This window comes from Lupinus angustifolius, chromosome LG17 (genome assembly GCF_001865875.1).
Source record: "Lupinus angustifolius cultivar Tanjil chromosome LG17, LupAngTanjil_v1.0, whole genome shotgun sequence".
Classification (NCBI taxonomy): Eukaryota; Viridiplantae; Streptophyta; class Magnoliopsida; order Fabales; family Fabaceae; genus Lupinus; species Lupinus angustifolius.
The window spans coordinates 1,713,787-1,781,367 of record NC_032025.1 but is presented as its reverse complement, the minus strand read 5'-3'; the positions used below and the strand labels follow the sequence as shown (position 1 = coordinate 1,781,367).

The following is a 67,581-nucleotide window of genomic DNA, read 5'->3' as shown; positions in this document are numbered from 1 at the left end:
TTGAGGCAAATTACTAAAGGTATTGCAACCATTTAATATGGCAACCAATGTCACCTTCTTCAACAAGTTTGTTTCATTTGTTTATTTCTTTATCGTTCTCTTTTAAAATCTTCATATTCTCTATCTCTCTTAATTTTGTCTTGTTGTTCTTCAACAAAAAATGTTCATAGTTTATTATATTATTCTCTTGTTATTTTGTTAGCAAAAAATACTCATATTTTATCATGTTCTTTAGCCAAGAAACCAATATGATATTCTCGAACATTGTCATTCTTAAACAAGTATTGCTCATTTTTTATCATATTCTTTATTTTTCTCATTCTTTGGCAAATAAGTCAATATGATATTCTTGGCATTGTTATTCTTGAACAAATATTGTTCATATTTTATCAAATTCTAGAATTTTCTTATTCTTTGGCCTAGAAACCAAAATTATATTTTTGAGTAATAATATTATTTAATCTTTTTTCTATTATGTTGATTGTTGATGAACAACATTATTACTTTCAATTTCACTAATCAAACATTTTTTATTTCCATTCTATACAATCCTTCTTTGTATTTTTTTTCCCTGGAGTATATGGTACACTTGGGGAACAATAACTAAATTGTAAAAGTGCAACCAACAAATGTATATCAATAAAATGTCGAAGATGACCCTTATAATAAAGTTTCTCCATTTAGTCATCTTTTTTTTTAAATTGGGAGTTGTCAATATCCACTCTCAAGTTTGATGGGGTGTTAAAATATATTTTTGGTATATTGAATTAATATTGTATTGACATAATAATTAATTTAAATTCACTTACCTAATGTATAATTTTCATGATTAAAACATATGTAAAATAGATTAGTTAGTTATGAGTTAGGTAGTTAAGAATTTAGTATGCTTAAGTGTTAAGTCTATTGCATTTTTTATATGATAGGTTAGTAATTTTTTTGTAATTTAATTCATTAAATTCATTTAATGAGTGAAATCTACATTCTTCCCTGGTGTTTAATTTTTAATGACCCTATCCCTACTTTAGTATTTAGTGTGGAAGATGCGAGGAAAAGAGATAAAAAGAATAACAATATTGGTAATTTGTTGAAAAAGGAAAAGAAAAATGGAAAGATAAGAAATTATATTTGAAAAAATTTGATCCATGCACTGTATCTCGTAGAGACAAAAAGAAAACTAACGAATTTCCATAAATGTTGTATCAATATCCAAGTTTGTATTCTCATTGGATTTTAATAGTTACCAAACCAATCATTCATTCATCTGCATAAAGATACATACAAGTAAACAACCTTGCAATGGCACAACAAATTCAACAGCCCTCGGTATCAGAGCTCTTTCAACTCTCACTCACGTGCTCCTCAAAGAACACTGGACAAGATACAAGTGGTGCAGATGGTGCTGTTTTTGATGATGGTTTTGTCTTTAACATTGATCCTACCTTGCTATTGGACCGTCATAAATTATCCATTGACCACATCATCGGAGAAGGATCTCACTCCATTGTGTATGATGGAAGGTGTGCATATATCCCTAGTTTAATTAATTTCTACTATAAATTATGTCTTTAATGCTTTATTTCTTATTTGATTTGATTATGGGAGGTGAACATATCATGTTATTACTTATTATTATCTTGTGTATGCTAGAGTTTCAGTTGTGGTCATAGACAAACACTTCACATATTTTACAATTGTTAGTTAATTAATATCTACAGTTTTCTGTTACATTTTATTAGGAAGTTGTGAGAGATAATTCCCCGGAATTATCATTAGAAAATTAATTTGGGGCTGATATATACCACAGTACAATTAAGTGATTGTATATTTTGGATGATACAAGTAATCAGTCCTGGGTTTGCATTTTATGGTACCTGAAGAGCATTTACACTGACGCATTAATGAAAGAAGAGGACGTTGGTGAAGAAGAATACGAGCACGATGTAATATGAAATGGGCCATTCCGAGCCCAAACCCGAATATGGACCACTCAAAGCCCATCCCAATTCAACTTAGTTAAAATTAAAAGTTAAAGTGGTATAAAACTGTCTGTTTAAATTAATAATATTTTTGATTAATTTGTGTGGAATGAAATAAGAAAAATGTGATTAGTTTGAAAATAATCTATAATATTTTTAAATAATTTTAAAACTGAGTGTCGCGTGCCTTTTCTATAAATATGTATTAAACATCATTTGAACTTCATTCTTAAACAATATTTTTCTCAAGCAGGGCTAAAATCACATTTTTTTTAAGACATCTGTTATTTTAAAATAATATATTATTTTAAAATAATATATCACTCTATGTCCCGCTGTTTATCAGAAAAATATATATAAGTAAAATATTTGTTATAACTTAAATGTTGAAAAGAAAATGCTGCTGTGCTGACCAAGGCAACCAATCAATGAAACTGAAAGCATATTTGTTTTTCCATTTGCTTGGAGTTTGTTTTAGATTGCAGGTGTACAAAAACTTTGTTATACTATTCCCGCATGTCCTTTCCTCTGATAGTGAATAGTTTGGTGTTAATGTTCACTGGTATAGGTATGAATTCCATCCTGTGGCTATTAAGGCAATTCTCCCTGGTAGAACGAAGGATGCTTCACCTGATTGTAAGGCCAGATTTCAGCGAGAAGTCAACTTGTTATCAAAAGTCAAACATAAAAATATTGTCAAGGTATTTTGTGATGTCTTCTCTTATTACACGAATGCCTCAGTATTTGTTTCACATTTACCTTCTACCTTCTGCATTAATTTATATTACATATTTATGACACTTATCCATGTTGTTGAGTTTAAAGTCTATTTAAGTGTGAAGTCTCACATTGGATATGTGGGAGGAATAGAAGAGTCTATAAGTAGGAAGACTCATGGAACTAATGTCTTAAGGTTTTGGTTGAAGATGTAGTGTTTTAATTGTGACTCTCCATTCTTCCCATACCTTGGTAACAATGGAACTCCCCGGAGAGGCTCCACAGTCGCAGTCTGGTCCAACAACTAGTATAAGAGCTGATAATTTGGCTGAAACATGATGAATTTAAGGGGAGCGGACTAGAAAGTGTGTGGTACCCACACTTGAGAGAGATTGTTGGGTTTATTCATGTGTGAAGTACGGGGAGAGGTGAAAAAGTTTATAAGTAGGAAATGTCCATGAAACTAATGCCTTGAGGTCTTGGTTCAAGACGTAGTGTTTTAATTGTGACTCTTCACTCTTCTCATACCCGTTAATAATGAAAAACTCCCCCGTGGTTGGAGGCTACCCAGTCGTAGTCTCATCCAACACATGTTAATTAATACAAGTCCTTCAGCATGATGGTCGTGGTGAAATCAGGTATTTGAGGTTCTGAAATTGCTTCATCTATAGAACTTGTTATTGTCTCCATATAACTCCCTTCTCTCTTTATATTACTTGTCCTAATCAAATATAAATAAGTTGTGTTACTTACTTCCATTACCCAAATATGGCCTTTCATTCTTGTCTGTATGTAATACGTTTATTTCAATTTAGCATTGGTATATGACAGAATCATAGAATCTAGTCACATTTACATCAGGATATGATATACATTGATCAAGTGCTGTAAAATATCTTTTTCAATATAAAGTAGTCAACATTTAAGACTCCACCCTCAGTGTTAGCAAGTTTGATGATTGAAGGAATTGTTTTGCAGTTTCTTGGCGCTTCTGTGGAGCCAACGATGGTGATAGTAACAGAACTATTGGAAGGTGGTTCACTTCTGAAAAATTTGAAGAGAATCTATCCTATGACTCTGGATTATGAGCAATGTCTAAGTTTTGCTCTGGAAATTTCTCAAGCTATGGAACATTTGCATGCAAAAGGATTCATTCACCGTGATCTGAAGCCTAGTAATCATCTTAAGTTATATTTTAATTAACATTTTTAGTTTTGATCTATGAATATGCATAACGTCATAAGACTTAGATTTATTTTATTTCTATATTTGGGGAGAGTAGATGTTCATAGCTTTACTCTTGCAAGCAAAATGACTCGAAATTTGAACTCATGACCTGGTCACAAGACAAGCAACATTATCGTTGTATTAAGGCTCATCCTCAATTTACATATATTGCCACTGTATATAAAATATGATTTACTTGTTACTACTACTGTGAAAGCTATATGAAATCATCCGTGGCTGTGGAGCTGAGATAAGTGCATCCACTACATTGAAAGTGTTTTGTAATTGTTCATGCACTAGTAAGTTCATTAACAATCAAGGGGAGACATCAATAACAGTTTGTTTCCTTAAATAACAGTAGATGCAACCATGTACTTATAAGGGATACCCATGGCTGTATTTTCTAGGTAATTTACTTCTGACAAAAGATAAGAAGCATGTTAAAGTTGCTGATTTTGGGATAGCTAGAGAGGAGATGTGTGATGGAATGACTTCTGAGGCTGGTACTTACAGATATATGGCTCCTGAGGTACATTTTATTTGACTATATTTGTCTCTGAATATGGAATAGTATAACCTATTACTTGTTCATATTGCTACAGTCTTCCTAATTATCATATATGCTGTATGTCTAATTTGTCCTATGTCTGCACTAGTTATTCAGCAAAAGTCCACTTCGAAAGGGAGCAAAGAAATGCTATGATCGTAAGGCAGATGTTTACAGCTTTGCAATGGTTCTATGGTCATTGGTAAAAAACGAAACTCCATTCAAAGATAGGAAAGATTTGATGGCAGCATATGCTGCAGCAAATGTATGTAACTTTACTCTTATGTTCTACTTTTACTCATCAAATTCTTTCTTCATATAATCTCCTTTTCCTTTCTAATTTTATGTCTTCCTTTTAATATATTCCTATAAACTCTTGCTTCTTCAAAGCTTTTTATATCTTCCAATTCATTGATAAGTTGTTTGCCATATATATATGTTATGATATCTTGAGTAGTATACAGTTGTGGAATGTGCCTAACTAAACTTATAGTATTCATTGCTATTTTTCTTGTCACTTATAGAATAAAAGATAATATTTATGTGGTGTAGACCTTAGTGACCTGATCCACTGCAGTGACATGCCACTGCATAAGATCTTATCATTTCAATGAGGATTAAAAATAAAATCATGAAAATTAACCATATAAACTTTTTTCTATGTTTCTTGTTTTCTTAAAGCAAGAATTAATAACAAATTAGGTCTTGAGGCTATATGCCAATTAAAGACACTCAATATAGACTGTAATTATGAACATTAGTTATGTTTGATAGTTACATTAGATAACATAAATGTTTGGGACATATAATTATGTTACATTTGTGGTGGTTGCTGCAGAATATGAGGCCTAGTTTGGATGAGTTTCCAGGGTGTCTAGTTCCCCTGGTGAAGTCTTGTTGGGAAGAAGACCCAAAGCTCCGACCAGAATTCAAAGAGATCACAACCACTCTAACAACTCTGCTCCGAGTTTGCCGCTCGACAGGGACAATTGCACTTACCAGAATAGCTGAGAGTGATGAAGAATTGGAAAGCAACACGGACGGACAAAGCTCAAAGGCAAAGGGCCCAACGTCCCAACAGTCAATGGAAAACATTTCTAATCGTAGGACTATAAAACCCAATGGCTTGATAGATGTTAAGGGCGAGTCTCTGTCTCAGCGCAAAACAAAGACCCCAAAATGGAATAATATCAAGCTCAAATGTCTCTCTTTCTTCAAACTTTGCTTTGGCATTTGACTTGGACTTGCCCCTGCATGCATGAAGGAGTAGGCATATGTTTGGAGCATAATATCTATAGAATGTCAGTTTAAATATTTATATATATATATAGTTAGTACATACATCTTTCTTCTCATAAGTTTAGAAGTAGTGCGGCTTAACCTTAGGTTTACCCTCAGAAATCCTATCAGGTGGAAATCTGATACACTAAGTCAACATTTTATATGTATGTATTATAAAGTAATAAGATTAGGCATATTAGTTCACTTCTCTCTCTCTCCCTCCCTCCCTCCCCTTCATATAGCTATTATTACACCGTTAAAACTTGTGAGTATCTCTTCATAATTTATTGCCATGTGAAAATAATTGAATTTTCCTTTGAACATATGATATTATGTACATATGAGATTGAATTTGTTGCCATGTGAAAATAATTTTGCTGCTAAAAGTTTGTCACAGCACCAACACTATAGGTTCCGGAAGAATGTAACAATGAAAATGTCTAGAACTAGGCAACACAAGTATGTGATTGCCATTCAAGTTAACTGCAAGTATTTGATTCCCACCAATTTCAAGTATCTTATAAGGAAGACATTCTCTTTATTAACTATCACAATTTACCATGTGTCATTCTTTGGATAATTATTTTCATATCAAACATGAATATCTTAGATACTCTAATATCTAACACCAATGCATCTACCATATGCCCAGCAAGAATGAGAGAAGTTAATTTCTATTCATTCAAGAGTTGAGGGATTTACTTCATTTTGTTTTTCAATTACATAACATAGCAGAATAATTAGACACAAACATTTGGTGCCAAACACTTCGATTGGAAAACCTGCGAAGTGCATTAAGATAGCAAGAGCAAGTACTGACCCATATGCGATAACTTATCTTCCCTCACAAACTCCCCTTCCCCTAATATTTCTTGATACATAAACCTTCCCCCAATTAAACTACAAAAAAAAACAAAATGGTCAAATATTAGATACAAGTTTATCCCAGTTTTTCTCCTTCTGTCAAATACCTTTGAATTTGGTTGATGGAACCTCACCAATATTATTATAGTACTATTTGGTTTACATTTACGGTTCCTCACTCCATAATAGTTTTTCCCCATTATTCTAACAACGCCAAGCTGACGTGGCAACCATGGCCCTATCCTGCCAGCAAAGCACCAACTCAGCATGGCGTTTTGCCACGTGGAAGCCTCTGATTTGTACCTTGGCCAACAAACACTCTGCTTGAAAATCCGCGAACTGACTTAACTGAACAGGCCTCATTCCCGCGCCGTAAAAAGCTTCCCTCCACGGTGGAACCCGCCTCCCGGCGCCCTCCACCGCCGCTAATATCTTAGGACGCAGCAGCAACATCTCAATTCTCCTCACCCAATCCCCACCACCTCCTCCTCCTGCCACGGAGGCATCCAGCGACTCCAGCATCATCGAGTAGAACTCCAGACTGCTCACCACATCACGCCGAAATGAAGTCGCCGCCGCCGCCTCCGTCCACCCCTCGCCGTCCACAAAGAGCACCACGCTGGGTGACACTCTCCGGACATCCGCTAAAAACGCGGCGGTGTTGTTTGAACCGAGACGACGGAATATCGCCGGAGACAACAGCACAGCAGTCCTCTCTCCGTCGACAAATTTAACCGCCTTAAATGAAAGCGTCTCGAAGGTTCGCAGCAGAACGAAATCAACCTGGAGACGGATCCTGAGTTCGTGAGCGAACTGGCTCAGATTCTCACGAATCAATTGGCTCTCCACCGCGTATTCTTCAGGAACGACGGCGGTGATTCTAAGCATCGGAGGTGAGTTTAGTTTAGACGAATCAAGCTTTTCTGCGATCTCCATCATGAGAGAAGCGTATTGAATCCCTAAACCAATATCGAAATCGATGACGTGCATGAAAGAGGAAGGGTGAAGTGCTTCCAAGAGTGCTTGGTTGGTGGTGAAGATGGAGAACATTGGAATCGGGGAGATTCCAGAGAAAGCCTTGAAGGTTTTGATGCTATGAACGATTTCCACCAACGATGAAAGCCTCGGAGTTCGGTTCGAACCAGAGAGAAGGGACTGAAGCGCTTCTTTGAAGTAAAACGCTGCTCGGTGGAGTGGTTTTCCTACAGGAGATCGTAGCCGTTGATTGAGCCGCTCCAATATCACATGTGCCACGTGGGCCTGGTTGTTGTCGAAGCAATCGGCTGCACGAATAAGCTCTTCAATGAAATCGAAGCCGTTGTTGATATTGTTTTGGGTGTAGGACTCATGAACCAAATGGTCCATGGTGTTGGTGTTGGTGTTGGTTATGAAGTTGTAACCCATGTTTTGATTTGAGTACATGTCAGAGAGGGTGGTGAATTCGGTGGCGTTTTCAAAGGGTGGTGGGAATTCAGGAAGATCACATGGGTTGGGATGGAGCATAGTCTTCAAAACGGGTGCGGTTGAGTCATCTTGTAATCCCAAGTCCTTCATGATTGAATCCCAATCCAAATTATGCAACACATGTTCGTCCAGTTCCAGGCTCTCTTGGGAGTTGGAGACAGGAATAGAGTGGTCAGTGGGCTTTTCTTGGCCCGTGCCGGGACTCGGGCTCCGGCACAGGTCAAGGACAGACGTGGGCTCGTAGCACAAGACTTGATTGTTGTTATTGTTGTTGTGGTTGGGAGAGGCGTTGAGGGCTACGGTGCGGGCTGCGTTGGTGGGTTTTGGGTTGGCCTGTGGGGTTGAGGAAACGGGAACTCTCATCGCTGAGTGCCAATCAGTTTAGGGATTAGGGAAGGAGGTCCCTTTTGATCTAAGCTTAACAAAAGCTGCTATGCTTCTTGTGCTTTCTAAATATATAATAATGAAGTAGCTTGTTTTTTTCTCTTGCTTTTACAGGTTCCTTCGTGAAAGTTGAAGGTGTGGGAGAAGGAGGCTTTTGGATGTTATGATTGTGGGCTTTTTATCTTTGCGTGTGTGCGTGAAAAGTTGGCTGAGTGGTGGGGTTACCACTTGCATGCATGTTTATGGCCATGCCATGTATATGGAATGAAATATCAAATACCTAATTATCATTCATTTCTACACCCTATGGAGCATATCACAGGACCATGCTTCCATCCACAATTCTGTTTTATCGATATCAGGCTTGTAGATGAAGGCACGCTAACTTGTCTTACCTTTTTTATAGCTTTTTTGCTTCAAAGCTCAAAGCTCAAAGCTCAAAGCTCAACTTTTTCAACAGGCACCTTGTATAATTACTTGTACCGTCACCTTTTAACTCCAGATTGATTTAATGTCGATACTCTTTACATAAGTTATTGTCCTCCAATCATCCTCATGTGGTTTAAAATATTTGATTTTTATAATCAATACATCAAATATACACATCTGATTATATTTTATTGATTAATAGTGTGAAAGAAATTTATACCCAATATATATCAAAACTGAACTTGTAAAAAATACTGAATTACAATTCATAGGATTATTTTGTTAATTATTCATATATCTCTAAATTAAAAGAAAATTATATCGCTACCAACAATAAGTTCTTAAATTTACTCGTCGAAGATTAAGGACGTGGTTGTTTGAGATATTAATATTTCTTTCCCTAAGGATGATCAAAACATATCTACACTAAAAAGCACCTTAGTTGGGAGAAATCAAATAGTATATATTTTATGTCATTCAATATTGTTTTAAGGAGAGAAAAATATATGCATTAAATAGTATAAAAATTTTATACACTAATAATATATTATTTATTTTCAATTATTATTAACTCTTTAAAAAATAATACAAAATAAATAATGAATAAATTAAAGGTGATTTTCCATCTTGAATACAATGATGATTATAAAGTAAACTTATTTGAACTCATGCTCAATCCTCTGTTTTTTAGACATTTTTTCTTTTTAGTGCTTCATGGAATAAAGCACACCTAGAGGCAAACTCTATGCCACATGTCAAAAGATCTTTCAATTGTAAAACGACAAAAGAGTCAAATTGCGGGCGTTAAAGGTTTAAAGTATCCAAGTTACGTCACATCTTCTTTAAATTGGACCTACAAAAATTCTAAATGGACCCAAATACAAGCATAGCACCACCAATCTTTATTTATACCCTAGGAAAAGCTTTGGGAAATTAAGGTCCATAATTAACTACTTTCCAGGGGGCCTGGTTTGCGGAAAGTTTTTTATGAGGATAAATTATCACGTCATTCAACATTATTGGTCTTAACCAAATTCTCAATTAATAATTTTTAAAATTAAATAGATTTATTTCATAGAGATGTTATTATATTCGTTAATCCTAAATTGTGTTTTAATTTCTCGTCGATCTGACCCATAATTTATATTTAGAAATCTGTTGGGAGGTCTTCTTTTATGGGTCACAATATTTTTCTATGAGCATAGAAATGTATTTGACATCACATCTTGACCAAAAATTTTAAGGCATTAGGTCCATAGATTTATCCACTTATATATTCTTTAACTCATTTATTTTTGCTAAATTTAGGATTTCTTTATTCACACTTGAAATATCCAACAAAATTGGAATAGTGGGTATTCTTTCTGTTTTATATGTCCAATGTCAATTGTCAAAATGGGTCTAACATAAGTAAAGAGGCTTCCAATCTTCAAGAATCACGACACTTTTGACTAGCTCAAAATGTTAGGTAAAGGTGATCAGTAAAAAATATATGGAGTATGGACTGAATTGTGAATTCATATCGTGTAAAATTGTTTGCAAATTATGTTCCATTGAATCTTATCAGGAAGGAAATTTAGCTTTATTCTTCTGCGGAAATGATTAATAGATCTATATTTCTCTTATGGCAGATTTTCATCATTTTTTTGTTTCATACCGTTGTTTTCTTTTAACATTTCATTCCAGTGATTCCACTGTTTAAAATACTATTTGCTACCCTAGCTTTTACTTGACCTCTGCATTTTGACATTTTAATGCATAGTCCGTTTAGTCCAAATCTTAATCAGTTGCATCTTTTAAGAGGACCAACTTATTCAATAAAATTTTAAATTGGACTTTTGGTACTTGTTAAGATGCAGAGATACTTTTGCCTCAGCTTATTTGTTTTGGTACTATTTCATTTATGCTATAAAGCATCGTTATCATTAATAATTACATTCGCTAAATTGCAGACTTGTAGTACAAGTTAAATAAATTATATTGCCATTTTAGAATATGCTTCTACCTGTATATTTTATAACTTTTAAATCTAACTTGGCAACAAAGTAGAGAATACTCGTGTTGTTTGCCTTGTTATCTTCAATTTCAATAATTATTTTACTTTTCACCAAAATAAATAAATTATTTTACTTCAAACTTTATTTTCTTTTAGTTTATTTTATAGGTTAAGAATCATGATTTTGTTATTATATTTAATATTTGATTGTTATACTTAAAGGACTAACCTAAACAGAAAGACTAAGGGAACATAAACGTACTTGTCAAGAATTCAGTAGCATATATCCACGCTATGAAAGTGAATTAATTGATTTTTTGTTCATTATTAAAATTATTGTTCAATACCATTTTTGACAAGTAGCTTTGATCCTTTCTTATTTCCTTTTTGGGTTGTTAATCAATTACAATTCGGATAGCAAACCTGAAAAGGTTCTTATTCAAGTTTATCTGATTCTAGCAGATGGTTGAATCAATGATATCATATATATATATATCAAACTCAATTACCATTTACTTGATCTTGAATCAAATTCTAACACATATTGGTGAACGAAATCTGATAAACTTGGTGCAAGTGCTGACTGTGACGACCAATGATGGCTAGCATCAACATATCGAGAGAGAGTGCAAGGAGGGAAGTTACAAAGACTACATTGAATAGGGTTCTTGGTTGATTGATTTTGGATCCAAGTTTATGAATTAATATCTTTTATTCCCATTGGATAAGTACATTAGTCATAAAATAGTTGACACAACTACCTTTCCTTAAAAAACAATTGCATGGTGGAACAATATTATCTTAAACATATTCAAATAATTTATCTATGTTATTCGAGTTAAAATTATATTAGTATTGATTAATTCAAAGTCAATAAGTTAAATTAGTTTGATACTATTAGTCTTAAACCATGTATTTTCCTAAGGGTAAATGCATTAGAGAGTCGCCTTAGTCCTCTTTATTATTAGTCTTAAGAGGATTTTGCAGAAACTATTAGTTTAAGACGTAAATGCAATGTGATCAGAAGTCTTAATATGACTATGGTGACTCCTATTATATTCATAGTGTTTTACTTAATTTTTGTCAAGGGAGATTGATCCACGTATTTTAAGAGTAATTTTTTAAAATTTACTTTCAATTATAGTTATCAATTTTAGAGAAATCCAATAATTTGAATTAGTGAGCATATCTAAATCATTAGATTTCTCTAATATTGATGGTTATGATTGAAAATAAATTTAAAAAACTTATTTTTGGAATAAGTGGATTCCCACTTTTTTTTTTATATAGTCCCATATTAATCATATAAGAGCATGTGTACTAAAAAATTAAATGTCTTAAGTTAGGTTAAGGATCCTCTACCATCATGTAAAAAAAAGTGTGATGCTCCATGAATCTTCACCCTTCCTCTATTTTAAACTTTGTTTTTGTCAAATCAACATGGATCAAAATTAAATAGGTATAAGGTCATGACTTGATCATATTTTCTAATGATGAGAGAGAATCTTTAGCACTCAAATTGAGTTTTAGTGATTGAATTATTGATGTAGCAAAAGAATCTTAACTAAATATTAATGAATTATAAAATTCTTTATTCATTCTCATTCAGCGATTCCGATTATAAAATTCTTAGTTGTTGACGTGGAACGATGACGTGAGTGGCTATTAGCTGACATGTAAATGGACCCCACTGGACCGCCATTTGTCGGATATGCGCGAATGCTATTGGTTGTTTTAATAGTGATGAAGGAATATGTTCTGAGCTATGATACGTGACACATTATCGATTTCTTTTTCACTCTGTTAGATATATACGTCCATTCATTTAAGTATCTAAATATTTTTATCTAGTACCCCTATTATTTTATCAATAATCATCGACCTATTTCCCTTTTCTTTTTAACATAACATTGTTTATATCCACTTTTTTTTCACAGGTATCCTTGTATTAGAGATAATACTTTTCGAATTGGGAATATCGACAGATATGTGGGGCTAACTCTCCGAACGAGTATTTTTTTATTCATAAGACTCGAACCTGAGACCTTATTTAAGAGAAATCAAACATGTATCACTTGTTTATATTTACTTTGACAGAAAGTTTGGTTACCTAAAAAAAATAAAGTGTCTTTATGTCCATTTGCTCTTCGAAACATAATATACGATTTTTACATTTCTTTATTTAATTTATGTGAAACATACTTTGTCATTACTTAGTTAGATTATGCGTTTGATCTTTGATGACCACCAATTACACGATTTGTGTTTATTATACTCTTTTATAAGACTTTTACTATTGTTGACTAGTTATTTACAATAACTTAGATTGCATTCACACATTCGAATATTTCGAACTTATATAAACAAATAAATAATGAGCATGTGGTGTAACTCAACTAGAGATCACTAACTAGGATCCTATAGACACAACAACTATAAGGGATCCAATGCTAGCTACCCCCTTGTGTAGAAAAAGTAAATTATCGCCTCTTGTTCTTGTATATTCTCCTACTCTAACCATCCAATATTACTCTCGGACATGAAATGGAAGACTAGTTTAATTATCATAATGTCTTTCAATTTTGGTTACTAACATGCATTGTCTAAGTGTTTGAGTTTGGATATTTTAAATCTGTATTCTTGAACTTGATCTGTATATATTTTAAGAAAAACATTATGGAAATACATTTATTGGACATTTCACTTATATGGAAAAGTTTGTCGTTTACTTATCTGAAGAAAAATATTATAGAAACACGAAAAAAATTGATCTCATAACGTGGGAACATATTGCTTAAGATCACTTTTTAATGAATAAAAAAGAGTAAGTTGACATTGGAAAATCGTATCGAGAAAAGGGATAGTACTAGCTAGAACACTTTTACTAACTAACACTAACTCTCGAGGAGATTACTTTTCCTTGTGATAAACACATCATTTCCAAATAATTTTTTTTTTCTTCCTGTTTTAACAATTTATTTATTATATTATTATATTATAAGACTTATCATTTAGTGGGATAAAAAAGCTCAGTGTTATATTTGGCATATCAGAAAGTCCAGTTTATAGGTACAAAATTTACAAAAAACTGTATAATTAATAAGAGTCCATGATAACCGAAATTAAAAAAGAAAACATCAAAAACCAAACATGCATAAACTTTCATCAAATCAGATAGGTTGTATAAATATTCTGAAGTGAGATTCTCGTTTCTCCTCAATTAATGAAAAGGGGTCCATTTCGTTACGATTCCAAAATTATAGAGCTAATAAGTAATAGTTTAAGTTTTTGAAAGATAGAGTGAATATATGTATATATTATTTGCCTTAGCGATTAAGGTTTTAAGGAGAGAAAGACACGAGAGTAACGCGGAAAGAAGCTTGTGGAGTACAAAAGAAGAAGAGAGGTAAGAGAGATTCTTGTGGTTTATATCATGGGTCAAATAAAGAGGTCCATCCACCCACTTCAATTTCAAAAGGAAATTTATAAAGTTAAAGGTTGTTGAAGAAGTGGACGATGTGATTTTTCATTAATAGTGGGTGAGGGATCTTCTATCTTCTCTATGCTATAATGCCACACCCAAAGCTTTATTATAGGGGATACATAAGATATATATGTTGATATGCTTCGACAAGGGTATATAATATAAAACATACACCACCCTTGATTCAATTTATTTTCTGCATGTTATTCCTCCAATTTATATATGTACGTCGGTGGTGATGTGAGACATTATGGCACACGTTTGTGGTCTGAGGGAAAAGACTGAAAGATTTTTGGTTTTGTATTGTTTTAAGCCATTTCAATGAATGACGTTACAAACTCACACATTTCACTTAAAAAGGAATTTTTGTCGTCCGGATCACAAATTCATGAGTTTGATAATTTGATTAGAGATAAGACGTGCCAGGATGATGATATATCTTTTTCTATTTTTTACTATTATTAATAAAAAATAAGATCATAAATCAATTGTTACAAGACTCATATATAGATAAAATCAAATGTAAATTATATTCTGTAACCTTTTCTTATATAATTTTCAGCCCAAAGTTTTTGTTAAATAATTCTATTTTTCAAATTTCATCTCTAGTCTCCTTTCATGCCCTGGCTTTTACGACTTTCCCTATATAACTTTCATCCTAATTTTTTTTTTTGACTTTGTGATGTACTTTACATATTGGTTATTATTTATTTAGAGAGATAATTTTGATAGTATTGAAAATGAAAAAATTGGTCAATGCTCATATGAAACCATTAGGCAAATTTATCATGTTTTTTATATGGTTTTAGTTTGAGAAAAAGAAATCAGACAAGGCTTATTCATCCTCACAATGACAACCTTATTTTTTTATACATATTTTTTATTTAAAAAATGAAGGGTGACAAAAAATAGAACAAGTCCACAAAATAGACCCTAACACATTCTTAAGTTTTACAAACTCAATTGCATCAAGACAAACCTAAGATGACTCAAAATCATGGCAAGAGTTCATGCATAGCATAACTCCAACAAGATTCAAACAAAAAATGAAATGGGAGGGTATGAGAACTTAAGGGTGAGAGGGAAGTGGATGAGTTTGATTGAGGAGAAGGGTAAATTGGATTTTTCACATTTAAAATGGGATGTTAATGTTGTTAGATGGGAGGCTAAAATGGACCCTCAAAGAATAAACCCAAAGCTGAAGCCCAAAAGAGGCTGCTAGTTTCAGTTCTCTAGTGCATACAAGTAATCAAAAGAACTACTCTCCAGCTCAACTCTAAAAAACAACAACAAAACTCTCCGGCTATCCCTTTACCTCTACATCCCTATACTCAAGTATATAATGAATTATACTACAACCCTCCTACAGTCCTACAACTCATATTGTTCTTTATTGGTTACTTTGTTGGTTAAATCTCGGTATTTGGGTGATGCATTCTTCTGATTTGGTTGTTGTAGAGCGTGGACCTGTCGGGGAGGTCTCTGAAAAGGTATTCTGACGCTCAAGTCTGTATGAATCTATGAAAGATTATTGGAGAATAAATGAGAGTAAATGCTAGCAATGAATGAGAGAGTTAATATTTTTATGAGAGTGAGTGAAGTATATGATATAATGTGATAATATAATATACTTCCCATTAGGGGACACCCCTTATTTATAGTAAATGATGTGGTGACGTATCATCTATCCAGTGGTTCATGGTGACTCATAGTAAGTGTCGTAGGAGTATAGCAAACTTGTCCCTGCCGCATAGTAGGTTTGTTTTTTACCGTACTATCAGGTTGGAGTTACAGGCGACATGGCAGAGCCCAATTGGGGATGCATTGAATGAGGTGTCAGGAACAATAGCACTTGATGCGAGGTGACACAAGCTTCCAAGTTGGACTTGTTTGGCTCAAGGGGATAGACAAACTTCACAGGTGGCATGACAAAATCCAATTAAAGACGCATTAAATGAAGTGTCAGATGTAATTATGAGGCTTACGGGAGAATGACGTAAGTACCTAATCCATGTCTATTTGGGCCTTGTTCGGTCGAATGGGTCCCATCCTATTTGGGCCTTGCGAAATTGTTACCTTCATCTGCCAGTAGGAGAATTTCTAAACTAGTTTTTAGAGAGAAAAAATCATTACATTTTACTCTTTCTGTTGGCCCTCACCAAGCATGCTTGGGCTTGTTTATTGTTCTCTTTTGTGTGGGCATGGCTGTGCGCCTTTGCTCTTTTAAACTTTTGAGCTGCTGACAAAAATGTAAAATCTCCTATAAGTTTTTATGAAATGGACCAATTTATAACTATATTTTATAAAATATATAACTACATGTTTAACATATCTATATATTTAATATATAAACGACCGTTGTTAAAAACCTTTGATAACTAAATATATATTTTTATTATTGGGTTATGCAATGTTGAACTCTTAGGGCTACGGATTTAACTTAAGATAAGTCGATGTGAACCCAAAGTTCTCATCATAAGTGTGCATAAGAAATTATGTCAATTAGGAGAAAAACTTGTATCAAGACATATGTAATATGTTATATTTAGAAACAAATACATTTATGTTTATTGGTGTTATCATTTATAATTAAATTTAAATTTTTAATGTGCTTGCAAGATTTAATTGCTTCTCTCTACGTATATACGTCTCCATACAAAAATTACTTTTATTATAGATTTTATCCTCGCTCCTTACTCCTCAGTGTTGATATCAACATTTTTTTTAATCTGAATCACAAATTTACATGACTTAATCAAACTATTTGGATGCTGCAATCACAAATTTAAACTACAAATTTCTTGTCACTCCCTTGTAATCTGATATTAGAGCAAAATAGCAATCATATAGTATAAAAAACGCCAGTATATATATGTATATATGTTTTTTTTATAATTATGACAGAATTAAGAGGAAAAATTTGTATTATATATTTAACTGTGAGGACCAAAAAGCATGTGACACTGTCACTGTATTTGTCCTCGGCATGAAAAAAGAAAAATATAAGCCCTATCATTTCGAAATTCCGGGGTTATCTCAGTATTATTTAAGAAAGTAAAACAGTATAAAGTAGAGTAGAAAACTCGAAAATTTGGGATCATATGTTCATAGTGATCCACTTCTCATAAACTGTAGGAAATTAGGACTACAAACTTATACATTCAACTGCCATGTGTTGAAATGCAATTCCACGTGTCCTAAAACAAGACACGCAGCTATCAAAATGCTAGTCACCTTCTTCTATATAGAGCCACCTTAGCTATGATCAAAATCATTTCGACCCAAAAGTTATTCTAAGTTCAAAATGGAACCTCACAAAGCTTTCTTAGCTTCTTCATTTTGGTTGGTCTTAGTTATCTTCCTTACAATATCATTGCATGGAGTGAATACATCAAATGAGGTGCACCATGTCAAAACTCATGTGGGTGGTTTGGTGGAGAAGGATCAGAGGAGAACATTATTTGACACTGAATATGGAGATATATCTTCCATTGAGATAAAGGGTGGACATAGAGCACCATCCTATCATCTTCAGTTTTTCACATTGGAGCCAAACTCTGTGTTTCTTCCTGTGCTTCTTCATGCAAATATGGTCTTTTATGTCCACACAGGTACCCTTTTTATATTTCTATATTTTAACTATGTCATACTCATTGTGAATACTCAATTCATAAACTTGTGCTTCATTTCTGAACTATGTGGGTCAATCTTTATTTCAACTCATGCCGTGTATAATATTGTAGTATAAAAAATTTAACTTCATGACATTCAACTACACTGGTTTCAGGGAGTGGAAGGGTGACTTGGACAGTTGAAGATGGTGGTACTAGGAGGACTGATTTGTGTGAAGGAGATCTATTCAAGCTCAATGAAGGATGTGTTTTCTATATAGAGAGCAACTTGGAGGCAGAGAGGAAGAAACTTAGGATTTATGCAATGTTTGCCAACACAGACGATACCACTTATGTAAGTGTTGCAGATGGATTCTTTCATTGGAATTGTTCAATAATGAATTGAAGCTTCTAAGCTTTGTTAATTGCTGTTCTTGTTCATGTTAACCACTATTGCAGGATCCATCAATCGGCGCATACTCGAGGATCAATCAACTGGTCAAAGGATTTGATATAAAAATCATTCAAGCAGCTTTTAAGGTATCTTTAGCTTCACAATGTGCAACTGTGCATAGATTTTTGTTCATAATTGGTCTCAAATAACAATGGCATATAATTCTACAAGACTACAAGTATTTTATTTAGTCATCCTACTTAGGTGTCTATCTGGGGCATAAAATTTAGCTCTAAATTCTGATATTTGAAGGTGCCGGGGGATTTGATTGAAGCAATCACAAACAAAACCGACACACCAGCTATAGTGCATGCAAATTCAAAGGAGCATAAAACATTCTGGGAATTAGAGGCTTTAGTTCTTAGTGACTTCTTAGGCATTCCATCCAATGACAAAAAAGGCAAAACATATAACATCTTTGATAAAGACCCTGATTTCAAAAACTGTAATGGTTGGAGCCTAGCAGTGACCAAAAAGAAGCTAAAATCATTGAAGGGTACCAACATTGGATTTCTAATGGTGAATTTGACCACGGTAAGCAACTAATAAAAATATAATTTCAGGTTATTATTTATTGTATTTGTCTATGAAACTATATTAACTTGATTTTGTGAACATATATCTAAGGGATCAATGTTGGGGCCACATTGGAACCCCACTGCAACAGAGATAGCAGTGGTACTTGAAGGCGAAGGCATGGTCCGAGTAGTTTGTGCAAACAGAAAAAATAATGAGGACAAGATGGAAGAATGCAGAAACATGAGGTTTAGAGTTAAGGAGGGAGATGTTTTTGTGGTGCCAAGGTTTCATCCAATGGCTCAGATGTCATTCAACAATGACTCACTTGTTTTTCTGGGGTTCAGCACTGCAGCAAAGGAAAACTATCCTCAGTTTTTAGCTGGAAAGAGATCAGTGCTTGGAGCTCTAGACAGACATATATTGGGCACCTCTTTTGGTGTGAGTAACACAACCATTGACCAGCTGTTCGCTTCGCAAGACGATTCCATCATTTCCGGGTGTGTTTCATGTGCTGAGGAAGAGGAGAGGGTGATGAAGGAAGAGGAGAGGAAAAGAGAGGAAGAAAAAGAAGAAGAACAAGAGAAGGAGCAAGAAAGAGCTAGAAGAGAAGAAGAAGCAAAAAGGGAGGAAGAGCAAGCAAGAAGGCAACAGGAAAAGAGGGAGAGGAGAAGAGAAAAAGAAGCTAGGAGAGAGCATGAAAAAGGAAAAGAGGAAGAAGAAGAAGAAGCTGAAAGGGAGAGAGAAGGGGGAAGGAAGGCTCATAGAAGAGAAAGAAAACATGTAGAAAGAAGAGAAGAAGAAGAAGCACAAAGGGAGCAAGAACAAGCCAGAAGACAACAAGAAGAGAGGGAGAAGAGGAGAGAGCAAGAAAGTGGAAGAGAAAAAGAAGAAGAGGGAGAGAGGGGGAGAAGGGGAGGGGTGAGGCCACATAGAAGGGGAGATAGGGGAAGAAGCAGAGAAGAAGGAGCAGCAGAATGGGAGCAAGAAGAAGCCAGAAGACATCAAGAACAAGATGGTGATGATGTAGAGGACAAAGGTAATAGGAGCAGCTTTTAAAGAAGGAGAGTTTTTAGAGTACAGAACGAGTGATTCTGTTTTAGGAGGTTTGGGTACTGATGTATCTTAGAATAAGAAACTTCTAAATGTCTTTTTTCCTTTTCTATATCTATTTCTCTGTTTTCTGCTTGTTTGTTAACCAGTTGAAGGTTTATGTTTGAAGTTTTTGCTACAGTGTGCTAATTTGTATTGCAGATCCAAATAACATTTTTTCTTCATAGTAAGGGTGAGAATGAATGACATAAAATGATTTCTACATTCTGACAATAAATCATTTTCAAAGGCAATTGAAAAAAATATTATTAAAATATAAAATTGTTGCAACAATTAAATGCACGGTCTACTTTGAGCCAAAGAGGTATCATCACTCTGAATACAATTGAATAGATACTGGTGACCATAAGCCATGCTTATTCCTTACATAGTCCACCAGGTGTAGTGGTTTCAATTGAAATTGGATAAAGCAGAGGGAAGGGTAGGTTGTTACTCATCCCTACCAGAGAGTATAACAATGCATTGGATCACTAGAGTACTACACTACTTTGCTTGAGACACTTGAAATCATAAAGACTAAAAGCTCTTATTTCTTATCATCAGGTCCTACCTAATTCCATTGGACAGTTTACAATCGAAAAGGCAATGTTTTCGGATGTTTTGAGCCTAGCAGGATTGAGAAATCCAAATTCCTTAATTAACTAGTAAAGTCTTGGGGCCTCTAAACTTTCATGGGTTCAAGCATTGTAAAACGTTTTCCCTCAATCGTAATGCATGCATGGTTAGAAGTGACACGTTTTATAGAGAAATGAGGATTTGGATCACCAGCAGTTTAACATTAAATTACACCTGATGTTGGGATATTACATTGAAAAGAAAATATCTATAACTGTAATAAGACAAACTTGAGAGAGGTATTATCAGAATTATAAACGCATTTAGGTCAAAAATGAAAGCCAAGCATGGCTACACAGCCATCGCAGAAGAAATATGAAAATGTGAATATGGCAAAGTGAAGACAGGTAAAAACTCACTCACTAGTAAAACTGGTTATGTATGACACAACAACTGTTATGTCATCAAGCTTGCCACCAATATAATGGAATCCGGCCTCCTGAGCAGCAATAGAGAACGGGGTCAGCTTATTCCTGTCGAGCGCGCGGTGGCGAGCCATAGCTGCTATCTTCTGAGCAGTTGCTTGGGGTTCAAGCCCAGCTTTAACTGCATTTAGAACTACTGCACTGATCTCATTATTGTACAAGTTGTCAAATAAGCCATCAGTTCCAGCAATAACTACATCTCCAGGGGCAACAGGTAATGTAAAAACCTGGATACATCATTGCAAAAGATATGCGTAATTTGTTTAACTTTCCACCAAGACAAAATTTATAAGCTTTTTTTGAAGAAAAAAAATATGAACTTCACTTGCCATAAGGCTTAATAATAGGGATAATGCTAGATCATGATTGTGGGAGACCAAAAACCAAATGATCTTCCAGATAATTCATTTAATTTGTAGGAGTGAAAGTGGAATGGAATAAATTCTTTTATAGAAAAAGAATGTGGAATTTTTTATGGAGCTATAAAAAATTTGAAATGCAAAAATCATGTAACAATTGATTGGAGTACAAAATGAGGGGAGGTTGAAAACAAGATGCAACTTATTTTCACTTTTCACCCCTTGTACCAAGTACCAACGAGTGAAAATAAAAAATCTTAGCCATCCCACAAGTCTCCCCATGAAATCTTGCATAAAACATGGATCACATGGTGGAGAGGATGCTACCAGAAACAAACAAGACACTATTGTCGTTGTCTCAAAAGTTATGGCTAAATTTTGAGAATTTTTCATATTTACTAATGTAATAGTAACACTGTCCCTAGAGAAAGCATAAGCCAAGCCCAATAGAAGTGTACTTTACCTCACCAGAGCTGGGTAGATCACCTCCGTCGCCACTCTCTAATTGAAATGTGAAATTGAAGCCATGCAGTTGAACAGGGGATCTGAAAATGGTGTTTCCATCTCTAACCACAATGAACCCACTGTCACCCAAATTAATAGCATGTAGTCCCTGGGCCAAGAAAAAGGACACACAGAAAACAATTAATAAGTTGGTGTTATTTTCCCACTTTATACTAGCTCGTCGAAACAACCTACCCAAGTTTACTATTAGTAAGAATAGCTTGACTGGCTGTATGTAAATGAGGTGGGGTTCACTGGTCACCAAACATAACCTTAAGAACAGACTTAAGAACAGGGCAGAGAATAATCAAGAATATGAGTGTGCTACATATCGATGTGTATGTCACTATTGTAGAGTAGAGCATCACCAAATATGGACATAAAGATGCAGTAGAACACCAGCATGCTTTAATACAATTCCTAATCCTAAGTATTTCATATTCTGATGACACAAAAGTGCTATGATGATGCAAAGTAAAATTTATAAAGTTAACAAACTTTATACCATGAAATTCATGATAATAATTTCACGGTATAAATATGAGAACTTTCATGTTACAAAAGAGAAGAAAAGAAAAGAAACCACCTATGATTCAGTAGGCATTGAACAAGCTATAAAGAGTCTAATTAGTTTTTTAACAAAAAATGGAGAAGATTATTTTGCTCCTCAAAACTCAAAGGAAAAAATGTTATACCTCATCAGTAAGGGCAATTATACAAGCTGTTGATGAACCCTTGGCCTTCGTCTTTGAGTGTGCCTTCTCTAACACCCTTGCTGGATTAAAGGAACCTTTGGGTTCCTCTTGAACTGCTCTCACTGAATTGGATATAAGTTCCTGTGCAAACAATCCCGCATTAACACCAACATCTGCCCAGCCACCTACACCATCTGCAACCCCAATTGCCTGTTCATCGCTGCAAATAAAATGAGCATCCTCTCCTCCGGTCTCCTCCTTAGCTGGATGCGGTAAGTAACTTGATCCTGAAACCATCTTCAAGACCTTGCGGGCAGCAATAGTTCTGAAAATAACAGCACCCAGTACTCATAAGTTTTGGGAGTGAGAAAGTTAAAATAACATTTATGGGCATATTCTTAAACTGCCAAGCTATTGAATTAATAGCTCACAAAGCAAAATTGGACTCTCACAGGAAATCATTCAGAATATGAAAAATGAAAACAGCAAGACTCACTATCTGCGGATCTTACCAAAGCATCACCGGTCTTTCTTTTAAAAATTATAAGTATCAGTTTCTATGTTATAAGAATTAAATTATTTGAAAACAACAATTCATACAAACTGAATTTAAAGTTTAAACTATAATGAATAGCATTCACATACTGGTCCGGAGTGCTGCCCTCAGATGAAACATCATGCGTAGTCCCGGCTGAGCTTGAAGTAGAGAATTTCCTTGACCATGGTCCACGAAAGAAGCTCGAATTCCTATTCCTCCAATTAGCAGCATCAAAAGTGGAACCCGCAAAAAGAGTACAATACAAAGGTTGTGATCTTCTTAGAATAACACTAGCTCTCAAGCAACCTTTACGAGTTCCATCTTTGAAGTACACACCAGCAGGTTTTGTTAAGTCTAGCACATTGCCACAGCTTGAGGCTAAGTCGTCGACGTAAACATCTCCCAACACAGCATTGGAAGCTGAAGCAGCCATAGATTTTGTATGATGTGAAGAGCTATGAGTAGAATGCAGTGAAGAAAGAGACAGAACTGAGTGCCTGTACAAGGATGTTGGAACTCTTTGTTGCCTTGTTACAGTTTCAGGAATGCCACAGTAAATGGTAGCATTCAGCTTTGAAACAATGCCAGATAGCATCTTAGTCCCTTATGCAATTAAAGACCCTTACTTTAGTCTCTCCCTTGAAGAAAAATGTGAAACCTTCGGTGTTATTTAAGATAAAAACAAGTTCATTCCTTTTCACCCACCAACCCTTGATTAAAGAGGTTTGAAATGAACCCAGAATCTGAAAATGAGAATAAAAACTGAATTCAAGTTTAAAAGTTACAGAAATTTACGCAGCAGATGTAGAGACAAGAGAAGGGGTAATACTAATGGGTGAAAGAAATAAAATTGAAACATGAGAAATGTAAAGAGGAGATTGAAGAACTCAAATGAATCTTACCGGTTATGTTGTGTTATGATAGTTTGGGAGATTTTGTTGGAGTGTTTATCTGGTTCTTTGTGTTCTGCGCTTACATCCACAATAACCTAAAAAGGGGTGGGTGGCACTGGTAGGCTTTCAGTATTACCTAACGCTATCTAATTCCTCCTTCTATTTTATTTCCCTTCTTTTATTTTTCATTCATTTTTTAGGGTAATAAATATTTCATGATTTGATAAGCTTAACTGAGTCTTTTCGATCAATCTTAAATTAATCGTCAGATTATTCATTGTCCAGTAGTTACGAAAATAAAAAATTAATTTTATATTTCCTATTAAATTTGTCGATAAATAAAAGTTATATTATTTTTATAAATACTTTAAAACATACACCAAATATATAATAGTATAGTCAAACTATATTATTCACATAATTTTTCAGTCAATTAGTGAATAGACTTAGGAACAGGGCAGAGAATGATCAAGAATATGAGTGTGCCACATATCAGTGTGTATGTCACTTGTAGAGTAAGGACATCACCAAATATGGACATAAAGATGCTATAGAACACCCAGCATGCTTTAATTCAATTCCTAATCCTAAGTATTTCATATTTTAATGACGTAAAAGTGTTTGGATGAAGCAACATCCAAAGTAATATTTATAAAGTTAACAAAACTTTATACCATGAAATTCATGATAATGATTTTCACAATAAAAAAATGAGAACTTTCAAGTTGATGCAAAAGAGAGAAGAAACCACCTTTGATTCAGTAGGCATTGGACATGCTATGAAGAGGGTTAACACCAAATTTCGTTTCGGATAATTCCAAAATTTCTAAAGATTTTTGGGGCATGTATACAATTAAACACATTTCTAGGATTGAGTGGCAATTACCCTAAGAAAAAATGTAACTTAACTAAACCCTACAAAGAAAAAAAATAAGCAGCCAGAGGCAGCCACACAGCAAAAGAAGCAAAAAAAAAACAATAACCAGAGAAAAAGAAAAGCAGTACCGTAACTAAGGTTTGTATCTCAATTCCCTATTTACATTCTTCAAAGTCCCATAGTGCCTGGATCCCCTATTCGCAGGCCAGCCTCCGTGGCCCGTCGGCCACGGGAGAGGAGAGCGGAGCTCCGACGCTCACCGGCCGCCAGAAAACCATGACTCGTGTGGTTTTGCCTCCGTGGCAGTCATCTTTCCGGCCATGGAATGGTCACAGCGTCAAACAGGACGCGTTGTCCATAGCATCACTGTTCACAAGAACTTATCATAAGCTATTTTTTTGGAACTTATCCAATTTTAATTAAATTAAAGAATATATGAAAAGCTACACAACTGTGTGACATTGTTTTAGGGTCCGTTTGCGAGTTGAGTTTTATAGGGAAAGGAAGGTTTCAGAACCAGTGTATGTATTTCACGGCTCTGAGCCTTCCATCTCTCTCCCAGACTCAACTCGCAAACAGACCCTTAGGGTTTGCACTTTCCCTTCTATTCATCTCTTCATACTCACTCACTAGCTCTAATTCTTATATATTTGTCAATATTCATAAATACAGCTTCGCGTGATTCGCTACAATTTTTTGTTATTTCACATTTTGCTGCATTATCTTTGTTTTTTATTCATTCTTTGATGATTGCTTCTATCGTATTAGTTACCTCATGAATTTGGAGAGTGGCTTTCATTAATCCTAGTTCTATTTTCCAATAGCCTCCATCAATTTATAATGATCATCTCTTCAATACTTTTCTTACAATTGAGATGATTTGTTATTTTATATATAGGTTTGGTTCTCTCATTGTATATTAATGTATCATAGTTTTCCTTTTTTTTTGTTATTTATTCTATTGATGCAACTTTTGAACAGGTCCACATGGCAGCATTGCTAGGACAAGTTCATAAGCATGCATCCTCCTCCTGGATTGATAGGCTAGTTTCCCTTTCACGATCCAAACCGTGTGTAGCACCTTGGCTTACGACCTTGCGTCACTTTAGCATAACTGGTGAACAAACTGGCAGCACCAAACAACCCATTGGAGAATCAGATGATTTTTTTATTCAGCACTCAAACCCAAGTTTTAATCACAGTCACAATGGTAACAATAGAAGCCAGGAAGAATATAACGTTCAACAACGTTCACCAGAACCAATTCGAAGTGGGCCTTCGAGAGGTAGAAAGCCCATCAGTCAGCCTCCTCCGCATTTCCGAGAAAATAATAGAGAATCTCATTCCTTCCGTCCAAGATTTGATGACAACCATGACAGACATGGTGAAGTGGACAAGACAAATAAATCTTCCAAAGGTGATCTTGGATTTCAAGGCAGAAATATGTCAGAATCAAATAGGGATGCTAATCAATTAGGAGATAATTTCCTTGATAAATTCAAACTTGGATTTGATAATAAAACAGTGAGCCCCTCAGAGGTTGAAGAAGCAACAAGATCTGATCCCAATCAACCAGCTCCAGAGTCTATGCCTCAAGATGCTGATGAGATCTTCAAGAGGATGAAAGAAACTGGTCTTATTCCCAATGCTGTGGCTATGCTTGATGGTCTGTGCAAGGATGGCCTTGTTCAGGAAGCCTTGAAACTTTTTGGTTTGATGCGGGAGAAGGGTACTATTCCGGAGATTGTCGTATACACGGCTGTAGTGGAAGGCTACACAAAGGCCCACAAATCTGATGATGCCAAAAGGATTTTCAGGAAAATGCAGAGTACTGGCATTTCACCCAATGCTTTCAGTTACGCGGTCCTTATACAAGGACTCTACAAATGTAACAGGCTAGAGGATGCTTTTGAATTATGTGTGGAGATGTTAGAGGCAGGTCATTCTCCAAATGTGACAACTTTTGTAGGCCTAGTAGATGGTTTCTGCAAGGAAAAAGGTGTTGAAGAAGCAAAAGGAGCTATTAAAACATTAATAGAAAAAGGTTTTGCTGTTAATGAGAAAGCTGTTAGGGAGTTTTTGGACAAGAAAGCACCATTTTCACCTGCAGTTTGGGAAGCCATCTTTGGGAAAAAAGTCCCCCGCTGAGACCATTTCTAAATATCTTTACAGACCATGTTAGCTTTTATCATGACTATTTTACTTAGTTATGTGGTTATTTTCCGCCTTTATGTAATTTAATATAGGTGCACCTATTAGAACTTGCATAAAGGTTTCGACTTGTTTGTTGTCTACTTATGATATTAAGCTCTTTTTTGTTTTGGAATGCATATACCAAGTTAATCAGCGCACTAATGATTTCTTTATTAAGCCAGAGCTAGAGCTTTTTGATGTACAACAAAAGGCAAAACGCAGTTAAGAGATGGATTCTAACATTGTAGTCTTGTTGGTGAAGGCAGATGCAATTCTTTGTACGCAACTTTTGCTCTTCTACCTAGCATGTTGTATGTATGGTAGTATTCTTTGACTCTGTCAGGACACTACCCTTTGAAGATTTTCACTGTTCAGCAAGTAAAAACACTTTTAAACTGAATGCAGTGATGTTATAATGGTAACTTGAGTGTATCGGCCATGTGCCAGATAATCATGAATGCTTTTCGGAACATACTGATTTATTTAGACTGAGATGAACAAATAAATTCTTATAGTATCAGGCAATATTCAAGAGATAATTTTAGGGTAATGAAAAGTTGAAAAGTATAACTCATTCTTGTATAAGGAAAATGGTTGAGTTTTAATCTGTATAAGATAATTTCCTGATATATAAATCAATTAATATCTTTATATTGATGCTGGTACAAAATTATATTCATACAAATTAGAACTCTCTCATTTTATTCGGAGAGAAACTCACTTACTGTCTACTTTCTAGCGGGCACATTTGTTTTAGTAACTGCATATTTCTTACACAGAAATTATCCATATATGGGTGAGAAACTACCTAAAATTTAATATAATGAACATGGGGTGCCAGTTTGACGAAGATTTAATGCAACTCATAAAACAATATTTGCCAAAATTATGGATTAGATCTTGAAATAGAAACTCAAATAACAACAACAATCAATTATAATTTGTACCCACACAACACCTAAAAGCAAGGAGAGCCTTATGCAAAAGGACAATGAACCACACCCTCTCATTTTGGTTTTCCCCAGATAGAAAGGTGTTTTAGCCTTTGACTGTGGGCCTCTTCCATTTTTTCTCTTTTTCTTTCTTTCCTCTTCTCACATCTTCAATCAACTTCTTCTTATTCTCTATCCTAATAAACAAACAAAATATAAACATAACAAGAGAGAGATATCCCACACACACTGATGAAACAAGCAACTGTAAAGTCTTCCTTAAGGAGGCTTTGTCCAAACATTGATAAAGAAGATGGGTTGGAAACTGTCCTTGAAATACCAATACCAGAAGAAATGTTTTCAAGCATGGGAAACAATGTGACATTGCGGTTGCAAAACATGTTAACATGGATGAAGGGTCAAACCGAAGATAAATTATCTTCTCCTGCAGTTGCAGCACGTTTAAATGAGCTTCGGTTTTTACTTTACCTTGTTGGTTCCCCTCTTATCCCTCTTCAGGTTCAATTAGGCCATTCCATCCACCGTCCAGTCAAAGATAGTTCCATAGTAAGAATCACATTCTCTTCACAACACATTAACCATTACAACAATATCAAAAACCCATCTTCAATACTCACTACTTTAATTATCAACTAAACTGTTCACAAGTTTTAAGCACATATACCCAACAAAAGTTAAACAAATTCCAACGTATATGTGTATATATATATGTTATTTTTCATGTTTTAAATGGATGATAAAGTTATTGTGTTATAGGAAGCATCAACAGCGAAATATATAGTGCAACAATATATAGCAGCAACAGGAGGACAACCAGCATTAAATGCAGTGGATAGTATGTGTGTAACAGGACAAGTGAAGATAAGTGCATCAGATTTTCACCATACTAGCGAAAGCATAGAGGTGAAGAAAACCTCTGAGGAGATTGGTGGGTTTGTTTTATGGCAAAAGGATCCAAACTTGTGGTGTTTAGAGCTGGTTGTGTCAGGATGCAAGGTATGTTGTGGTAGCAATGGAAAGGTCTCATGGCGCCATTCTTCTAATCAACAAACCCCAATCTCAAGAGGTGCTCCTAGACCCTTGCGTCGTTTCCTTCAGGTATATTTCTCTCCATGCATGCATGTTTTATAAACTTAGAAAAGTTTTATATTCGGTTATTTATTGCATTATTCACTATTCATATTTTATTATTATTTATTTCTTTAAAGGAACACTCTTTTATAAATGCATTTGTTCCTACCTTTCATGGGAACCACTCTTATCTATTAATTAAGAGTTTTTTGCCAGTTAGTTTTTTTTTTTAAGATAAAGGAGAAAAGAGAAAGATTGATAAATCATAAAATATACTTATGAAATATTATTGAATCTTCTGTTTCTCTTATTTTCCTTCCAAAATCAAACTTGTAAACGGAATCTAAGAGTTTAACATTAAACTTTTGATGTGGGATTAATATGGGATACACATCTATGTTGTGTTTTTCTTTGACAGGGATTGGATCCGAGGGCTACAGCTAATTTATTTCTGGATGCTGCATGCATAGGAGAGAAAATAATAAATGATGAGGAGTGCTTCATCTTGAAATTGGAGACAAGTCCAGCTATTAGAGAGGCCCAAAGTGGCCCAAACTTTGAGATCATACACCATACTATTTGGGGATATTTTAGTCAAAGATCTGGTCTCTTAATTCAATTTGAAGACTCAAGATTACTTACAATGAGAACCAAAGATGACAATGACATATTCTGGGAAACAAGCTTAGAGTCAGTAATGGAAGATTATAAGTATGTGGATGGTATAAATGTGTCACATAGTGGCAGAACTCGTGTTACAGTTTCTAGATATGGTGAACAATCAGCTAATCATAAAAGAGAATTGGAAGAGAGGTGGAAGATTGAAGATGTAGATTTTAATATATGGGGTTTGACTGCTGAAAGTTTTTTGCCACCCTCAGGATTAGAAAAGACACGACATATTAATTTATAGGACAATAATCAAATGTATTCTTACACACAAAAATCATCATATATATTATGTAATGACAACCATGAACTAAATTTTGATTACAGAACAAATTGGGAGTAATGTTATAGAAACATGCACATATAATAATACAGTTAAGAGCATTTGTGATCTTTGTAAAAAAAATACTTCCAAATTTTAAGTAGAGAAAATTTTGTATATGTCAGTGGTATTATATTTATTTTAGTTGGAAATATCACAAATGGCAACCCAAGATTCAATTGACAGTTGGACAGGATAGTGAGTGCTACCTCTATCCCATGCCTTTTATAGCTGTAGGATAAGATTTTTTAGAGTACACTACAATGTATGAGTCTTGGATTATATAAAGGATCATATGATGATATTCCACACTTTTTATAAGATAGTTAAACAGGAAATATGCAAGAGAAAAATATGGATATATTAATAATATAAGAGTTTTTTATATTGTCATTATATCATCTATTATATAAATTGATACTGAAAGAATGATTTTTGATAAAATATGTTGATAAATTAATTTTAAAATCCTTTCAACTCACATACAAGTTGACAATTTATTCCCATTTCACTTTTCAATATTACACTTTAAAACACTAACTCCATGTCGTCAGAATACAATCAAATATATTTAATAATTCTCATGCATCACACATTAAACTTCTAATCAACAAAAAAATATAATACTTATATAGAATCAAGATCAAATATGAAAATTATTTAAATTTTATCACTAAAAGGTTACGATTATTGGCTTTAGGACCTCGTTGGGGCCACAAAAGACTTCACTAGTAGGATACTCATGCATTCGCACGAGTGATAATGTATTGTGCATGAATTTATTTGAAAAATAAAAACATAATTTGTTAATGATAATGTTATTGAGGGTTACCTTATGAAAGATAATGTTTATGTATTTAATTGTTGGTGTAGAGTTGTTGATGATTGAGATGATGTTGAACTTGTTATATTAAATAAATAAAGAATTGTTATGAATAAAAAGTTGTAGAATACATGTTGGAGATTTTGAAAAAATTATTTATAAACCACATTTGTTGTTGTTTTTAGTGGTTGATCATCCTTATCATGAATTAAAATCTTCAATCCTTTTTCTTCTTTGAACTCTTGAAATAGCTATGTAAAATTGACTATGACTGAACACTGGTCTAGTTAAATATAACCCCATATTTTAGTGATATTCAATCTTGTATCATTACATAATCCTTCAGACGGGTCTAAATTCCTCAATATCATTATTGGAGTTCCGACTTTCAACTCAATCTTATGATTGAGAAGACCAAAGGTCGTAAGTGAGTTTATAAATTCAAGAATTAGTATGTTGAATGCTTCACTTTTATTAACATAAAAAATGTCAATTGAATTTGAACTCAGGTATGTCTTCTCCTCACCCATAGTTATACATTAGAGCATTTATTAGTATAACTTTAATAAATCTATTATATCAAACATAATAAAAATATAGAGAAAAGTAAAAAAAAAATCACCTAGAATTATAGTTGGAACATATCAATTGATTTGATCAACAATCTCAATTATTGATGTAAATATTTTCATAGATTGTAGAATTTGTTCATCCTTGTAGCGATGTTGTAGATTTGGATAAGTTCTAGATACTATGACATCAACTGGTTTATCAAAATCAAGAATAAAAATTCTTTTGGAATATGAACTTCAGAACAACCATCATTAAGCTTGAATTATTTTCCATCCCCAACTTCAATATTCATACACATAATTGCTTGATTTTTGTTGCATTGTCATAATTTTATAGACGCATGTTCTTTGTAAAGGTTAAAATTGTACATTGATATCAAAGATAAGATGCATTTATTGTTACATGTACAATATCTGAACGACAACCTCTTGGAACCATTGACAAGATTTGTCTGAAATCACCTCTAAAAAGTTCAACATTTCCTCAGAATAAAATTTAGTCATTTGTTGTTGTACACATTTTATCTTGAAGAATTTTATCGTGTTTTAAAGAAAACTTATATGTCATTGGAACTTCATCTCATATAATTAATTTTGGTTGTTTCAATATGTCTACAAGTTCAGACCCTTGATGAATGTTGCAAACAGAGTTATCAAGACTTTGTTAATATTTTTTGGATTTAAAGTATGATGTTCTATCCCTAATGATGTTCTTTAAGAATATATATATATATATATATATATATATATATGTGTGTGTGTGTGTGAGATATTAGAAAAACCTTATACTTGGCAAAAAATTTCGTTTGGAAAGTCATTTGTCTTTAATAGACAATTTCAATTTCAAATGATGTTTTTCTTAATGGCATAAAAAACATGGAAAGCTGATGTAGTTAAAGTGATTAGCGGAGTTGGGGTAAGACATTTGGTATTATAAGTAGTTCACTTAATTTAGTATTTGTAAAAATAATATCTACAATATAGTTAAAATTTCCTTAAAGTCTTAAATTAATGACATGCAATAATTATATTGATATGAAACATTGTCACCCGATGATATATATATGACATTTCCAATATTTTTTTGATATGATATTTGCTTTGAGTACATATTTGTCAATTTAGTGACAATCAATATTCTATCATTATATAATCCTTCAGATTGGTCTAATTTTGTTAATAACATTATAGGAGTGACAATCTTCAAGTTTCTTTTATGACTGGGAAGACCAAAAAATTTAAGTGAGTTAAGAAATTCTAGATTTAGTATGTTGAATAATGCATCATTACATTAGAATCAGACATATCAACTGAATCTAAACTTAGATATTCCTTTTCGTCAAATATATTTGTGATAGAGTTGTTTGAATTATAGTGGCTCATATCATATTAGTACATAAGATAAATCCTAAAAGCAATGTGAGTTCTTATTTTAGCAAAACGTACATGGCATTAGTAAGAAGTTACCATACATGCGTCCATAACGTGTTCAAAAACATAACACGATTGATACTTAACCATAACATTAGGAAAATAGTGAAATATGTTGATTAATACTTTTTACCCATTTTCATAAAGTGACATTTATATATTACTTCATTTTCTTTTCCTCCGGCATATAAAACTCTAGAATATGACAAAGTTATTATGTTAATTTGTATCATGCTAAATATATGTAGATTTTAATGATAATAGTTTTAAGTAGTGCTTCTATACAATTTTTTTTCTAAAAAGTAACCATCAACTTTATAAAGTATTACCGTCAACTTTATAACCATAATTTTTTTATGAAAGGTAACCATCAACTTTATGGTGTCAATGACATTGATCACCCCCACATGACAACCATATAAGTAGAACAAATTAATAAAGAATTGTCAATATCTAATAGTTTTAATATAATTAATATACAAATTAAACATTTGAAGTAGCAAAATGACTAAACATGGGAGTTAATAACTCACATCACTTCCATCCCTCATGAGTGAAGTTCAGAAGCCAACATGTAATATTGGAAAGTGACTCCACTTTTCACCGTTCAAAACATAGATATCACTATTAGTATAAGGAAAACCAAAACGGACATTAAACATAAAATAAAATATTCAATCTATCAATAAAACTGAAAATGCAAGTTGAGGAAAGATTAAAGTTTAACATAACCCAATATGGTTTTGAATCTATACAATACTCTAAGCCTTGAAGTTGGTCCATTGGTAGGTGATTTATGTCTTTTATCTTTGAGAGCTTCCATGACCTATAACACTTGTAACTCTTCTTTTGCTTCTAAAACCTTAATGTTGAAGAAGAATAAGGAAAAATTAACAAACCGAGAGAAAGCTAGATAAAAAATAGAAACTTCAGATATAGGTGCACAAAATAAGGACTCATAGAAATGAGTAAATAAGGTGCAGTAACTTAGATAGTAAAAATGTAATGTCTAACTCAAAATACACAAAGTAAGCTTAATTGATAAAAATGATTTATTTTTACCAAATAAGTTAGATAGTGAGCATGCATATCCAAAATAACACAAAAAAACATGTAGAAGTTAGAATGGAGGAAGTAAATAAATTACTGAACTAAACATAATATTCAGCTGTTATACATTGCAATTCATTATTCTATAGCAATAATTCAAATAAAAACTTGAAAAATTGCATCAAATATATAACAAAGAGATGTTAGAAAAAATAGAAAAACTTTTGAGAAAGAAAAGGTTGGGTCAATGAAGGCTCTGTAATATTTCTAGCTCTACCCTAAATAACATGGTTAGTAAATGTTAAATTCAAAAAAGCAAGAAAAACATAGGTCCAATTTTTGTAAATAAAAATTCAACAATATACATTCAACTAAAGTATGAGATAATATTGTCATAAGGAAAATATTAAACTTGGTGGTGATGAAATGTAAAGCTAATGCACATGGTATGTATTGTGGTATGACCGAATGCCTACACTTAACACAGTGTGCTGAAGGAAGCCGCAATATATGATTATCTTGATTCCAACAAATTCTGCTGAGTTACCTGTCCATAGTTAGAGATTTAAACGAGTATTAAGAGTAAGTAAAGAATAGTCAGAGATAAACCTACCTTTTTAAATATGTTTATTAATATATAAAGCTTTTATAGAAATTAAAGCATAAGAATGGGTCCAAGACATTGAATTGTGGGGTCTAGACCCATGACTGTGAGAAAAGTATGCATGGATAAATATATGGGTTATTGAATATAACACTGAATGGTTTGTGTAGATATTGAAATATGGTCTTGACATGCATGGGATAAAATTGAAACTTGAAAACAATAGTTGGAGTGCAAATGTTCAAGCTGACAATATAAAATAAGGGACTTTTTGTTCCTATAATAGTGTCATTGATAAAATGCATCAACTCATATGAGTCAACCACAAATACTAGAAAAAGTCAAATGCTAGAAAAAGTATGTGCAAGTCCAAAAACCTTTTACCCACTTATAAAAATTTATCGCGTCATACCACTAATGAAGCCTAATCATATATTGCGGGAATGAAGTGAGGAAAAATGTTTTACTCTGTGAGTTTGTGATTCTTATGATGGAAAATCACTATATTTTTGGGTAAATTAAGAAAATACAAATCTCTAAAATGTGAAAAGTAATAATTAATAAATTTAATTAAACAATGATCTCATGGCTCATATATAGGTTAAAAATAATATATGTTCTTATTAAAAAGAAGGTATTGTATGATAGTGAGTTAAAGTATTAAAGTATGAGATAATATTGTCATAAGGAAAATATTAAACTTAGTGGTGATGGAATGTAAAGCAAGTGCACTTGGTATGTATTATGGTATGATCGAGTACTTATGTCGAGTACAGTGTGCTGAAGTAAGTTGCAATGTATAATTCTCTTGATTCCAACAAATCATACTTCAAAGATTGTAAGTTACATGTACATAGTTAGAGATTTAAGTGAGTATTAAAAGTATGTTTACTCATATATAAAACTTTTGTAGAAAGAAAGCATAAAATTGTAGAAACAAATAGCTAAGTATTTTGAAAAAAAGAAGGCAAAACTTACTTAAATGACATTGATGTAAAGAAATTAACAGAGAAATAAGATAACATGCTGGAAGGAGAAAAAATACCCAAAAAATATTAACTTTTTAAGTTAACCTTACAAAATATAAATGATTCTTTTACAACTAGATTAACTTTTATTGAAAAATCATGTAATTATCTTAAAGCAAGTAAAATGAATTTATTCTTTCAACCAAACATTATCCTGATAATATCCACTAATTTTAATATGATTTGTGATGTGATCTATTATTAATAAAAATTCACTAAATAAAAGAAAAATAAAGTAAAAAGGCAGCATATTAGCATTTAACTGAAACGCTGTCGTCTGGTGTCGGTTGCCTATGACAATCGATGTCATCATCCGCATTGATTGATTCAATAGATTCAACGGCCATGATTATTCCACATCAGACCCAAGTGAACCAAATTAAAAGTAATAAAACTCGGTGTACAATGACCGTACCATTTCATTCTATTATTGCATTCTTAGTGTATCTATCACCGAATTACATAACAAATCATACGATTTCTATTTCATAGATCTGAGTCTGAATGTGATAAAGCAAAAGCAACAAGACCCAAAACCAAAATAGTAACACAAAAATAAAAGAAGAAATGAAGGATGAAGATAGTCTTCCAACTACGACAACAAAAAAGGAACACTCAGATTCGGTTATGTTTGGAAAAGGAAGGTACAAATTCTGGGCACTAGCGGCTATATTGATCTTAGCATTATGGTCCATGTTCACTGGCACCGTTTCTCTTCGTTGGTCTGGTAACCTCAATTCCTTAACCAATGACATCGACACTCCTATCCACAACGACCTCGATGTCCTCGTAAGTTCTTTCTTCTTATTTTTGTGTTTTGTTTTGTTAATTGCTTTTTGATTTGTTTATTTGAAATTGGTGTTTAGGAAATGGAGGAGAGGGAGAAGGTGGTGAGACACATGTGGGATGTGTACACGAATAGCCGTAGGATTAGGTTACCGAGGTTTTGGCAAGAGGCTTTTGAGGCTGCATATGAAGAATTAACGAGTGATGTTGCTGGTGTTAGAGATGATGCCATTAATGAGATTGCTAACATGTCTGTGCGATCTTTTCATTTTGATCCACCTCCTATCCAATCTGCTGTAAGTTCTTCCTTCTTAAATGATTTAATCCATACACATAAAGGATTCGTTTGATTTGCACATAAGTAAGGGACAATACAATACAATTTTTGTTGTTGTAGAATTTGTTGAACAATCCTTGATGATGAATTGGAGCGAGTCTTTTTTAGCAATCTTTATTCAATTAGGAGTTTTATCAGCTTTGTCGATCCTGTTAGCAAAGTAAGCTGTGTGGGTTTTTCCATTTTGACTTAATTACACTTTTGATTGATTTGTTCCCTTGGTTCCAATTTCATGGATCTCCTATGCTGGTTTTGAATGTGATGTGATGCAAATTACTCTGTCGGTCTGTCCATATTCCTTCCGATTTCAGCAAAATGGCTGTTCTGCAGTGTTTTTGCTAATATGGATATATATTTTCCCCTTTGTAGCTATCTTTGTTGGCATGGAGATACAACTTCATGTTAGCAACAAGAGGGCTGTATCAGCAGCGAATATAATGGGATCCAATTTGCATCAATTTGAAAAACCATGAACAAGATTTTTGAAATTCGAGGGACTATAAAAAATGTTTGGGGTGGACCCTTTATTCTTCTTTTGAACTGTTTCCATTAATCATGTGATGACTAATATACTTGTCTCAGCTGATATGTCCATGTCAATCCCAATCCACACCAAACACTTTTAATTAGCATTTAAATATGATATGATATATTAAGAACAATTTCTCAAAATTTTAATTTTCTTTTGAGAAACTTCTTACTTGATAACAAGTATATTAGTATTCTCATGATTAAGAGAAATTGTTAGTTAGGTTCAGATGAAAGGGTCTGTTGCTATGTTTTTCACTATTTGAAGCTTTAATTGGCAGAATTAAAACTCCATGGTGTTTTACCCACAATCACCCTAGAATTCAAGGAGTGCATATTAGTGTATGCACTTTCCCCATATAGCAACTAGGGTTTCACAATAGAGCTTCTGTGAAATTAGAGAGAACAAAAGTGTAGGTACATTTCCCCTATTCTCATAGTGGATATTGGTCTTGTTTCCCAGGTTCTATTTAGTTGAAAGAAGCAAAACTGTCTGTAAAGTAGATTGTTGAATTGGGAGATCCAATCAAGATGCTGACCAACTAGTATGTTTAGGTTGACAGACTTCTTAAATATGAAAAGAAGAGGATATTTCATATTTTTTAGATTGACTTTTTTGTGTTGCTAATTTACTCCATTGATGTTAGGCACCCGTGATGGAAGAAGAAAGGAGCATGGTTTTATTGCTTGACTGAAATTTCACAAAACAAGCCGAAATACTCTCCTCCAAGGGTTTCCCCTTTGCACAAAGGGTCTCCCCTTTCACAACTGTGCAATAGCCCTATTTTCACGAAACTGTAATTCTCTGAATGAGTATTTCCACCATTATTGCCCTTATTTAATCCCATTTCAACTAGCTAAGTAATGTCCTCTAACTAGTTATCTTAGGGCCCTCCTATCCTAGTAATTAGGATTCTCTTCATCCCTTCCATTTCCGTCATCAGTAGTTAACTTCAGTTTAATATGATCGTCCTGTGATTGTCAAAGTTAGTTGAAGCAATTGTAGAAGGCAGGTAGGGAGATGTAATTTTAAAATGGGGTACTTTGCATTATTATGCTGGAGGCTTTATGTGAATTAATTGATCCTTCCTGGTTTCAGTTAATTGCTTGCAGTTAGTTGGTAAGGGTTCTACAATTTAACATTTTTTCTTCCTTTTGAAAGAAAAGGGGTGTTATAGATATGAGCTTGTTTTTATAGATATGAATTGCTTGTTTTTCCATAAGTATTGATGATGTGTATTTGGCAATGGTGCTATTTATTAACAAGCATTGTTAGTAAAATATGCGGAAAACCTCAAATCCTGTCTGAAATTCTAATTGTCATACTTGGTGCATATATTATGGCCTTACAATTTCAATGTGTACCATTTCAGAGAGCAAAGGAGTTTAGTAAGAGTCTCAAGCAAGCTGGGAAAGGAAAAGAAGTAGCTGCTTCTAGGCGTGCTTAAAAGTTAAACTTTGAAACATTCAATATTCTGGATTGCACTTGAAAATGATCATTTGCTTCTTCTTAGAAGTTTGTAGTAATGGGAGAAAACATACTCGAATTTTCATGCTTATATATAGCAGGGATAAAGTATGTGTTTTCATAGGTTGTGGTTCTTTCATATTTTGCAGTCAAATTCAGTCTTCACGAAGTGAGGTGTAGTAAATTGAAACACGACCTTTTGGCAGTGACAAATTAACTGAGTATTCGTTTTTTAGTTTTATTTCATAGCAATAGAGTTCTATGTCTCCCATGTTTATCTCGGACATTTCCTCCTTGATTAAATCTACAGCATGTTCGCGTAGCCAGGTTATAAAGGAGAACAAGGAGGAATTCTTGCAATATCATATGTTAAAACTAAAACAATTTGGGATAATAATTTTTAGTGTATTCAAGATTTTATCACGAGTTAAGCAAAAGGATAATAATTTTTTTGGGAATTGACTTTGATCACGAATTCAAACTAAAAAAATATGTATCTTAAAGTAGTGTATTCAAGATTTTATCTTCACATTTTAATGTGTTTTTAGGATACTGGTTAAATGACACCAAGAAATTTATAAGTGACTTAAGTTTTATAGAAAGTTAGTACAATATTTACTTTTTGAAGAGTCGTTTACTATTGAAAATGAATGATGTATAATAAACTATCCTACCTATCTTTGAATAATATAATATGAGAAAAAGATGTATATATGAGATAATTTTACAATATTATTATATCATCTATCATTTATAATTAATCATTATTTATTTGAGAAATAGAATGACACACATATAGTATTAGATTTAATATGTATACACTGACAGTGTAAAATATTTTTACACTGTCAATCAATGTCAGTCAATCATCCAATATTGATTTATTAACCACCATTGATTCTCAAACAAAAATAATATAAATTAATGGTGAATAATATGCCAGTGTAAAAAACTTTACACTATCAATGCACAGATTTTAAACTCTATAAATATCATTTGAAATCAAACTATCTATTTATTACAGAGAAAGTTGATAAAGTACCAAAGAGCCATATTTGAGAATTTAGACCATATCACCAAACACAAAAGAATTAACAGAAAAATGAAGTGCCCTTACTGTTCTGCGGCACAGGGGCGTTGCGCCACCACGACCTCCGGTAAGTCTATCACTGAATGCAGCTCTTGCGGACGAGTAGTTGAAGAGCGACAGTCACATCCTCACCACGTGTTCCACACGCGCGCTCAGGACAACCCTCTGTGTCTTGTCACATCGGATCTCCCTCTCCCCACTCTCCAACCCTTCCAAGACAACAACCACGATGACGAAGACCCGTTCGAGCCCACGGGCTTCATAACTTCCTTCTCCACCTGGTCCCTTGAGCCCGCCCCGCTTTTCCTTCAGTCCTCTCTCTCCTTCTCTGGTCACCTCGCCGAGCTAGAACGCATTCTCGAATCTACGTCTTCGTCTTCTTCGTCTTCGTCTTCGACGGTTGTCGTTGATAATTTGAGGGCGTATATGCAAATTATCGATGTAGCTTCCATTTTAGGGTTGGATTGTGATATTTCGGACCATGCTTTTCAGTTATTTAGGGATTGTTGCTCCGCTACCTGCTTGAGAAACCGCAGCGTTGAGGCCCTTGCCACCGCGGCTCTCGTTCAGGCCATTCGAGAGGCTCAAGAGCCCAGAACCCTTCAGGTTTTTTCATTTCTTCTCTGCCTTTTCATTTTAGATTTTTTATTTTGTTTCTTAGTGTTGCAATTTCTCAAATTTAATTGTTTGATTGATATTGATTACCAATTGTTATATGTTATGTGTGTACATATAATTTAAGAGTATGTTAGGTTTGGGGAAAAAACATGTCACTTTGTTGTTCTCAAAAGATTTGTATATGAAATAGTGAAAACAAGAAAACCCTAACTTTGTTATCGAAACATCTCCTAATTGTGTCTAGTCAATATTTGCACTATGTAGTATATACATACATAATAGTGCATGGCCTAAGCTTGTTTTGCTGAAAATCTAAAGCTGAATCCATGGTTAGTTTATAAAAAAAATTATTGTCTCTACTTAGCCTGATGCTGTTAACAATTGCGAATCTTTTGTGAGTTCTATGTTTCTACTCTGATCTAAGTAAATTAGCTATGACTCGGTTTCTTTAGTTTGGACACTGGATGTCTCTAATAGTCTTCTGATGTTGCATCTCTTTGTGATATGGGCAGGAAATTTCAATTGCAGCCAATGTGCAACAAAAGGAAATTGGGAAATACATCAAGATACTGGGAGAAGCCTTACAGCTAAGCCAACCTATCAACAGCAATTCCATATCAGTTCATATGCCAAGATTTTGCACGCTTCTGCAGCTCAATAAATCTGCTCAGGTACCTTTATTTGCTTTCAAATTTGGCAGCTTCTTCAACCTCACTGTGTTTTGAAATTTGAACGTCCGAGCTTAATATAGGCACGCTTTTTATGTTACTCTCATGCTTTGTTTCTCTCAAGCAATTTGTATGCTTATGCATGATGGTACTACTTTTAGTTGTACTAGCTATTGTTTCATATTTAAAATTAAGCATGCCATATGCCAATGAAGTTTCTTTTTCTGTGCTGAATGTTTAGCAAATGACAAGAAACTAATTGTACTTCAAACCTGCAAGTTACCTATATATGATGCTCTGTTTGCTCTCTCTTTGTAAAAACTCTTTTTTTGAGTTTTATTAATTAATAGTTATGATAACTCTGATACTCTATTGAACTAAATGAAACAAAATTCTTAATTGAATATGAGGCCCTCTAGGTTGTTATTTTTTAATCAATTGCAACTAGTTTATTATTTTTAATGGTTTAGTTTCAATGTATTATTAATATCTTTTAACATTGTTATTCAATTATGCAATACTATTTACTGACATGAATGTTAATCTTTTGTCCATCCAAAATTTTAAGCAATTCTGCTAATCCGAACCGTATCAAAGATCTAGAAACAATAAGAACAATTGAACAAAATAAAGGAAAGTTGTATTGATTACTGTAAAATGAAGGTAATTACAGTGATATAAGTACCAACTGCCACAGAGCTAGGCTCCTACAAAGAGCTAATGCTCTCTGGCCATAACTAACCAGTGATTTCCCAAAAGACACCTCTCCTCAGTCCCTTCAGCCGATTAATAACTGAATTTAGGTACACCTTCTCTACCCCATTCCTTTTTTACACTATCTCTGCCAGCTCATCAAAACTAACTCTGGCCCAACCTCCTTTCATCTAGAATATACTCAACAAGCTCTCCCCTTCCATTGCTGATTTTGTTCTATTGTCAGCCAGTGGACATTTTGTCATGGACAGAATCTAGAGTTTTATGTTCATGCGAGTGAATAAAATTTTGGAATTGGTTGTAACATTGCGGACTTATAGCATGGGTAAACATTCAGCTAGGTTTCTTCGGGTCAAGTTGTGGTGATTTTGTTGTATGTCCCAACAAAATTAGTCTTGTTAGTTGCTTTTGTTTTATTCCATTCATTAGGTTGCAATACAGTTCTTTGAGAATGGCTCCTATATTGTATTTTAGGAATTGGCTACTCACATTGGAGAGGTTGTGATCAACAAATGCTTCTGCACTCGCAGGAATCCAATTAGTATCTCAGCAGCTGCTATATATTTGGCTTGCCAACTTGAAGACAAACGCAAAACTCAGGCAGAAATTTGCAAGATAACTGGTCTAACTGAAGTCACTCTCCGCAAAGTGTACAAGGAACTATTGGAGAATTGGGATGATTTGCTTCCCTCCAATTACACCCCAGCTGTTCCTCCAGAGAGGGCATTTCCGACAACCCTAATTCCTTCTGGTCGTTCTTCAACAACTAAGGTTGATGCAGTAGAGATTATTTCTTTGGACACAGAGAAGTTGCCAGAAATTAAACCAAGCAAGACAAATGAGGTCTCTGTCATGGTGCATCAGTCCAGAGGGAAGGGTGAGGCTGACGGCAATAGCAATGCTCGAGCAACTCATTCTACAGTGAATCAACAATCAACTTTTTGGCAATCCCAGCTTCCCAGTGGGACAAACAGTCATCAAAATGTGTTACAAGGAATGGATATTGATGGATTGCAGCTTAACCACCACCAACTTGAACATATGGCAGAGGACACAAATGGAACTGCAAGTGTGAGTTCTCTAAAATCAAGTCAATTCGGCAGTCCCCTGGCTTCAGGTGCAAGCTCTGTCATGAGGCCATTTTCAGTTTCATCTTCCCCTGGGTCTAATGTTCGATTTGTGCATCCACCTAAAATAATGCCAGGTTATCCAGAGCACTGAGGAATAGTGAATCTAAATGGATGTAGAAATACTAGTTCTTGTGTCTACGTCTACACTAGAAACAGATAAATGAAACGAGTTTGTTTATCATGTGGAGCACACTGTTGTATATATGCCATTTGATTTGTTTGAGCTATGAACTGTGATATTGTTGCTGGAATCATCTATTTTCTTGAAATCATCGAATTGAATTTTTTATCTAATATTTTTTTGGTATATGAAAACAATGTTATTAAACTTGGATAGGTAGATTTTACATATATTCTTAGGTAAATATTTATAAGAAAAGAGAAGAAAACTCCTTTAGACTCCATACGTTTTCGTTGTGGGGGTTTGATGTTGGTAGACATTGGGAACCTTTCAAAACTAGAGGGTCATACAAGTTGATGTCATTTATAAGCTTCATCAACAACCATACCATGGCCAAGAATTTAATGAGGAAGAACGGAATAGAAATGGTTGTGGCTAGGGGACAAGTTTTGCCCAAATTTCGTCACCCTTAAAAGGTTTTAAAAGGGGATAAAAGGCAACTAATATTGTTCCTTGGCAACCTTTTGGAAAAGTGTCTTTGTTCACTCTCAAGGCAATAAGGCCCCTTGTGGTTTTTCTAAGGCTGGTTGATGGTGAAAGAAGATATTTGGAATTCTTTCAATATTGCCTTCAAGTGCTGATAAATTTTGGTTATCATTAATAATGTATGGGACTATCTTTAGGACCTCCATTATAACCCAAGCCATACATTTTTATTATCATTGATGCTTTGCGATTAAAGTATTAATAGTTGACTTTGACATATTAAGGTGTGATATAGTGATTTAATCTTTGGTGATGATAGATTGTGTTAGAAAGTTGTTGCTCAAGCAGTTGGGGCTAAACAAAATTTGAGTTTGAAATTGATGGAGAGCATGAGGGAGAAGCAGTCCATGTATCAAGTAGCGGAGGAGAGTCGAATTATGAGATTATGGAAATTGAGATACCGATTAATGAATTGCTTATAATTATTTTGATACTTAAACATGCTAGTTGCTTACTATTGAGACTACAATGTTGACAAATGCATTTTCTTTTTATTGTTTCTCTTTCTTTGGTAAACATGAAAGTATCAAAAATTAGGGTACTAAGTAGTACAAAAACATTTTATTTAGCGTCGTGAGAAATTAAAAACATTTTTTTACGTTGATTTTTTTATTTAATTAAGAGATTAATATTTATGTATAGAGTATAGTTTTTATACCATCCAATAGCAAATGATTATCAATTTTAAATAGAAGTAACGTGAACCATTTAAAATATAATGAGGATATAAAAAAATAGTGGGCTTATATACGGAACTTTTGAATAGGTCAAGAAAACCACTTTATTTTTTCGCTACAAAGTTACCTTTTTGTATTTCTTAATTCAAGAGTTTTTTTTAGTACTATTCTCAATTTCTCATGACACAGGAGTGCCATTTTTTCCCAATCAAATGGCATTTTGGTAAAATCCCGCATGCACGGTGGCAAATAAGTGACCATCCCGATATTTACACAATCAGTGGCGTGTCAAAGATAGAGAGCCCGATCACTCTTTAGCCATGTTGCACCCTTCTCAAAAACAAACACAAAAACCTCCAATCTAAACCGTCAAATCAATCCACGTCACCAATCCATGTCGTTCCTAATCCAACGGCAGCAAAAGGTCCACTACAATAACAATTAACAACCACGCGGTTGAACCAATCCTTGAACCCTAGACCAGACCGGGACCGCATACCCGAGGTTTATCCCGACTCGTCACCCTTACCCAATACACGATTGAGAGAGAAAATTAAGAGAGAGAAACTGCAAAATCGTTGTGTTTGTTTTTTCCTCTCTCAACTTTTTGAATTTCCATAGTAAACAAATTAGGGTTATCAATCCCTTCTCAAATTTTTTCTTCTTCGCTTTGAGACCTTAAGATATTTAACTATACATCGTTATTTATTATCAACGCGATTTGAATTTGCGTGTTGTAGTTTTGTATGATATATAGAGTTTCGTATTTCATGGATGAGATCTGGGAGAGGGCTGTGGAAACGGCGCTTGACGGCGAAACGGACCACGCTTCGGTTCGTACACTAACACTTGACGGCGCCGTTAAGTGCGTCCAGGGACGGTTACCTCCACCGAGCCTTCTAGAAAGGTTCCAGAACCTTGGACACCTTTCCGTCGCGAATATCGGTGTTTCGTCGCTAGAGCAGTTCCCACGGCTCTCGAATCTTCAGAAGCTTATCCTCTCTGACAACAGAATCGCTGGTGGACTTGAATTTCTCGTCCAAGCGGGCCTTGATTCACTTCGGGACCTTGATTTATCGAACAATCGGATTCAGTTTATTGAAGATCTTGTGCCGCTTGCACAGTTGAAGCTTGTTTCGCTGGATCTGTATGAGTGTCCTGTTACGCGTGTTAAGGATTACCGATCTAGGGTTTTTGGGTTGATTAATTCGCTTAAGTATTTGGATAAGATGGATGCTGAGGAGAATGAGAGGCCGGAGAGTGATGATGAAGATGAGGAGGATGAAGAAGAAGAGGATGATCCTGGTAGTGGGGAGATTGATGGAGAGGATCGGCCGCTTGCGATGAGCAACGGGCATGGGGAGGGGGTTGATGGTGTTGTCGATGTTGATGAGGAAGAAGAGAGTGAGGCTGATGAGGAAGAGGCTGAGACATCGAGGAGGGTTAATGGGTTGAATCAGGAGAATGGGTTTCGGATGGAGAGTGTGGCATGGGATGAAGAGGATAAGGATGATGATGAAGAAGAGGAAGAGGAGATCGATGAGGAGGATGGGGATGATGATGAAGAAGATGATGGTGATGATGATGTTGTTGAGGTTCATGATATTGTTGACAGTGATGACGATGAGGATGGGGTTGAATTTGATGAGGACGATGATGAGGAGGAGGAAGTGGACAATGATGATGTGGAGTTTGTTGGACCGGAGAGTACTGGGTTGTTGACGAGCGTGGAAGGGGAGATTGATGGGCACGAGCAGGGGGAAGATGATGAGGATGAATATGACAATGGTGAGACAGGTGAAGATGAAATCGGTGTTGAATATGAAGGAGAGTCTGAAGATGACGAAGAGGATGATGATGAAGTGAGATGATCTTTCCATTGAAACCTTTTTGTCTTATGTTTCTGTTAATTCATGAATGATATGGCTTTTTATGTGTGTTTGTTTAATTGATTATCTTATTATTTTGTATCTGGTTCTGTGAATTTTTCATTTGTGTATATTCTCGATTTTGTCAGGTTGCAAAACAGAAGGTGATATTTATATTGATTGATAGTTGTTAATTGGATAATTTGCTTGATTAGTGTAATTTCATTTCATTTATTTGCCTCCTCACCTTTTTAAGCTTGACTGTGGTGATGAGTTGCCTTGTATATGCTTTTATCTAGCCTATGTTTCATGTTTGTTCTTTTGATGTGTTCCCTATTCTTAGTTTTATTGATGTGTCAATAGCCATCATCTTCTGACTGTGTAAAAATTTTACTTGGTGTTTTTTTACCTTAACAACCAGCACCAGTGGCTTGGTGGTGAGTGACATCTCATCTTTATTCCAAATCTGTGTTTGAATCCCTCCATTTTTAGCCGACCCCACCTAGTGGAACAAAGGCTTCGTTGTTCTTTAGCTTAATAGTAGTGCAGTGTCTAAAACATTTATACTCACTTAGGCAGGGTGCTTATATAATCCTTTCAACCCAACCAACAACCAAGCCTTTATCCCACTAAGTTGTTTTCTTTCAATGTTCTAAAATAAGATTAAGGCTTGATTATTGTTGTTTGAAGTGTTCAGATAAAAATAAGTGGTTTTGCATAAAAGGGAACAGTGTTGCAGTTGTGTGTCATCATTATGTTCTTGCTATTTCTACTGGTTTAAGTTCATGGATTTGCTCTCATCCTTTAAATTATTTACATATTATGCGGTTTGAAACTCTCATGTGCATTTATTTTGCTTCATTAACAATATTATTGAATATAGAGGGTGAACCTTAGCACAATGGTAAGGTTGCCGCTTAGTGACCAAGAGGTCACATTCAAATCTTGGGTGTAGTCTACTGCTTTATGCATAAGATTGTGTACATTTACTCTCCTTGTACTCTACTAGGTGTGAGATTTTAATGATATTATTGGTTATGGCTCTAACTTGTTTGAATTTCAATTTCTATGAGACTCTAATGTTCCTCCTTATTTTGTATCTATCTTTAAAACCTTTTTTCTGTTTACATATATGATATTACTGGTCTGCTTCATGAAACTCAGTGTCAACTGTGTATGCTTTATTTTCTGTCATTAACCCATTTCTGGCGTGCAGATTTTATTAACAGTTTTCTAATCAAATTATGGAATTCTTTATTTTGAATTACAGGAAGAAGACTATGGTGCTGGATATCTTGTCCAGCCAGTTGGACAGGCTGAAACAGTCAGTGCTGGTGCTGCTTCCGTGAATGGTGGAGATGATCAGGATGAAGATGATGATGATGAGGAAGAGGAGGAAGAAGAAGTTGACGATGATGGTGCTGAAGTTTTGCCTCCCACTTCTCCAAACCTTAAGAGAAAGCGTGGTGATGATGATGGTGATGATGATGGTGATGAAGATGATGACAGCGATGAACAATGATGTGGTAACATACACTGAGTCAACTAAGAAGCATGATTGAGACTCCATTGATATATATCATGTTTCTTCGTTTGTGTTTTTTATGTTGTTTTCTGAGTATTGGCAGCATGGAACCTCAGTTTTCAGATAGAATTATGTTTAGTCTGTTAGGAATTTAGCTATCTATCTCGAACAGGACATATTAGGTAAAAGAATTGTATGTTATGTGGGAATGTGTTTAGTTCAAAAAGTCGTTTGTGTTTTCTCCCGCTTTTGTTTCACATATAGCCGTTGTTCTCATATTCAAATGGCTGTTAACAGCATGTTCTCGTTGCAGGTTATTATGTAAAGGAACTTGGAGGGAAGAAAAGAGTGGGAAAAAAAACCTTTTTATTTTACTTTTTCGAAACCTTTGTTTATCACAAAGTACTTTTGGAGGGAGAACAAAGAAGCTTGTAAAACCTTTTGTAGATAGTTTTAAAAAATTAATGAAAATGATCGTATCAATCAATGTGGATGACTGTTGTAATGACGTGGCGAGATATTCTCATATTTATTATGGGTGAATGATGCATGGTCCTTCGTTAGTAGTCAAGTGCAAAGCATGTGACAATGGGGCCCTTTATTTAGGTATGCCATATTTTTATTATCCATCCAACTCCAACTATTCACGGTTTTTTCTATTTAATTTTTAGAGTAAAGTAACTGAACAATGTCATTCTCCATCAACATAATACAGGTGCTACGTGTTCATGAATGGACGGCTAGATCCGCATCGAAGTTTGCTTGTTATAACGAAACTAATTAAAATTGGGAATTATGATACATATGTTCGAGATAGACAGCTTCAAGTGGCGAGTGTTCAAAGCCCAAATAAGCTATTGGGCCGCACATTCGTTTTTCATTAGTTGCTGAAAAGTTTTCATTTGTAGACACCAGAGGAAATGAAAATTTGTACATTGCACGTTGTACCCGTCGTTTACTGAATGAGTAATATTCCGGCCCTATGTAAATCAATAACGGAATTACGGAAAGTTAATATCTCACTGTCTTTAATAATATTAAAAATATTCCAAATATATTTTCAGATGCTACTTTTTTACTTCTTTAATTTCATCAACAATGCATGCAGGGTACTTGCAAAGTTAATCTTTTTTAATTGACTTGAATTTCCTTAATGTTTATTATTTTAAAATTTAATCTTTATATATATGAGTACAATATTCTTATCTATTTATAAATTGTGTACATAAATTTATAATTTATTTGTTTATTTTTTGGTCCTTATAAATTCTAAACTTGTTGTTTTAGTCTATACTCAACGTTCACACCCTCCAAAAATAATTGTGTATATTTGCATAGACTAAAACAAAAATAATAGTTTCGATAACTAAAATTAAAATTGCTTATAAAGGATTAAAAACATATTTAAGTATATACATTAACAATTAATGCCTTAGATAAAGCACAAATCAAAGGTTGCAAAATTAGTTTTTAATAAAGTTGATTTTGATCATAATAGAATTCAAGGTGAAGTAATTTATATTTGGGTATTTTATCTTAAAATTTGACAGGAAAATTCAATATAAAAGTTTCAAACATACCTAAAAACTATAAAAGTGTTTTTATGAAATTATCAAATATTTAACACTAATTTCAAATAACATTTATCTCTTAAAAAATATTACATGGGCTCCAAATGGAAACCAACCACACTTTTTATTTTATAAAACCAAACATAAATTTTTTATATTTTTTGTACCAAAAAAAATTGCTAACCTGAAAGCAGGTCTTTATTTAACTTTTTTATTCTTGAAGATAAGATTATTGAAAAGCATTAATATTAGCCACAACTCAGAGTACATACAGCATTTGCTCTCTCTCATTCTCTCACACTACTCAATAGCAAGTTTTCTTAGCATGATGATAGCCTCAAGAATGTTACTATTCTCCCCAATATCAACCTCTATTTTAGGCATCAATCACTCACTCAAGAGGCCTACTAACACCAAGTCTCATATATCTCTGAAGATAGTGTGCATGGCAAAGGAAAACAGCAACACTAGCAACAGTCTCATAGAAAAAGCAGCCATACCCAGTGGATTGATATCAACCCCAGTAATTGCATGGTCTCTTTATACCCTCAAAACAACAGGGTGTGGCTTGCCCCCAGGTCCAGGTGGCTCAATTGGTGCACTTGAAGGAATTAGCTACCTTGTAGTTTTAGGAATAGTAGGTTGGTCATTGTACACTAAAACCAAAACTGGTTCTGGACTTCCTAATGGTCCTTTTGGGTTGTTGGGTGCTGTTGAGGGTTTGTCATATTTGACATTGCTTGCTATTTTGGTTGTCTTTGGTTTGCAGTACATTGAACAAGGTTACATTCCAGGTCCTCTTCCTGCTGATCAGTGCTTTGGCTAGGTTCTTATATTAACGTTATTATGTGTATGACCAACACTATAATTCTATCCTTGGTCCCTCTCCAGTTACCTTAGATTGTCACTTTCCACTGTCTTTTATAATAATATTGAATATTCAGTAATTATCTCACATTTGTAAAATGTTAGTACCATTTTTTTTATAAGAAAGAAAAACTCAAATTTATAGTTGATAGGCAGTGTTGATATTCTTAAAAAAGGTTCTGCCATAGAAAGGTAAATGGAATTTTATTTGTCCTGTATAAAGTAAAAATGAACAAGGAGTAAGGAAAAGAAAGGGCAAATTTATGTTACATGATTAAAGTTGCTAGAGGCGTGTAAGGTCTATATACTATTCCTACAACTATAATTATTTACTTAAATAAGTCCTAAATCTCTTTATATGCTCTATTAAATTGCATCAAATTGAAATAATGCCTGTGACAGCTTTAAATTGTGTTACTTTTAGATGAATTTCGGGTATGGATTTGGTTGGTAAGCTATTTCGGGATAATATGTGTTATGTGTATGTGTTGCAAGTATGATTGAATCAAATTATGTCCAGACATTGGATGATGAAATGAAGACCAGTGAAAAAATGGTAAAAACTATATCTGTCTCAAACTAAGGAAAGAGGTGGCAGAGACAAAGGCATTGATTGAGAAAAAAAGAGGTCCTCCTTTGTAGGAGACCAATGAGGAATGACAGCAACGGTTCTTCTTGTATTATGGATTTTTTACCATGCGACATGTTTTCCTTCTCTTCCTGTTGAGATCCCCTGCTATTCCCCCAAACAGGTATCTTTAATTTCTTCACAAAAACAACAACTTCTCTAACAATTATAACATTTAAATCACAGGATCTCTAACAAACCAAATTTCATGATTTAACATCACTAGCACAAAATAAAAGTAGCATAGTAAGATTAGTAACTTTGCTTTGCCTTCATCTACATGCATTGAATTATTGATATTTCTTTTTTCCTTTGCAATAATGTTGTCTTCTTTTTAGGGGTCACAACCGTTGATAGAAGAGCAGCTAGGAGAAAGGTGGTGTTTCCGGCAGCTAATTCTGACATGATTTTTTAGCCGGAACCCAGAATAGCTCTAAGCTCTTCACGTATGTCATTTTGAGAAACAGGAATAACAATAATCAATAATGTCTTCTCCTGATAACTCATCACCTGATAACTCGACACCTGATAATGCTACACCCGATAACAGTACCCCTGATGATGCTGACAACTCATCATCGCCACCATCATCATCACAATCACCACCATCACCACCATCACAACCACCACCATCTGAACCATCTCCATCACCACCACCACCCGAAAAAGATTCCTCACCCCCTCCAACACCACCCTCATCCAATAATTCTCCCCCACCACCATCATCATCAGACAATCCACCACCATCATCAAACAATCCACCCCCACCATCATCATCAAATAATCCAACTCCACCTCCTCCAGCATCATCAGGCCGTTCTCCACCCTCACCTTCTGGTGGATCACCATCACCACCACAACACAAACCATTGCCGAGTAATAATAATGATAATAACAACAAAACACCATCCGCTCCAAAGTCTGGTAATGATAATGACAATAGCGACAAGGCAATTATTGGGGCAGTGCTTGGTGTAGGAGCCGTTCTTCTGATTCTGGTTATCGTTTGTGTTATTTGCTCCAGGAGGAAGAAGAAAAGAAAACAAATGTACTATTATGGAGAACAAGATGCAAAAGGTAAACAAACTGGTACTATCATTCTTCCATAAACAATAGGCAGTATCTATAACACGTGCTATGTTTATGATTTGCACCTAAAGAAGTATGATAGAAAATTATGATTTGCACAAATATGAAATTACATTTTAATTGATTTCATATGCAAGAAAATCTTATTATTATCTGCATTGTAGTTTGTCATTCTGCTTATTTCATGGGAATAATAATAGTTGAAGCACTTGGAATGCAAATTGCTACTTGATTCTTGGACTTGTTTAGAATGTTGCAGAAAAGAGCAATATTCATCACACCATCATATATTAGTTCAACATTTGGGCTCTATTTCCTTGATCCTCTCCTATATTATCCTTGTACAATCTTCAGAAATCATCTTTGTGCTTAAAAAATCCCCATTATTTGTAACACACTTTCTTTCCAAATTATAAATCGACAAGAGTTTCATATCTTTTGAACATCACATTGTGATAACTGTCTCTTACAATAAATTAAGCTATTGGATTTCCTCACTTTTTATATTCTCCATAAAACTCCACTTTCAAGATTTGAAGTGAAAACCATAGATGTCACCTTTGAATTTTGATGTCCAATAATTATTGTACAAGGATCATTTTATTCAATCAACAGCTGTGCACATACATTTTCTTTATCTTTATGTCATATGAAACAAATGGAAAAAATATAATAATGAATTAATTGTCTCTAAATTATGTATACAGGGAATAATCACTATTACAATAATAGTGGTCAGCATCCAGTTGGTTATTATGGAGGTCCACGCCATCCGGACCATGTTGTCGGGGTCCAAAGTGGAATGGCTCCTCCTAATAGTGGTTGGGGTGCACCACCTCCGCTAATGATGAACAGTGCTGAAATGAGCTCCAGTTTCTCAACGGGACCGCCTCCTCTGCCTCCTCCTTCACCAAATCTTGCACTAGGCCTCAAGGGTACCTTCTCTTATGAAGAATTAGCAGCTGCTACCAATGCATTTAATGATCAGAATTTAATAGGACAAGGGGGCTTCGGTTATGTCCACAAAGGGGTGTTGCCGAATGGAAAGGAGATTGCGGTTAAGAGCTTGAAAGCAGGTAGTGGGCAAGGAGAGCGAGAGTTCCAAGCTGAGATTGACATCATTAGCCGTGTTCATCATCGTCATCTTGTGTCACTTGTTGGATATTGTATTGCTGGTGGACAAAGAATGTTGGTCTATGAATTTATTCCCAATAACAATTTAGAACATCACCTTCATGGTAAGTACTATACATTCTTTTAGTTCATGTAAGTTTTAGGATTTTGTTTTTTATTTACCATTTATGCTCAATAAGGTGTAGTGCAAGTGAATCTCCTTTGGTAGATTGCACGCTTATGAGACCATGAGTGACCCTAAGTAAAATTTTTGGATACTTTATTAACTATTAAGGATCTTAGGCTTAGATGTAGGACATAATATAATGCCTGGGGTGCAAGTGTGCAACCTAATAATTTGTAACATACTTTTCTAACATTTTTTTCCTGCAATCGTCTCTGAATATTAATCAAAAGATTGCTAATCAATGTGTTTGATGTTATGACATGCAGGAAAAGGTGTGCCTACCATGGATTGGCCTACTAGAATGCGAATCGCAATAGGATCAGCGAAAGGGCTTGCCTATCTTCACGAAGACTGTAAGATTCACATCCCTCTAATGATCTTTCATTTTTATTTATTTCATTCTGTTTGTATTTTCTTCTTTATGTTTACTATGTTTATAAATGCTCAGGTCATCCACGCATAATTCATCGTGATATCAAAACTGCAAATGTCCTCATTGATGACAGTTTCGAAGCGAAGGTTCCACATTTACTCCACATGTTTACTTATTTCAACTATTCAATTGTTTTGTACATGCTACCAAACCTATGTTAAGCTAATTCATTATATGGCAACAATGCTTTTTAACCAGGTGGCTGATTTTGGATTGGCTAAGTTGACTTCTGACAATAATACACATGTATCCACTCGTGTCATGGGAACTTTCGGGTAATTTTCCATCACACATGCCTTTATTACTGAGAAACTTCAATACTTGCAAATAATAGAATTAAGTTATTATGTCCATAGGAAATAGGACTTCAATACAGTGCTCCTTTGTTTTTTATGGTGTATTTTTGGGATGTTTGTATATAGAGAAGTTAAAATTAAGTGCAAGGTAGAGATATAGTGTTAAAATCTTGGTACAAATAATAGAGCTCCAAATACTAATAGAACAGTGTTTGCTTCAGATAAATGTATTTAACTAATCAAAATACACTTTTAACTACAATATTCGGACTTGGTAACATATTGAAAGCCCAACCAAATGAAAGATAATGACTTGTATGATTGCGTTCAACAGTGAAGAGTATCATTCAACTAGCATCTTTCATCTTCTTTACATGCATCAAGCTGCTACAACAGTCTTAGTTTTTTCCTTAAAAAAATTATCTGAAGACACTAAAATATAATAAAAATGATCGGTCTAGCTTGATGGCTAATATTTTGCATGTAAACACAGGTACCTTGCCCCTGAATATGCATCAAGTGGAAAATTGACAGAGAAGTCCGATGTTTTCTCATTTGGTGTAATGCTATTGGAACTCATATCTGGGAAGCGACCTGTAGACCTCACAAACACCATGGAGGACAGCTTAGTGGACTGGGTTAGTATTGTATATTCAGTTTTCGAGTCCATTCCTTCTTTTTATTTTTACTGATAGAAAACTACAATCGAGTAGGCTCGGCCACTACTGACTCGTGGACTGGAGGAGGATCCTGGAAACTTCAGGGAGCTGGTCGATCCATTTTTGGAGGGAATCTACAATCCTCATGAAATGTCAAGGATGGCTGCTTGTGCTGCTGGCAGCATTCGCCACTCTGCCAGAAAGCGCCTAAAAATGAGCCAGGTATGTATACATGTTAAGATAAAAAATAATTATTTTAACAACTGACTCAATGCTAAATATTAAGATTATTTGTAGTATAGAATGAAATATTAGCTGTTACATGTACATTTTGAAAATAATGATGCCTATTTGTATTTTCTTAAACTATGATTGATGACTCATGTACAGATCGTGAGAGCGTTAGAAGGAGATGTCTCACTAGACGACTTGAAGGAGGGGATGATGAAGACAGGGATTACAAATGTTCAAACAACCTCTTCATCTAGCTCAGATATGCCATATGATACAATGCAATACAATCATGATATGCAAAAGATGCGACATATGGTGTATTCGGGCGAGGCAGGCACTAGCAGTGGCTCTAGCGCCGAAATGAGTCGAATTCAAGAAACCCCAAGGAGGCTGAACTAATGACAGTAGCCATTCTCAAATTGCTGGTTTTGTCTGATTTTCATTGGTATGGGGAGTGAGATCTCATATGGCAGAGAATTTAGCTTCAAGCTTTTCTTCCCTGCTGTGTTTGAAGTGCAAGTTAACAAGATGCCAATCAATGGATACGTTGCTTCATTTGTAAACTACTTTATATTTTGTATATGGTTATTGTGTACTATGGCATGTTTATACAAAATGGAATCATGGATATAACTATTACTTTTATCATCATGGAAATGCATATATTGAATTTGTTTTTTTATATTACTAATGATATTTCTCACTTATTTAGGTAAAAAACTAATCTTTTTGGGATTTGTTGGTATTGAGTTTGTTTTTCACATTACATGTGTAGAGGTTTTGGTGTGTTAGGCAAAAATTGCGTATAAAGCCTAATTTAAGATACAAATAATTATTTTATATTTGAAAATGATAAAATTTGCATGTAACTACTTATGCTCAAGAAATTGACAATACACTTAAGGACTTTGTTACGGTCAAAATCTCACTTGATCATTAAAAAAGTCCACCTAATTTTTATTTATTATTCCACCTAAATTTTTCAAAGGAATAAAGACAAAAATGATAATAGCAATAAGTTAGACCAGCCACAACCCCAAACAAAATTTTCATTTTTATTTTGGTCTCATACATTATTTTATAATTTATTACAACTTCTCATAAAATAAGAACAACATCTACTTTTTTCTCACAATGACAAACATCATTCTTATTCTTATTTGGATGTCACAACATTTACCTTTTTCACACAACATTTACATTTTTCTTACTTTCCTTGACTAAGAACTGTTCTTATTTAAGAACTAAAATGAAGAAATAAGATAACACAGTAGATAACAGAATAATAATATTCTTATTCCATTAAGAACAACATTAATTAGGAATGAGAAATACTACATTTGTTCTTATTTCCCTAATGAATGATGCAAAAACACTTTTAGAACATGAGTTGGCATGTATTGTATGCAAAACCTAGGTGGGAGGATTCAAAATGTCTTATTATATTGTCTTATATTTTGAAACTCAAAATGCTTACAACTTTATTGGAAAAAGTTGAGGTGTTCAAGGTAATGGAAACCTAGCAGACCAAAATGAGGCCAATAAGCACGCGTCATATCACACATAATCTTGGAGCCCACAGCACTACAGAATTAACACTGTCAAAAAATGACCTTACCCTAGCATATAGTTTTATTTGTAAATAACTTAACAATCCAGGGGTAATATTTAAATGAATTTTCCCGCCCAAACCAATGCCCACGTAATGAAAACCAGGATTTTTTTTTTCTAAACTCCTATTTTAATTAGCTTTTGCTCCATTCACCCACCACTTACTCTCTCACATCGACGCTTGTTTTGAAATATCTCATCGCTTCAAATTCCAAATTTTCTCTTTCCCGTTCTACCCCTCCCTCTGCCAGATTTGGTACCACTAATGTTTATTTATTTATTTGTTTCATTTCAGTTCTATAACTTTTGTTCATTGTGGTTTTTGTTGTAACTGGTTTTAGGGTTTGAGATTGAAATGGATGCAATGAAGAACGAAGAGCCCGTTGATTCACCGACTTCGGTTCTCGGAGACGAGGTTCGTTTTTATGTTTTCATTTCTCAGTTCATGTTTTCACTTTCCATTGTTCAAAAAACCTACAGTTATTTACCGTTTCGAATAGCCGTTTATTTCAATAAACTTCACACTCGTACATGATTAAAGTTGATTTTAAAGAAATGTGACTCGTTTGGCGGGTAAAAGTTTTAGTAAAGCATTTGCTCATGCTTACGGTTTTCGCCGATCCAAAATGAAAAATTATTAAAGTTCATGCTTGTTCAAATAGTTGTATTTTTCAGCATTTGTCACAAACTCACACATAATGTAATATTGCAAAATAAAGTCGTAAATGCACACTTAATTTTAACGAAGTGAAGAAATATCTGAATTCGTTTGGTCTTAAAATTTATAATGAAGCTTTTGTTATTCGTGTTTATATCGTATTTATTTTGTGGTTATCCTATATTTAAAGGACGCTTGTGGTGCGGAGGTTGAGATTAAGGCTGAAGAAGAGGTGCTTTTAGATATTATAGATGATGGATCCTTGCTTTTACCAAAATCAATTGCTGAGGAGGAAGAGAAATTGATCAAAGAACGGGCAAAGGAAGAAGAGGAACAGTGTGAGGAAGCACCCGACCTCAATGAGACTCAGTTTAATAAATTGGATGAGCTTTTAACACAGACTAAACTCTACTCTGAGTTTCTGCTGGAGAAAATGGACGACATCACACTTGTATTGTCATTAACTATTTACGTGTGTCATTTTATTATTTTTGTTCCGAGTTCTTATTGTTTGATTTTTTGTTGCTAGAATGGGGGTGAAAAAGAGAATGGAGATGAGCAAGAGAGTGAGCCAGCTACAAAGAAGAAAGGCCGTAAAAGAAAAGCAGCTTCACAATGCAATACTGTGAGTAAAATGTTCCCTGGCATAAATTTGATGCATACTTTTTTTTACGAGGTCAGTGTGTATCTGATTATTTATATATGAAGTAAAAAAACAGTGATAGCTTAGACCAGCCTATTTTTTAGGACTACTAGTGGAAGATGTACAGCTTGAGACATCACGGATCACGTTGTCATCATTTTGTGACTAAAAAAACAAGTTGGTCAAATCTTGTGTAACTATTGTTATTAAGTGCATTACTACAGTTACAGGGTTTTCCCCCCTATCATTTTTCTTTCAAAGTAAGGTTTAGACATGGTCATTTTTTTCTTTTTATGTTCTATTATTGATTTAGAATACTTGCATATAGTTTGAGATTATTTAGTCAATAATATGCCGTCATATTTGAATTTACCTTAGGGGAAGGCCAAAAGGGCAGTTGCTGCCATGCTCACAAGATCTAAAGAAAGTGTGAAGACTGAAGATATGAACATGAGTGAGGAGGACAGAATTGCGAAAGAGCAGAAGGAGCTTATGCCTTTACTGACCGGTGGAAAATTGAAATCTTATCAGTTGAAGGGTGTCAAGTGGTTGATTTCCTTGTGGCAAAATGGATTGAATGGGATTCTTGCAGATCAAATGGGTCTGGGGAAGACAATCCAAACAATTGGATTTCTTGCACATTTAAAAGGGAAAGGTCTGGATGGGCCATACATGATAATTGCTCCTTTATCAACCCTCTCAAATTGGGTGAATGAGATTTCTAGGTAGATCATTATGTTTGATGTTCAATTTTTTTGCAATGTGGTTATCACCTGTTATAAACTGGAGTTTATGCACCATTCTATTTTTCCTTGGTTTTGATTTGCGAAATATTTCTAAATGCTAAGAAGAGATTCTAACAAATAAAAAACAAGAAAAAAGTAGAATAGTATATAAATTTCGCTTTCTAACTGGTGAACATTAGAAGCTCTTGTTAGTTATATCAATTACATGGCTTGCTTTTGATTTTTCAACTTTTTTTAACACATGTAATTAGGTTTGCTCCATCACTCCCTGCTGTTATCTATCACGGGGACAAGAAACAGAGAGATGAAATCCGAAGGAAACTTATGCCTAGAAAAGTTGGCCCAAAATTTCCCATTGTTATCACTTCTTATGAGGTTGCTTTAAGTGATGCTAGAAAATGTTTCATGTCATACAATTGGAAATATCTTGTTGTTGATGAGGTAAATAATGTTTCTTATTTGAATGTTTATGTTTATTTCCGTTTTGTTGCCTGTCTTAACTCATAAATACTTAGATAATCAAAAGAGTTTGCATGCTTCCGTTGTTCTAACTTGATGTATTTTTTTTCCTTGAAGGGACACAGGCTCAAAAACTCGAAATGCAAATTAGTGAAGGCATTGAAATGCTTAAATGTAGAAAATAAGCTTCTTCTATCTGGGACTCCTCTTCAGAATAACTTGGCGGAGTTATGGTCATTGTTGAACTTCCTTTTACCTGATATTTTCTCATCTCTTGAAGAATTTGAGTCATGGTTAGTTTCTTTTGGCTATTGATCACTCTACTGATGTGTTAACTCTGTAATGAGATTGTTGAAACAGATAACCCCAAAAATATGTTGTTTTTTCTTTTTAAATGAGTTTTTCTGTGTCATGGTTGCTTGGATGAGTGGTGTAGAGAACAAATTAGAGCTTTATATTTTTTTGAGCTGTATTAGTATCATTTTGCATATTGAAGAGTATCATGGTGTATGCTTCATCTTTAATATCCTTTGCATTTGAGCTAGTTGGGTTTGTTTGCACTTTCCCTTTGCCGTAGGCCCATAGCCTCCTTTCCATGAATTCTACATAAGCTAGCTTTGTTTTTATTTTGATCCATTTTATTAAGAGAGGGGGATCTACTTACTCCAAGAGTAAATTTTAAAAACTTACTCCACATCTTAGCCACCACCAATTCTAGGGAAATCTAATGGTTTAGATCTACTCACTAATTCAAATAATTGGGTATCCCTTTTATTAATTTTGACTTTGCTGTGTTGCTCTTATGCTTTTTCTGTGTGATGGGATGACGAATGTTGTATGTATGCCATTTCAAGACATTGGTTTTGGTTTGTTTGATACCAAAGTAAACACTGTACCCAAAAAAAAGTAAACACTGTACCTTGATTGCTTAGTTTTACTTGTTTTTGCAGGTTTAATCTGTCAGGAAAATGCAATAATGGAGCAACCAAGGAAGAACTTGAAGAGAAAAGAAGAGCCCAAGTATGCATTCTACAGTTGCCTATTTTGTTATCCATTCCACCTGTCCCTGACTTATATGAACCAGAAGACTAAATGTACTTATCTCATGTAGGTAGTAGCAAAGCTCCATGCCATACTTCGACCCTTTCTTCTGCGCAGGATGAAGACTGATGTTGAGCTGATGTTGCCACGGAAGAAGGAAATTATTTTATATGCAACCATGACTGAGCATCAGAAGAAATTGCAGGATCATTTAATCAATAAGACAATGGAGAAGTATTTAGAAGAAAAATCATCAACTGGTAAGATTCGTTTTCTGTTTTTCCTATGAAAACAGAAAAAAGGGTTTCTTGCAATTCATATACCTTCAGTTATGTGTTGCTGTCTTGGAATACAGTCAATCTTTTGGTTTATTTGTCTTCTACGAAGTCTTGTCTGACACTTGCAGTCACTGCTTTATTGCAGGGCGTGCCACCAAATCAATTAAAAATTTGTGTCTTCAACTTAGGAAGGTCTGCAATCATCCTGACCTTTTAGAGTCAGCCTTTGATGGTTCTTGTAAGTGCCTTGCAGTTGAATTGTTTTACTGGTTTGGTGTTCTATGATTCTCAACTAATCTATATCATTCTTTCTTGATAGATTTGTATCCTCCTATAAATGAGATAGTTGACCAATGCGGAAAATTCCATTTGCTCAAGCGGTTGTTGGAACAGTTGTTTGCACGGAAGCACAAAGTATTCTATCCAGTGCTGTGTTTGTCTTTACAGTTTCCACTTTCTTTTTTTTGTTCCTAATTTGCATTTTCTAATTACTATCAGGTTCTGATTTTCAGTCAGTGGACTAAGGTGTTAGATTTAATGGACTATTATTTTAGCGAGAAGGGCTTTGAAGTTTGCAGGATTGATGGTAGTGTGAAACTGGATGACAGGAAACGGCAGGTTTGTGTCAAACTGCCAATCCATGAAATTTTTTATCACAATTTAATTTTTTTTCTATTATTTTTATTTAATGTTTGATTTTTAGGTTTTTTGAATCCACTTATTGCTTGGTTTGTATCGTGAATTTTAAGCAACCACTGATGAAGAAGTTTTATGCTGTACTTTAAAATATCACCTTTCATCTGTCCATTTTTACACGCACTACAAATCTGTAATACACTTCTACAGAGATCGTAGCTGTTCTGTGTTAAACCGTTGATCTTAACCATTAATGATGGCTGAACTGAAGATTTGATGATTGGTAACTCTTTTGCCATGAACAGATTGAGAACTTCGATGATCCAAACAGCAAATACAGGATCTTTCTTCTCTCTACTAGGGCTGGTGGATTGGGAATTAACCTCACTGCTGCTGACACTTGCATTCTTTATGACAGTGACTGGGTACTTTTGTCATTTTATCTATTTACTTTATTGTGTTTGACTTATCTCAAGTATATATTGCTTAAGAAATTCTTTGTACTCTAGAACCCCCAGATGGATTTACAGGCCATGGATAGATGTCATAGAATAGGTCAGACAAAGCCTGTTCATGTTTACAGGCTCTCAACTGCGCAATCTATAGAGGTACTTTATGGTAATTTATTTTGGGGTGTTGAATATGTGCTGATCAACTGATGGCTTTTATGTTAGATGGATCTGACATTCTGTTTATAGGTTCGCATGTTGAAAAGAGCTTTCAACAAGTTGAAGCTTGAGCATGTGGTGATTGGGAAAGGACAGTTTCATCAAGAACGTGCAAAGCCTGTCAGTGCCGACGAATTGGAGGTTTGTACAACAGCATGTGCTTTCCAGTAGTTTTGTCTTTACTGTCATCCCATTGCGTGTATCTATAATAGTAATGGAATTGTTGTCTACCTGCTTCGGTATTCCAATAGTATCTGCTTGCCATGAATAGACCATCTGCAACTGATTGTAAATATGAACTGAAAATTTACCTAAGTTTGGCTCTTGAAAAGAATATTACAATATTTTTAATCTGGAGTTTGTGCTTTGTCTGATTCTAGGAAGAGGATGTCTTGGCATTGCTTCGGGATGAAGAAACAGCTGAAGACAAGATGATACAAACAGGTATTAGGGATGAAGACCTGATTAAGGTGTTGGATCGCAGTGATCTTGTTGTCCCCAATTCAAAGGATGACAAAGACTTCAAAGCTCCGGTCAGTTCGTTTCCCCTTAATGGGCCTGGGTGGGAGGTGGTGATTCCAACTGCGTCAGGGGGCATGCTTTCTACTCTTAACAGTTAATTTCTCATCTCTAAAGCAGAACTATTTAGTCCGACATATAATTAAATACATATTCGTATGGTATGAGATGTAACGTTTTTTGAAGACAAATCTGGAATTGGTGCTAGACTTAGTGATGTCCTAGAGGGCATTCAATTTTGTAAATGATGGCATGATGCTATTCTGTGGTCTTGATTTTTGCGAGTAGGAATTAAGCACTCAACTCGTAGTTGACAACATTCTATTCAATGATTTTGTGTCTTCCATTTATTTGGCACGTTTGACAACATTCTATTTTTTGCTCATCATGAACTTCACTTTTGGTTTTTCTGTAACCTATCATTAAGATAGGTTTAATATCTACCCTAATAGTGTACAAGTTTTTTACACTTTCAGTACACTTCCATTTAAAAGTAATGAACACATGAACGATAAAAGTATACAGAAATTGTAATATAGATATTAATCTCAACATAATAAGGGATGGCTCAATTGTTTATATGAAACTGCAATCAGGTTTTTCGTTTTTTGGTATAATGAAATGCATCCCCCCCATCCAATCAGGTTTTCTTTAAACATTCACTAAATAATAAAAAACTAGGTTCCTAATATAACAAATTAATAAAGAAATGGAAGATGAAAAATAATACGGCATAAAATTGAGAAAACAGTTGAAAACTGAATTTGGTACCTGAGAAATTGTAATAAGTTGATGCAGTCTCCTGCTATCAAATACAAATGGAATGAACTTCAAATCGATTAAATAACATAGCTTCTACCTTTGGGCTTTGTTTGTAGATGAAACAAATTTCCTTGTGGGATTTGAAGGAAATCTTAAACAGCCTCCGTTTTCATTATATTTTATCTACATACTAAATCCATTTATTTAGTTTCTCTTTGTCGTTGAGACTTGAGATAAGACATGTAATTTCATATATAAATAAAAGCCTACGAGAGAGAAAGTTGAAAATACATTTTATAATAACTTAGAAATTGCAATAGAAAAGGAAAATGTGAACTTAACTGTCATCTTTAATAATTTTTGTATGGTATAATCTAGGATTCGTGTGTATGAATATAATCAATCGGATCATTAGTGAAAGTCTATTAATATTTATGCAAGTGATATTTGATATTCTATACAAGTTTAAATTGAATTATTAAATATTACGATTTGATTTTGACTTTAGGGTTACATAAAACCTTACATGTTATTCAATCATATATTAAAAAAATACGCATCAAAATTATACTAGATATTAACTACCATGACAAAATGTATTATGGATCTTGTTGGACATGAATTACACGAATTCAAATATTTTTATCAGACCATATTTTGGACCTTGTTTTCCTTTTCTGATCTATTTGTTCCCTTTCCTTCACATCACCAAATAATATCAATTTTTCTTTTTACATTTTCTATCTCTTCCCACACTACACCTTTAATATATGAGGCACAAAAGACAATCATTTTTTGTATGATATTTAGATATTTTTTATAAGGGCCGTCAAAACATGCCAAAACAAGAAACGTGGTAACTCATATGTAATAGTAAAAATTAAAATATGGGGCCATCAAATCAGACGAAAATTACATTTTTAAGTAAAAGAAAAATAAATTACATAATGAGAAACATGTATCAGAAATTAGGGTAATGCTAATAGCTCTCTGATCAATTTCTGTTTCAATCTTTGAATTTTGTGGTTGTTGTTGGTGGAGATGATAACGCGGTCTAAACTTGTGGAACAACTCCGTGATTACCAGATCCGATCGCAGCACAAGTACACAGCTCTCACTCTCTTCTCTCCCAAACCCCATCTCCAAACCCGGTATTTACCATTTTACCCTCCCTTTTCTTTTACTTTCTTCACTCAATTCGGTTTTCTAATATTTGGAATTGGACATTATTGTTAGAGTAGAGCGATTCGTACATGAATTTCATAATAATTCAATATAACTTCTCCTGTTGTGGATCATGGATCTTAGCTTATCCAGATTTTGTAGTTTATGTGTGATACTTTGACGTGGTATTAGTATTAGAGCCTCTATGATTAAGTCGTCAATAGTTAAATTTCAATGGGATCTAACACAAGGGGATGTGTTAGATATAAAACCATTTTTTAGCCTTTACCTAATACTCTAATAGCTTATGCTTTTTAGGAGAATTGGCCCTCTGCTTCAAGATATAATGCCAATTCTACATCATTAAATCAGAAGTGAAGTTATTTTAAATTTATCAATGAAATCGTTGCAGTTCTACAATGTCCACTGCGTATGTAGTGCTTTTCTTCAGAGTTAATCATAGTGGATCCCGATCCTGAATAAAAGGTTAAGGTTGTGTTAGACAGAGTGACACACGACAACCAATGCAAAATTTTGTTGGATCTCATTAAAATGAAGTAAAAAAACTATTGTTGCTGTGTTGTATTTTCGTTATTATGATGTTTCTTGCGAACCAGTATGACATCTTCTAATTCCACAACAATGAAAAATCCTCTGTTTTTTTTCCTTTAGCTTGTCTAGGATTTGACATGGAAGAGAAAATATTCCATATTAATTAATTCGGGGCCATTACTACGGGTTCCAATGTAAGAGACATTGTAGCAATTACAAATGAGGGGTAGTAATTGTATGTCATCTTAATTGAAAAACTCTGTATTTGCGATATTGGTTAAAATTGGAGCAGAATTTTGGGAACCTTCTCTGCCAGACCCATTAATGTCTAAACTCTAAGGTGAATTGAAACATCACGGTGTGTTATTGATGCTTTTATGGTTGACATTTTTGTTGCCTTCTTCCAGTGTTGATGTTGCTGTGGCAATTGGCTTTTCCTTACTTCTAGCTATGCTTGTTGTCTCAACCCTTACAACCCTTTATTTGAGGCGATTTTGGCTCTCTCTGGTTCTCCTATGCTTGAATATATTTCTTCTTTCGCGCCTAAGAGTGTCTAGGCAAACATTGGCAAGGAAGAGAGAAAGGAGGCTGCCATTGTCCATATGAGCATTCATTGTGGTGATATCTCACATCATGTACATTGGCAGGCAAGGGTTTATTTCTTAGCTTTTGGTTAATTTGGTCTTTTGCGGATATTCTTTGTGCTCTCGGTAACCCTCCTATGACGCGATTTTTTCCTCCCCTTTGAGATAGAGGTGGTATTCATCTGCACACCCCATATTCACAAATCAAGTGAATTTGTTGTAGACTTATTTCACATGCAATTCACATAAAATTTAGACCAGTCAAGAGGCATAAATTTTCTCTTATTTTTTATATTGATTAGCTAGTAGATTTTCAACACTTGAGGAGTACACTGGCCAAGATGTTCTGCAGTGAGTTTTTTCATACTTTGTCTGCAACTTTGATAGTGTAGAATTGCACCATTTGAAAAATGTATATAGTTATAGTTGGTGAAGAAATAAGATTATAAAAATTGTATATCTGGAAATTGGGCTAGCTGTCCAAGCAAAATATGATTTGTCCAATCTCTGCCTGTTGCATTGACTTCTTTAAATTCCTTTTTATCATTCTCTTAGATTTTTCTGCTGGCTATTAATTTCAGCATTAAGGCCCCTATAAAGGGATCTTGTCTCTAAATTGAGCAAGTAAGGATGTATCTATCCTTTCCATTATTTCGCAGTTTGAGATCTCAATGCACTTCATTAAATCATTAGAGGATGCACCTTAATTGTAACTTTAGAGATAAACACATTGAAAGAATATTGTCATAATTTCAGCATGCTTCCTCCAAAAGTTCAAAAAACTTTTGGTGTGTTTGGATGAATCGTTTTAAAATTCCAAAGAAATTGAATTATAGGAAAATGAATTGATTCAATATGGAGAATATTGCTCAATATATACCTGTTATGGCTTGAGGCACACATATATGAGGAGAGGCAAATAGTGCATTCTCAAAATAATGAAAAAACGGTTTATAATTAATATAAATGCATATTCCTTGTTTTGAATATAGTAAAGATTTAAGCAGGAAACACGTTTTTTACCCGAATCACTGTTTTAGTTGTGCAATGCTTGTGGACAAGAAATTTCATTTATCTGTTTCAGATTAATGTTGAAGTAAGAATAAACTTGTTTTGTTTGTTTAGATTGATGAAACCCAAATTCCTATTCGGTGTTTGAGTTTAGAGAAGAAACATTTGTTTTCCACGGCATGCCATTGAGATTCATTTAGTGTTCATTGAGTTTAGAGAAGGAACTCGCTTGGTAGTTGTGGAGTTAGAAAGGGGAGTACATCTGTTGTCTCACACTTTGTGTCACTCCATATATCATGAGTTTATGATTGGTCAGAAAAACATCTAAGAATTAAATTTTAACTTAAATATATTTTGTTTGATCAATCACATGCCCATAGGATATAGAGTGACACAAAGTGTGAAACAACAGATGTGTACCCGAAAGGAAGTTACTCGCTACTTATTATTATTGCTTTAAAGATAGTTATAGGTGATCTACTCCATAATCAAGGAAACATCCTTAATTCCTTATGCTAAAGCAAATCCTTAACCTAAAGCCATAACTTATAGATATTTGCATCGGTTAGTTGTGAAGGTGGGATAATTGCCAGTTCTATAGTCTTAATGATGAGTAATGAAACAAAGGATTACTTAGTTCACTTAAAAGAGGGTTATTTCGTTACAATGGCTAAAAGACGAAATTATTGGGCAACTATCAATCCCACCAAGTTTAAACAAATCAAGTATCCATCTGCGTTTGCCCCGCTCAAGGAACTTGTGTCTAACGCATGTTCTATTCAACTGAATCATGAATACATGACCTCGAGTAATAACATTTGATTGAAAAAAAGTGTTGGACTAGTCCATGAGAACCTATGGGAATCTCATTGGTATTGGGCATGACAAAAGTGAAAAGTCACAAATGTCCATTGAACCAAAACATTAAGTCAATAGTTTCATGATATTTGTAAACTCTCACTCATTTCTTAATATTTAATGTAGGATTTCACACTTTAATATAACTAACAATTCCCCCTTAAGTGGCTATCACACACTAACTAGTCTACCCCTTTAAATCCACCACGTCTTAGCAAACCACCAGCTTTGATACTATTTGTATTTACCCAACAAACTCCCCTCAAACGTGATCATTTAATATAAGTGCATTACAATCTTAGTTCAAAGATAAATATATATGAGTCATGTTCATTTTACATACATCTCTCTCTATATATGTTGGACAAGACCGTGGAGCCTCCAACCACCAGAGAGTTCCATTGTTTCTGGGGCATAGGAAGAGTGGAAAGCCACAACTGAGATACCACGTCTTGAATCAAAACCTTAAGATATTAGTTTCATGGACATTTCCTACTTATAAACTCTTTTATTTTTTCCCGTATATCCAATATTAGACTTCACATTTGAA

General features: G+C 34.3%; 13 protein-coding genes across 21 annotated transcripts; 11 read left to right on the top strand and 2 right to left on the bottom strand.

Annotated features, from left to right (window-relative positions):
- LOC109331017 (serine/threonine-protein kinase HT1-like) lies at window positions 1,285-5,857 on the top strand. Its single transcript, XM_019565300.1, has 6 exons — window positions 1,285-1,520; window positions 2,548-2,680; window positions 3,675-3,870; window positions 4,331-4,452; window positions 4,580-4,735; window positions 5,309-5,857. The coding sequence occupies exons 1-6, from the start codon at window positions 1,300-1,302 to the stop codon at window positions 5,705-5,707; spliced, it is 1,227 nt and encodes a 408-aa protein (XP_019420845.1). The 5' UTR covers window positions 1,285-1,299; the 3' UTR covers window positions 5,708-5,857.
- On the bottom strand, window positions 6,487-8,721 carry LOC109331597 (scarecrow-like protein 15). The gene has a single exon (XM_019566196.1). It carries the CDS (start codon window positions 8,440-8,442, stop codon window positions 6,820-6,822), a length of 1,623 nt encoding a protein of 540 aa, XP_019421741.1. The 5' UTR covers window positions 8,443-8,721; the 3' UTR covers window positions 6,487-6,819.
- Window positions 17,493-20,232, top strand: LOC109331418 (vicilin-like seed storage protein At2g18540). 2 transcript variants are annotated; one of them, XM_019565896.1, is made up of 6 exons: window positions 17,493-17,983; window positions 18,160-18,338; window positions 18,443-18,523; window positions 18,690-18,971; window positions 19,065-19,914; window positions 19,960-20,232. In XM_019565896.1, the coding sequence occupies exons 1-6, from the start codon at window positions 17,677-17,679 to the stop codon at window positions 20,010-20,012; spliced, it is 1,752 nt and encodes a 583-aa protein (XP_019421441.1). In that variant the 5' UTR covers window positions 17,493-17,676; the 3' UTR covers window positions 20,013-20,232. The 2 variants fall into 2 exon arrangements, with proteins under 2 accessions (XP_019421441.1, XP_019421440.1); XM_019565895.1 differs by having other exon boundaries at window positions 19,065-20,232.
- On the bottom strand, window positions 20,847-24,248 carry LOC109331419 (probable protein phosphatase 2C 55). The gene is made up of 6 exons (XM_019565898.1): window positions 24,105-24,248; window positions 23,861-23,945; window positions 23,310-23,827; window positions 22,665-22,989; window positions 21,929-22,078; window positions 20,847-21,333 (listed from the first exon to the last, which is right to left on the bottom strand). The coding sequence occupies exons 3-6, from the start codon at window positions 23,795-23,797 to the stop codon at window positions 21,037-21,039; spliced, it is 1,260 nt and encodes a 419-aa protein (XP_019421443.1). The 5' UTR covers window positions 23,798-23,827; window positions 23,861-23,945; window positions 24,105-24,248; the 3' UTR covers window positions 20,847-21,036.
- On the top strand, window positions 25,054-27,338 carry LOC109331420 (pentatricopeptide repeat-containing protein At4g38150). Of its 2 annotated transcripts, none has more exons than XM_019565899.1 (2): window positions 25,054-25,110; window positions 25,954-27,338. In XM_019565899.1, exon 2 carries the CDS (start codon window positions 25,960-25,962, stop codon window positions 27,118-27,120), a length of 1,161 nt encoding a protein of 386 aa, XP_019421444.1. In that variant the 5' UTR covers window positions 25,054-25,110; window positions 25,954-25,959; the 3' UTR covers window positions 27,121-27,338. The 2 variants fall into 2 exon arrangements, with proteins under 2 accessions (XP_019421444.1, XP_019421445.1); XM_019565900.1 differs by lacking the exon at window positions 25,054-25,110 and adding an exon at window positions 25,439-25,443.
- Window positions 27,992-30,232, top strand: LOC109330757. Its single transcript, XM_019565036.1, has 3 exons — window positions 27,992-28,664; window positions 28,875-29,216; window positions 29,608-30,232. Exons 1-3 carry the CDS (start codon window positions 28,350-28,352, stop codon window positions 30,100-30,102), a joined length of 1,152 nt encoding a protein of 383 aa, XP_019420581.1. The 5' UTR covers window positions 27,992-28,349; the 3' UTR covers window positions 30,103-30,232.
- On the top strand, window positions 36,126-39,088 carry LOC109331938. Its single transcript, XM_019566747.1, has 3 exons — window positions 36,126-36,477; window positions 36,555-36,770; window positions 38,713-39,088. Exons 1-3 carry the CDS (start codon window positions 36,256-36,258, stop codon window positions 38,785-38,787), a joined length of 513 nt encoding a protein of 170 aa, XP_019422292.1. The 5' UTR covers window positions 36,126-36,255; the 3' UTR covers window positions 38,788-39,088.
- On the top strand, window positions 39,852-43,300 carry LOC109331855 (plant-specific TFIIB-related protein 1). The gene is made up of 3 exons (XM_019566620.1): window positions 39,852-40,503; window positions 41,028-41,186; window positions 42,372-43,300. Exons 1-3 carry the CDS (start codon window positions 39,910-39,912, stop codon window positions 43,116-43,118), a joined length of 1,500 nt encoding a protein of 499 aa, XP_019422165.1. The 5' UTR covers window positions 39,852-39,909; the 3' UTR covers window positions 43,119-43,300.
- Window positions 44,838-48,272, top strand: LOC109331605 (acidic leucine-rich nuclear phosphoprotein 32-related protein). 3 transcript variants are annotated; one of them, XM_019566208.1, is made up of 3 exons: window positions 44,840-46,233; window positions 47,510-47,765; window positions 48,078-48,272. In XM_019566208.1, the coding sequence occupies exons 1-2, from the start codon at window positions 45,118-45,120 to the stop codon at window positions 47,759-47,761; spliced, it is 1,368 nt and encodes a 455-aa protein (XP_019421753.1). In that variant the 5' UTR covers window positions 44,840-45,117; the 3' UTR covers window positions 47,762-47,765; window positions 48,078-48,272. The 3 variants fall into 3 exon arrangements, with proteins under 3 accessions (XP_019421754.1, XP_019421753.1, XP_019421752.1); XM_019566209.1 differs by lacking the exon at window positions 48,078-48,272 and having other exon boundaries at window positions 44,838-45,957; window positions 47,510-48,008; XM_019566207.1 differs by lacking the exon at window positions 48,078-48,272 and having other exon boundaries at window positions 44,842-46,233; window positions 47,510-48,008.
- On the top strand, window positions 49,572-50,351 carry LOC109331410. The gene has a single exon (XM_019565877.1). It carries the CDS (start codon window positions 49,661-49,663, stop codon window positions 50,159-50,161), a length of 501 nt encoding a protein of 166 aa, XP_019421422.1. The 5' UTR covers window positions 49,572-49,660; the 3' UTR covers window positions 50,162-50,351.
- On the top strand, window positions 50,815-55,489 carry LOC109331409 (proline-rich receptor-like protein kinase PERK4). Of its 3 annotated transcripts, XR_002105787.1 has the most exons (10): window positions 50,815-50,954; window positions 51,169-51,907; window positions 52,627-53,157; window positions 53,486-53,572; window positions 53,668-53,738; window positions 53,851-53,927; window positions 54,442-54,586; window positions 54,662-54,829; window positions 54,998-55,313; window positions 55,346-55,489. XR_002105787.1 is itself a non-coding variant. In XM_019565875.1 (9 exons), the coding sequence occupies exons 2-9, from the start codon at window positions 51,316-51,318 to the stop codon at window positions 55,238-55,240; spliced, it is 1,914 nt and encodes a 637-aa protein (XP_019421420.1). In that variant the 5' UTR covers window positions 50,815-50,954; window positions 51,169-51,315; the 3' UTR covers window positions 55,241-55,489. The 3 variants fall into 3 exon arrangements, 2 of the variants coding, with proteins under 2 accessions (XP_019421420.1, XP_019421421.1); XM_019565875.1 differs by having other exon boundaries at window positions 54,998-55,489; XM_019565876.1 differs by lacking the exon at window positions 50,815-50,954 and adding an exon at window positions 50,985-51,076 and having other exon boundaries at window positions 54,998-55,489.
- Window positions 56,592-62,453, top strand: LOC109331408 (ATP-dependent DNA helicase DDM1-like). 3 transcript variants are annotated; one of them, XM_019565874.1, is made up of 16 exons: window positions 56,592-56,708; window positions 56,794-56,867; window positions 57,301-57,561; window positions 57,640-57,735; window positions 58,132-58,478; window positions 58,751-58,940; window positions 59,076-59,251; window positions 59,909-59,978; window positions 60,070-60,259; window positions 60,423-60,515; window positions 60,597-60,691; window positions 60,776-60,895; window positions 61,219-61,338; window positions 61,423-61,521; window positions 61,612-61,722; window positions 61,962-62,453. In XM_019565874.1, exons 2-16 carry the CDS (start codon window positions 56,808-56,810, stop codon window positions 62,199-62,201), a joined length of 2,268 nt encoding a protein of 755 aa, XP_019421419.1. In that variant the 5' UTR covers window positions 56,592-56,708; window positions 56,794-56,807; the 3' UTR covers window positions 62,202-62,453. The 3 variants fall into 3 exon arrangements, with proteins under 3 accessions (XP_019421419.1, XP_019421417.1, XP_019421418.1); XM_019565872.1 differs by having other exon boundaries at window positions 56,597-56,700; window positions 56,791-56,867; XM_019565873.1 differs by having other exon boundaries at window positions 56,601-56,703.
- On the top strand, window positions 63,778-65,629 carry LOC109331411. The gene is made up of 2 exons (XM_019565878.1): window positions 63,778-64,013; window positions 64,986-65,629. The coding sequence occupies exons 1-2, from the start codon at window positions 63,904-63,906 to the stop codon at window positions 65,182-65,184; spliced, it is 309 nt and encodes a 102-aa protein (XP_019421423.1). The 5' UTR covers window positions 63,778-63,903; the 3' UTR covers window positions 65,185-65,629.

What these genes read in the sequence shown, in the direction of transcription:
- LOC109331855 (XM_019566620.1), top strand. Translation starts at nt 39,910, where the DNA reads ATGAAGTGCCCTTACTGTTCTGCGGCACAGGGGCGTTGCGCCACCACG. An exon ending in AAGAGCCCAGAACCCTTCAG is followed by an intron (nt 40,504 to 41,027) that starts GTTTTTTCATTT and finishes TGATATGGGCAG; the next exon opens with GAAATTTCAATTGCAGCCAA. An exon ending in AGCTCAATAAATCTGCTCAG is followed by an intron (nt 41,187 to 42,371) that starts GTACCTTTATTT and finishes ATTGTATTTTAG; the next exon opens with GAATTGGCTACTCACATTGG.
- LOC109331420 (XM_019565899.1), top strand. Translation starts at nt 25,960, where the DNA reads ATGGCAGCATTGCTAGGACAAGTTCATAAGCATGCATCCTCCTCCTGG.
- LOC109331419 (XM_019565898.1), bottom strand. Translation starts at nt 23,797, where the DNA reads ATGCTATCTGGCATTGTTTCAAAGCTGAATGCTACCATTTACTGTGGC. An exon ending in GAGGGCAGCACTCCGGACCA is followed by an intron (nt 22,990 to 23,309) that starts GTATGTGAATGC and finishes TGTTATTTTCAG; the next exon opens with AACTATTGCTGCCCGCAAGG. An exon ending in ATCTACCCAGCTCTGGTGAG is followed by an intron (nt 21,334 to 21,928) that starts GTAAAGTACACT and finishes TGATGTATCCAG; the next exon opens with GTTTTTACATTACCTGTTGC.
- LOC109330757 (XM_019565036.1), top strand. Translation starts at nt 28,350, where the DNA reads ATGAAACAAGCAACTGTAAAGTCTTCCTTAAGGAGGCTTTGTCCAAAC. An exon ending in CAGTCAAAGATAGTTCCATA is followed by an intron (nt 28,665 to 28,874) that starts GTAAGAATCACA and finishes ATTGTGTTATAG; the next exon opens with GAAGCATCAACAGCGAAATA. An exon ending in CCTTGCGTCGTTTCCTTCAG is followed by an intron (nt 29,217 to 29,607) that starts GTATATTTCTCT and finishes TTTCTTTGACAG; the next exon opens with GGATTGGATCCGAGGGCTAC.
- LOC109331938 (XM_019566747.1), top strand. Translation starts at nt 36,256, where the DNA reads ATGAAGGATGAAGATAGTCTTCCAACTACGACAACAAAAAAGGAACAC. An exon ending in ACAACGACCTCGATGTCCTC is followed by an intron (nt 36,478 to 36,554) that starts GTAAGTTCTTTC and finishes ATTGGTGTTTAG; the next exon opens with GAAATGGAGGAGAGGGAGAA. An exon ending in CACCTCCTATCCAATCTGCT is followed by an intron (nt 36,771 to 38,712) that starts GTAAGTTCTTCC and finishes GTACCATTTCAG; the next exon opens with AGAGCAAAGGAGTTTAGTAA.
- LOC109331418 (XM_019565895.1), top strand. Translation starts at nt 17,677, where the DNA reads ATGGAACCTCACAAAGCTTTCTTAGCTTCTTCATTTTGGTTGGTCTTA. An exon ending in GGTCTTTTATGTCCACACAG is followed by an intron (nt 17,984 to 18,159) that starts GTACCCTTTTTA and finishes CACTGGTTTCAG; the next exon opens with GGAGTGGAAGGGTGACTTGG. An exon ending in TAATGGTGAATTTGACCACG is followed by an intron (nt 18,972 to 19,064) that starts GTAAGCAACTAA and finishes CATATATCTAAG; the next exon opens with GGATCAATGTTGGGGCCACA.
- LOC109331597 (XM_019566196.1), bottom strand. Translation starts at nt 8,442, where the DNA reads ATGAGAGTTCCCGTTTCCTCAACCCCACAGGCCAACCCAAAACCCACC.
- LOC109331411 (XM_019565878.1), top strand. Translation starts at nt 63,904, where the DNA reads ATGATAACGCGGTCTAAACTTGTGGAACAACTCCGTGATTACCAGATC. An exon ending in AAACCCCATCTCCAAACCCG is followed by an intron (nt 64,014 to 64,985) that starts GTATTTACCATT and finishes GCCTTCTTCCAG; the next exon opens with TGTTGATGTTGCTGTGGCAA.
- LOC109331408 (XM_019565874.1), top strand. Translation starts at nt 56,808, where the DNA reads ATGGATGCAATGAAGAACGAAGAGCCCGTTGATTCACCGACTTCGGTT. An exon ending in AGAAGAAAAATCATCAACTG is followed by an intron (nt 60,260 to 60,422) that starts GTAAGATTCGTT and finishes GCTTTATTGCAG; the next exon opens with GGCGTGCCACCAAATCAATT. An exon ending in GTCAGCCTTTGATGGTTCTT is followed by an intron (nt 60,516 to 60,596) that starts GTAAGTGCCTTG and finishes CTTTCTTGATAG; the next exon opens with ATTTGTATCCTCCTATAAAT.
- LOC109331410 (XM_019565877.1), top strand. Translation starts at nt 49,661, where the DNA reads ATGATGATAGCCTCAAGAATGTTACTATTCTCCCCAATATCAACCTCT.
- LOC109331409 (XM_019565875.1), top strand. Translation starts at nt 51,316, where the DNA reads ATGTCTTCTCCTGATAACTCATCACCTGATAACTCGACACCTGATAAT. An exon ending in TGGAGAACAAGATGCAAAAG is followed by an intron (nt 51,908 to 52,626) that starts GTAAACAAACTG and finishes TTATGTATACAG; the next exon opens with GGAATAATCACTATTACAAT. An exon ending in AGGACAGCTTAGTGGACTGG is followed by an intron (nt 54,587 to 54,661) that starts GTTAGTATTGTA and finishes ACAATCGAGTAG; the next exon opens with GCTCGGCCACTACTGACTCG.
- LOC109331017 (XM_019565300.1), top strand. Translation starts at nt 1,300, where the DNA reads ATGGCACAACAAATTCAACAGCCCTCGGTATCAGAGCTCTTTCAACTC. An exon ending in TCCATTGTGTATGATGGAAG is followed by an intron (nt 1,521 to 2,547) that starts GTGTGCATATAT and finishes TCACTGGTATAG; the next exon opens with GTATGAATTCCATCCTGTGG. An exon ending in CAGCATATGCTGCAGCAAAT is followed by an intron (nt 4,736 to 5,308) that starts GTATGTAACTTT and finishes TGGTTGCTGCAG; the next exon opens with AATATGAGGCCTAGTTTGGA.
- LOC109331605 (XM_019566208.1), top strand. Translation starts at nt 45,118, where the DNA reads ATGATATATAGAGTTTCGTATTTCATGGATGAGATCTGGGAGAGGGCT. An exon ending in ACGAAGAGGATGATGATGAA is followed by an intron (nt 46,234 to 47,509) that starts GTGAGATGATCT and finishes TTTGAATTACAG; the next exon opens with GAAGAAGACTATGGTGCTGG.